The sequence below is a fragment of the Helianthus annuus genome, chromosome 10 (assembly GCF_002127325.2).
Source record: "Helianthus annuus cultivar XRQ/B chromosome 10, HanXRQr2.0-SUNRISE, whole genome shotgun sequence".
Taxonomy (NCBI): domain Eukaryota; kingdom Viridiplantae; phylum Streptophyta; class Magnoliopsida; order Asterales; family Asteraceae; genus Helianthus; species Helianthus annuus.
Genome location: NC_035442.2, coordinates 21,190,778 through 21,262,866, shown reverse-complemented (window position 1 = coordinate 21,262,866; position 72,089 = coordinate 21,190,778). Strand labels below are relative to the sequence as shown.

At 38.8% G+C, this 72,089-nt stretch overlaps 1 protein-coding gene and 1 long non-coding RNA gene across 3 annotated transcripts; both read right to left on the bottom strand.

Moving 5' to 3' along the window:
• Window positions 1-47,480: 47,480 nt before the first annotated feature.
• Window positions 47,481-49,748, bottom strand: LOC110884157. 2 transcript variants are annotated; one of them, XR_002560964.2, is made up of 5 exons: window positions 49,367-49,748; window positions 49,208-49,277; window positions 48,263-48,345; window positions 48,076-48,173; window positions 47,481-47,842 (listed from the first exon to the last, which is right to left on the bottom strand). It is a non-coding gene; the product is annotated as an uncharacterized LOC110884157 (long non-coding RNA). The 2 variants fall into 2 exon arrangements; XR_004869494.1 differs by having other exon boundaries at window positions 48,263-48,338.
• Window positions 49,749-51,929: 2,181 nt separating this feature from the next.
• Window positions 51,930-53,330, bottom strand: LOC110884158 (protein VAPYRIN-LIKE). The gene has a single exon (XM_022131839.2). It carries the CDS (start codon window positions 53,328-53,330, stop codon window positions 51,930-51,932), a length of 1,401 nt encoding a protein of 466 aa, XP_021987531.1.
• Window positions 53,331-72,089: the final 18,759 nt, after the last annotated feature.

The following is a 72,089-nucleotide window of genomic DNA, read 5'->3' as shown; positions in this document are numbered from 1 at the left end:
ACCCCTAACATTTAATGGATGGGGTTAGTGTTAGGGGCCAAAAGGGTTAGAAAAGAAGACGTTGAGGGCTCAAATGTTAAAAATAACATTTAATGGGTTAGAATAGAAGACGTTGGGGGCTCAGATGTTAGAAAAATCTTTTTTGAGCTAAAAGGGTAAAAGTGATATAACCACATGGGCCAAAATCGTAATTTACTCTAAATAATATTATAAATGAGAAGAAGATTAAACTAAATAATAATTATCCATAAGATATTAAACTAAATAATATTTAGTAGGAGGGTTATCTATAATTAATTAGAAAAGATTAAATTAAAATAATAATTATTTATAAGAGATGCCCTAATATAATGACAAGTGTCCACAAAGTGGTTTCTTTTATTATATAGTATAGATATAGATATAGATTACTTTGTATATAAAGAATCAATTTTATATATAACTAAAATAGTTATCACGTAAAATTTTTTGTTACTTCTTTAAAATTTAAAAAAAGCTAAAATTCAATATGTTTTTGCAACTATTCAAAACGATATAATTTTATATAATAACAATTGATGAAGCCTCTTATGAACAGTAACATAACAAGACAAATTTTGAATGTTATTTACGTTAATGCCATTGGCCTTTATTTACACCAAGACCAGCCTGGCGCCGCCTGCTTCCCATCTTCATCAAACCCTGACAACCATGATAATGACCTCCAAATTAAAAAGAAGAGAGAGTGAAAACGGAAAGATAGAAATAGAAAGATTCAGAGAGAAAGAGTTGGAGATGAGAAAGTGAAAACGAAGGGTTCGACCCCTGTTGTTCCGCGGCGGTGCCACGGAGGCAACACCATCGTACATCCGAGTGGCGGTTACGACATTCGACGGTGTAATGGCTCACTGGTCGGCATCAAAACAGTAACTGAGGTGGATGGCAAGCACCATCGATGGATTCTATGGCTGTAAGGGAGGTTTTCCGGCGGCTAACTACTGTGGTCACCAAAATCCCCATCGTTTGAACATTAGAACCCATCGGCTAATCACCATCGTCACCTGCAAAACCCTAACTTAGCGCAAATCCATCTTTAGGATCGAACCGAACACTAGGGCGTCGGATCGCTTTCAATCGAAGACGCATTTGCCTGAAACTGAAGACCCACTCTGATAAGGTACTCTCTTCTGATTTTGGTCGATTAAACATGCTTCAATATGAATAGGCATAACATCGTCGTTGGTAATCTAAACACATTAGCTTTAACATGAATTCAGAATAAAAAAGAGTCATAGGAATAATAGACTAGGCTTAACCATATACCGATATGTTGATAGTGATTTAGGTCCTAAAAATTTTGTTATGCATTCTAATTTGTATGTTTTGGCAAGTGGTTTCGGTTGTTGTTAACATTGTTTTGGTAATTTAATTTCGTTTAATTAAGTTAATAACATCTAATACAGGAGGGGCGCTTCGGTGCGCTACAGGAGGATGGTCCCGCAGGTAATCCTCTTTTGCCACGTGAGGGCTGGTGAGAAGGTCCGGGAAGCATCCAATGCGCCAGAGACGGGCTTGCTTCCGTAGTGACGAGTGCTCGAAAAACACAGCCAATCACGAAGGCCAGAGTGGAGGAGCAGCCCATCTTGCTAAAAAGCAAAGAGAGGGCCTTCACCCCATGAAGCCTGCCACTTCTGTTATAACATCAATGAAAAACCAGACCCCCCTAGCGAAATAGAGAGAATATAGAAAAGCATCATCAGAGTTATTTCCCATTGATGGATTTGTCAATGGATCTAGATCGTATGATATCTAGATCGTATGATCGAAGAATCTGGTTTAGCAGCAGCGTATAGTTTTTGTACTGTGCGACACGAAATTCGTAGTTCATCAACTTATCTGACATAAGGAAATTAGATGAACGATTTATTATAAGACAAATTAATGATATGTCATCTAAAGGTTCATCTTTATTGTACAGTTTGGATGGGCAGAGTTTGAAATACATATAAAGGTTCAATAATGAACCTTTAGTGAAAATAATAAATCTATTTTACATCTGTTATACATCATATAATAAATCTCTCATTTTGTTTTTAATGAACATATATTGAAAATAAATATTATATTATAAGACTACAGGAAATTAGATGTTTTAGTTATAAGGGAGTTCATCTAAAGGTTATTGTGCAGTTGGATCTTTAGATTACTAAAACGACAACTATATATAATCAATAATGTTTAAAATAATAGATCTTTTATAAGACTACAGGTTCATAAACTTAGACTCATGGGATGCATACCTTACTTTATTTGTTAATACTTCATGGTAGTGACTAACAAAAGCCTTCTGCGATACGTGTTGGTGTAATGTCCACTGCTTCCCCCTTTTCTTCTTTCTTCTCTCTCAAACTTCGTTCATCATTCTTCTTGCCATCCTTTTGAGCTTTGGCCGATCAACTATTCTTTGCGAGGTAATGTTTGTTTCATTACTTGATTTACTATTTTGATTTACATTCTGTGATTAGGAGATTCGTGACTTTGCTTAGTCATTTGAAGATCAATGATTCCACACGTTTGCAAGGTTGAAGGATTCAACAACATGAAAGGTGACCAGGATGACATGATCACAAGGTGGCTACAATACTACCCAACTATTGTTCTTAATCTGTTTCACATTATTTAATTAGTCACAAGTATTTTGTTCATTTATTTATCTTTATATGCAAATCGTCTAACCACTTGCAGTTTAACGTGTCGTAAGTCGATATCCTCTTGGACATATCTCATTCGCTATACCAAGTGGTGTTATCGTATCGAAGTGATCCAATACTGACCGAAAGCCCGCGCAATGCGCGGGGGCATATTACTAGTTGATAATAAAAACCGGTAAAAGAGCAAGTGTACGGATTGTAACGTTCCGTATTTTTGTTGTATCTCATTTATCTTGCAATTCGTAATTCAATTCCAATCTTGGAATTCCGAGATTTTAATCATAATAGAAACTATATTTTGTATCATCTTTGTTTAATCATACTTGCATTATACGTAAATAATCATGAAATACGCGTTTTTAGTTAAAAACCGAGCTATACATTAAGTTTTTATTTTCTCAGAACGATATTTGATACGCATTTATGCATTACATATGCTTAAATACACCTTAGGGTGCTCAAATTATGCAAAACAATGCGTTTATAGCCCCCAAATAACCAACAAAACAACTCAAGGGACTAAAAATGAAATTTTTGAAAATTTGACGGTCCATGCGAATCGTGTGGAACCCAGGCGGTCCATATGGAACGTCACTGGCAGCATAAAACGTGAAATTTTGTTATATTTTGAACTTTCCCTCCTCTTATCTCCCAGACCACCTTCTTAATGCCCTAAACCTTAATCCAAACTATAAATACAACCCCTTACCACCCCCTAAACACTTTCCACACTCCAAACACCAGGGGCGGAGACAGCATTATGGCAGCCGTAGCACGGGCTACGGCTCAAAGTCGTGTTCGCAGTGTTTCGTAGTGTTAATTTTTTGTTTTTTTTTTCGATTTTATATAAAGGATACCCCTAAAAAAATACGAGGATACCCCTATAAAGGATTTTATATGAATACACCGTAATTTTTTTTTTGGGATACCCCTGGTGTTAAAGTCTAGCTCCGCCACTGCCAAACACTCTCTCTATCACTTCAAATCCTTAAGATGTTGCAACTCTGGGCATAAAAGTTCTAAGTGCAAAAGTGAGTTATTTTAACTCACTTCCTTCATCTTTTCTTCATGTTTTCTTGTTTAACCTTCATTAGAAAACATCTATGAGTGTTACCACGTGTTTATCAATGTAAACAAAGATGGTACATCACCATTTTGAAATCCAAGTTGGGTGTTTTTCTTAAAACTGTCATACATGTTCATCTTGTACTTTGTTTCTTGGATTCTTTGCACCAAACCAGGTTATCAACAAGTTTTATTGTTGGAAGACTTGTGTTGAGGTATGAATTCAGAAACTTTGAGGTTATATACCTCCATTTTCATATAATATAAGTAAACGAGTTACTTTCAAGTAAACAAAGTGAACAAACTACACCAAGTCTCCAACCATAATCATGTTTGGAATGCACTCATCTAGTTGAACTCGCTTAGTTACATGGTGAATTAGAAGAGTTAGTTTATGTTCTTCATATTATTCATGATCATCTGAATCATCCTTGTGGTGATTTTGTGCAATGGTGAACATTATGAGGTTAGTGGATTAGCCTACCTTTAATACATGACCATACATAACTATAATATACTTATTAATACACTTATATAATCATCCCAAAAACCGAAAACATCAATCGAGACCATGATTCAATGTTATATGAGGAATTTATCTTAGTCTTGGACTCCTTATTTTGGACTTCCAATGTGTGTACTGATGCGTGTGTAGTGTAATATAATTTAGATATATAATTAAGCCCTTTTTACACCTTTAGCCAAGTTTTAAATTTATAAAACACGATATTCACTAACACTAAACACACATATGGGCAAGTGCACCCATCGTGGACGTAGTATAGTGTTGGTAAGATACCGAGGTCGTCCAAGGACACAAGAGCTTTTAATACCGGTTTATCCTCAACGTCTAATCAAATCAAAAAGTTAGAAAAATGTTTTTAACTAAGAAAATAAAACTAAGTAAATGCTGAAAAATAAAAATAAAATAAAAACAGATAGACAAGATGAATCACTTGGTTCCGACTCGTGTATTAGTATAACCTTTGATTATTTTCGCACTTTTGCACTTGTTTAAGAGATTATCTTAGTTATTGTAGTAGGCCCCTCTTTTGAAGGCGACGTTACCCTCAACCCAGTAGTTTGAGTCAGCAAGGATACAATCCTAAAGGGTTGGATTATTGGAAGATAATGAATTAAGTTATTAATGCAAATTATGGTAGGCCCCGCTTTTGGCGGTGACGTTACCCTCGGCTAAGTAGTCTGAGTCAGCAGGGATACAGTCCTAAATAGCCGGGTTATAGTATTAATAGTAGTTAACTTATGAGGGGGTCAAAGAGTTTGGATCCCCGCCATCCAATACCTATGGGCATTGAAGGAGATCCTACTAAATTTGACCCAGGTCCCTTGCAGGACCTCTAAACGCTAAACAAGGGCAAGACCCTTACCAAACCGTTCCCTTAACCCCCGACCAGGTAGCCAACATACCTCCATATAGACCGTGGAGATATGAATGGTGAAAATCTTTTATTTTATATAGACAGTAAAATAATGCCAAGACACCACGGACAAACGATAAGGAAAGATCACCTTCAACATAAGTAACTAGTTATTAAAGTCATTAATACAAAACCAAATAAAAAGTGCAAAAGATTAAAAATAAAAAGTATTATACTAAACACTTGTCTTCATCAAGTGATGTAAGAGACTTAGGCAAACATGGCCTTGATTGTCAAGAACTCTTACGATCAATCTTGGATCCCGAGACGACTCACACACTCTATGATGGACAATGGATGATGGTGGTGGATGATGGTGTTATGGTGGTGGTGGGTGGTGGATGAAGTGTGAGAGAGGTAGTGTGCCAAGGGATGAGTTAGAATGAAACCAAGCACTCCTATTTATAGGCTGAACAGAAGGCTGGGCATGGCCCCGTGTCCGTTGGACACGGCCCCGTGCCCGTCTGACACTATCTCTCTTCATTAATTGTAATTCGCAATTACAATTAATGCGCCTGCTGTACTTTCGCCACGCCCCCGTGCTCACTGGACACGGCCCCGTGGTGGGCAATAGAAGCTTCTACAGGTTTGTCTTTTCTGCTGCTTCTTGGGCACGTGTCACACCCCCAAAATACCACCTAGGGAAAAGTCCCTACTAGGCGTGTGACATACCAATAACGAGCCACTAATTACGTTGAACCCGTACAAGTTTTCAAATAAAATCACCACTTATTAAATAAAAGTTTCAACAATAAGTTTAATTAAAGCCCAACATGTTCAGCGGAAGCAAATGGTAAACCAAAGTTAAACCGTTTCAAAACCAATGTAAGTTATCCATAATTCGATCACATGAATCCATCTAGTACGACCCATGACCACTCCTGCTACTCCAGACAGCAAGTTCCCAAATCCAAGATACCGACCTGTGAGCATGCAACAAGTGTATCAGACAACGCTGGTGAGTTCATAGTTTTACGAAAACGTTGGTTACCAAGTGTTTAGTTAATCCATTGAATTTAGTTCCGAAAGTAATGTTGAAAACAATGTTGATAATAACCCGAATACAAGACGGCTTCTGATTATTTTGCCCTTTCTCCAATGCTCCTATCAAAGCATTGGTCATGACTAGGTCATTAGTTCAACACCCGTCCTCCCAGGTACGGGGTGAGGTTGCCAAACCTAAGTAGCGCTACTAACTAATACCATGTTACCTTCCCAGTAACCAAACAACACGGAGGGACTTTAAAGGTGATAGGATGAGTATATTATCCAACATTCCCGTTTTTACCCAAAAGACTTATCCCTCACCGGGATACCCACTGACTGTCCCAACCACCGGGACGCATGCTCAAGAGAGATGAACTCACCTTAGTTTTGCTCGGTTAGATTATTTTCTTGTTTAACAGTTGATCAAACACGCCCTAACATGGGTACCAGTAACAATCAGTATCAAGTGCACGCACACTAGATATTTCACGCATGATTAATTCACATATTTCCTAATCATGTCGCATGTAGTCTAACACTTAAACAACACATATACCATCATATAGATTGTCACAGTTTGATCATACAAATGGATGACATACACTATAATATCATATAGTAGGTGCTTAAATCCCCGATTATTAGTTTGCTTACAAGGCCATATTTATCAACCATGCACAGTAATGGTGTGCAATCCCCCATGATTGCCCGCAGCCCAACTCGGCTGGCCCACTCGAATGGTGTGCAAGTGGTTCCCGATTGTGCGGCCCGTAAGACTCTACGCCCACTACCCCAACATTCAACTTCACCCAGCCCAATCCTTTACAACCAACCAGCCCCAAGTTTACCCGACCCAAGTAACATCAGCCGGCTTCGGCCCGACAGAATAACGGTGCGATTGGGCCTAGCGTAACCTAGCGTGTTACGTGGCCCATCAACATCCTAAATTAATAAACGAAATGGACCCACTGTTCCATATCCTCGGCCCAGATTCCATGTGTGCAACAATCATTATCCCTTGCCTTAGCTAATATTCATAATCATATTCTAGTAAATCATACCCAAACCATACTCAATATAACAGTTTACCATCTTGTGATTTAAATGAGCACTAAGTATCATTATAACATTTAGCATGGTTACCACAACTAACCCCCTTCAATTCACAACACAATTATACCATCAGTATGCCACTAAAACTCTAACATTCTTGTTAACACCCCAACCTAGTTTTCATGTAACTAGTCTAATTCATAAATCAAACAGATCATGTACTTACGTTACTATTACTATTCCTTAATAATTACATAATAGTTCTATTAGCAGTTTACATGATCACAATTTAATCACATGGATCTTTTTATTACACGTATATATATATATATACAATATATATCATGTATACTTAATTCGCTAGCAATCAATCACGTAGCATTTATGCACCTTTGTTACACAATTTCACACCCCACCAAGAATCAAATAATATAAATATGGACTTACAAATTAATGGCCTCGATTAAATAAGACGGTGTCTCAAAAAGTGTCAGATTGTCTCGATGAGGGGGAAGGGTCGTCTGTTGTTCATACGTTTGGGAAAAAGGGGTAGGGTTTGCTAGTTGTGATGTTACGTGTATTACCAGAGTGTATATAATCCAAATCTAATAGCCGCCCCCCAAAACCACTTGGGCCCATCATTATTCTAATCCATCGGCCCTAAATATTATTTTATCACATATCTGAAGCTTGCTGTATTCATATAATATGAATTTCCATACATAATTCAATAACAACTTACACTAAGTTACACAAGATCCATCTAATCGACTAATAACATAACAGCCCTATTACCCACATAATTCATTAACAATTTATACCAAACCATGACCAAATAATCTCTCAAGAACAGTCATAATACCTATTACCCACAACCCTCTATATCAATCAATATTTTCACAACATAATGTTACAATTTCTTAGCATCACACTATCATTGTTATAACAATTTATGTATAGATCACTAAAGTCAAACCTCACAATTGTTTCATAGCACATCAGCACATCAATACATGGTCACATAAAATCAACACTACCAATACTTTATTAAGTCAAGATCATACAAGAACACAAATAATTAACATAGATATGAGTTTACTAACCACTAGTCTTGATCGAACAAGATGAGATATCCAGAGGGGTATGCCTACTCCCGTATGTAATTGTGAGAGACGGGTAGGGTTGATTTTTGGAACATAAGATGATAAATAACACAAGGTACAACTTAATATGACCATATATTGGGCGACCAGGCCTATGATTCGACCAAACTGGGCTTAAGCCCATGAGATAAGGCTGCCCTAAACACTCAAGTAACCGGTTTGGGCCTTCAACTCTATATGGGCTTACTTTGGGCTTCGCAGGTTCGTTTCGAGCTTTGTAGGTTTGGGGATATATATCCAACACAATGTTCGGCCCAATACACACACGCACAATAATATATGCTAGCACGCTTATCAAGGTCACAGTTAAACATATGGATTAAAACAAGAACAGGGAAATCACAAGACCGACGGTACTAACCTTAGAGTTCGGGTTGTCACATCATCCCCAACTTGAAAGAAATTTCGTCCCGAAATTTGACAAGTAATCACAGAGGAGTGACGTGATAAATCAAGAATGCTGGCGGTTTTCCTCAGGTGTCACATCATCCCCAACTTGAAACGGAATTTCGTCCTCGAAATTCACCAGTTGCATCGGAATTGATTCAGCAGATTCGTACGATTGCGGATACTTAGTCTCTAGTTTCAACGAACTCTCATAATTGGAAGTTGACAGTGCTCGCAAACCTTAACCTCCTGGGCATGATTTCAATAGGCACCTTGACAACTGCAAATTGTCGTTAGCCTCAGACTCTAAGAAAGTATCACAAGCGTTTCGTCGGACAAACTCTGCTTTAGACTCGCGACATAAATGACATCATGAACGTTACCCAATTCATCGGGTAACTCGAGTTTGTAGGTCACATTACCGATTTTCCCAGAATGTTGTATGGTCTATCGTGATGTAAGTTAAGCTCGTCACGCTTCCCAAGCGTACCACACCCTCCCAGGGTGAGACTTTCACATGTTACGATCGCCTACAGCGATCTCCCAGCGTTTCCTTAGGTTTATCAGCTTTCCTCACGGTCATGCATTGCCACCAAACGATTTCCGATCTAAGTAGTCTTCCCAAGAGTTCAAGTACAAGTACTTAGACCTATGAGTAGGTTGTCACCCACCTTAGTCCATCAAGGAGATTGGCATTATCGTACATATATTATCTCAAACGAAGCTGTGCGAATTCTTGAGTGGTAATTGCTGCAATATAACTCAACCAAGGTAAGCGTCCTTCCAATTTTACTAAAGCCAACCTCACACATGCTCGCAACATGTCTTCGAGTGCCAGGAGGGTTCGTTTGCTTTGACCATTCGTCCCACGGTGATAGGCAGTGCTCATGTCTAGTCGTGAGCCAAGGGTGTTGTGTGTTGCCTGCCAAGTATCGGTTATGAATGCAGATCTCAATCAGAGGTAATAAGAGTTGGCACCTCGTGCCTAGAACCCGCCTCTCTCCGAGGAATATTCACAAACCTTAAAGGCTTGTCAGTTTCTTGATTGCAAGAGGGTATGCGGGCTGCGTTAGACAATCGACGATCACTCAAGTGACAAAGTCCATTTCGAGTTTTTAAGTAGATCGGTGACAAATCCATTGCGATGTGTTCTCATTTCCATAAGGGTGTTTCTGGTGACTGACCCAAACCAGAAGGTTGTTTCTGATGTTCCACCTGGACTTTCGCGCAAGTCAAACGTCGTTTACATGCTTCGCTGTGTAGGCCTTCAAGCCCAGTCGCCAGTACGAGATCCTTAAATCCTACTATATTCCATCAAAATTCAGATGACTAGAATATCGAGGCTGGTGTGCTTCGCCCAACACAAGTTCCCTTGGATTGCTGTATAGTGGAATTTTATATTTGTTCCATGAAGTAGCGAATATCATCCTAACTTTCCAAAGATTATTTGTCCATGCCCCGCATGGACCCAACTTGAAAATTCTCTTCCTTCAGTGCTTCGGTTTGAGCAGGGCAGATCTGATCAGGCAGGTTAGAGTCGATAGTGTGCTGTGAGGCCATACACGTCTAGGTTTCACAGTCGAAATCACTCAAAGGTTCCATCCAGCGATGTCATTGCATGTTTTAGCTCTTTCGAAACAACAGTACACGGGAGGCCCTTGTGATCGGTCTAAGTGGTGCATTCGGTACCGTCCAAGTAATGCCTCCAATTTAAATCCAAAGACTACGGCTTCCACCGTAGGTCGTGACTCGTGAAGTTCTTCCTGTAAGTCCATTACGTAAGTCATCACTTTCTCGTGTTGCGTCGGCGTGTAAACATTGCAGAGTTGAGATTTGAAAGCTGAAAATACGTCCTCCTGTTTTGTCCTTCACGAACACAACACCCTACTGTGCTAAAGAGATTTAAGCTGCGCGATCTTCAAAAATCCCGTGGTGAATCTGCGATAGAGTCTAGTGTAACCAAGAAATTGCTGCATCCTCGATGGGATCTTTGGTGCCGAACAATATCTAACGAAATGGGTCTTTAGCGAGAACCACGTGTATTCCCACTTCGTTAATCATATGACCAAAAAGGTATCTCTCGAATCCAGAAGTTACCTTTAACAAGACTTCGCGCGGATTGGCTCCTCCCTCAGGATCCCTAAAATAAGATACGAATGCTGCCCATGATGTTCCTTCCTCTTGGAAATGATCCAGAACGTCATCCATAAATACGGTCGATTCATGTGGTCCATAAAGCTGCTGGTGTGTTGATTAACTCAATGGTCATGGTGTACGAAGTCGCAATGGCCGTACTGCTTTCGATTTGCCGTTTCAAGAACATTCTCCTCTTGGTCTTCCGTCAATACATGGTCGAGGCAAACAGCTTTTGATTGTCACCTTGCTGAGTTCTGGATAATCAATACACATACGAAAAGGCTTTATCTTTCCGAATATAGCTGGGGCTCCCCAAAGCGAACAAAAACTATGTCTAATAAAACTCATGTCCAATAGTTATTGTAGATAGTCCTTGCAACCCTCCTGGTGCAAGACGGTATGTAGCACGAATAATTAGGGCTGCCCCTGTCGTGAGATCAAGCTGAGATTCTTCCTAACAGTGGTGGAAGTAAATCTGTAAGCTCCTCGGGTAGCACACTGAGAGGAATCACAAACGACTGGTGGATCCTTGATCCTCTTTTCCTTAGCCTCAACATCCGTAACGCTTGCTAACGTAGCGGGGTGATCCCTCCGTAGACACTTCTGGGCCTTCATAGCTGATATGGCGCTAACCTTTGTACCACTCTGTTGCTTTAGAACAAATAACGATTCTCCACACAAAATTTTCTCCTCACAAGCTATGTCTGCGCGATTTCTGAATAACCAATCCACACTAACTACTGCATTGTAACCATCAGGGTTGTAGAAGGAAGGTCGATGTCAAACACCTGTCCCCCAAGGTCGAGTTTGCATCCTGGCAAACATATAAGGCTTCAAGTGACTTGCATCAGCCGACTCCACAACAGGTTCGGTTTCAAGAAGCATCAGGGTTAAACAGAACAGAGACGAAGCGAATAGCTACCCATCCAAGCTATCGTGTTGCTATTACGCCTGGTATAGCCTATGCCAATGCTAAATGTCCTTCCATGAGCTTCATTTCCAGTGTTGTTTTCGTCATGGGAATTTCCAGTACTGTCGTCGTTCCCTTGGTTGTCGTCACCTTCGTTTCCCTAATGTAAGCTACGATCACGAGTACTTTGATGTTGCCGCGACTGTTGCCTCTAATATTGTTGCCAGTAACGGTGTCCTGCATCCTTTCACCAACAAGGTCCATCTTTTCACATTCCATGCCACATCCTAAGGCACTACTCATGGTGCGGGCGGTTACACAGTCCGCTCTACAGTCAATCGTCATCGATTTTGTCCCGATTGGTTCGTAAGAGTCGACTCCCATGAGTCGCTGGTTGGGGTTAAGGATTCGATTGGAGTCAAATCGCTGTTGTTCGCTGCCGGTAACTAGGGTCGTTCAAATGCTGAAGTCGGTACGACACTACGTTTACCCTCTTGTCCATCGTTCTTGCAAGTTGACTGAGTAATACACGGTTTGTCGCGAGAGTGCTGCAGAAGTGATCACACTTCGGGATCTAAGGCGTCAACACGCTAAGTTCCAACAAACAAAGATAAGTGAGGAAAGTACAATCCAATCATTTGACGCTGAGCCATCCAACTCAGAGACGTTCGTACTAGCACCTAACATTCTACACAGTTCGCTAGGCGTTCAGATGTGTGATCAGGTGATACTCGATAGCATCGAGATTCGTAAGGATTCAGAAAAGGGGTGAAAAGATCATGTTCGAGTAGGAGACAATCACTGCTAAGACTCCTATAGACTGTTGAGTTCTAACATAACATCAATTAACAGAGCGGAACCCCTCTCACACTCGTTAAGCCTCACTGGGACTCACATGCACCCCACATTATTATTATGTGTGCACCCATAATAATAAGGCAATTTGCATGCTTATCTTAGTGTCTCTTAACTCGTGCTAAAAGGTTCCCTAAACTCGAGCAATAAGACAGATGACGCCACAACATAGATCATGAAAGTTCAAGAAGAGTCGCACTCTTAAAACATGTAACATGGGTTGGTAACATAGAAGTTCATACTGTAGTGCTAAGTGTGCATTCACGTGTGATGTTATTCATAAGCAAACATTAGATATACTATGCAATAGTAAACGAGAGACGAACCTTGCAGTCTGGAGCTGAGTGTCATGGTCGATTTCAGATCTGTTCGGTTATAGTCTGGTTTTATAAAAAAAACGTTTTAAAACCAAGTTCACTATAACCAGTGGCTCTGATACCAAACTGTCACACCCCCAAAATACCACCTAGGGAAAAGTCCCTACTAGGCGTGTGACATACCAATAACGAGCCACTAATTACGTTGAACCCGTACAAGTTTTCAAATAAAATCATCACTTATTAAATAAAAGTTTCAACAATAAGTTTAATTAAAGCCCAACATGTTCAGCGGAAGCAAATGGTAAACCAAAGTTAAACCGTTTCAAAACCAATGTAAGTTATCCATAATTCGATCACATGAATCCATCTAGTACGACCCATGACCACTCCTGCTACTCCAGACAACAAGTTCCCAAATCCAAGATACCGACCTGTGAGCATGCAACAAGTGTATCAGACAACGCTGGTGAGTTCATAGTTTTACGAAAACGTTGGTTACCAAGTGTTTAGTTAATCCATTGAATTTAGTTCCGAAAGTAATGTTGAAAACAATGTTGATAATAACCCGAATACAAGACGGCTTCTGATTATTTTGCCCTTTCTCCAATGCTCCTATCAAAGCATTGGTCATGACTAGGTCATTGGTTCAACACCCGTCCTCCAGGTACGGGGTGAGGTTGCCAAACCTAAGTAGCGCTACTAACTAATACCATGTTACCTTCCCAGTAACCAAACAACACGGAGGGACTTTAAAGGTGATAGGATGAGTATATTATCCAACATTCCCGTTTTTACCCAAAAGACTTATCCCTCACCGGGATACCCACTGACTGTCCCAACCACCGGGACGCATGCTCAAGAGAGATGAACTCACCTTAGTTTTACTCGGTTAGATTATTTTCTTGTTTAACAGTTGATCAAACACGCCCTAACATGGGTACCAGTAACAATCAGTATCAAGTGCACGCACACTAGATATTTCACGCATGATTAATTCACATATTTCCTAATCATGTCGCATGTAGTCTAACACTTAAACAACACATATACCATCATATAGATTGTCACAGTTTGATCATACAAATGGATGACATACACTATAATATCATATAGTAGGTGCTTAAATCCCCGATTATTAGTTTGCTTACAAGGCCATATTTATCAACCATGCACAGTAATGGTGTGCAATCCCCCATGATTGCCCGCAGCCCAACTCGGCTGGCCCACTCGAATGGTGTGCAAGTGGTTCCCGATTGTGCGGCCCGTAAGACTCTACGCCCACTACCCCAACATTCAACTTCACCCAGCCCAATCCTTTACAACCAACCAGCCCCAAGTTTACCCGACCCAAGTAACATCAGCCGGCTTCGGCCCGACAGAATAACGGTGCGATTGGGCCTAGCGTAACCTAGCGTGTTACGTGGCCCATCAACATCCTAAATTAATAAACGAAATGGACCCACTGTTCCATATCCTCGGCCCAGATTCCATGTGTGCAACAATCATTATCCCTTGCCTTAGCTAATATTCATAATCATATTCTAGTAAATCATACCCAAACCATACTCAATATAACAGTTTACCATCTTGTGATTTAAATGAGCACCAAGTATCATTATAACATTTAGCATGGTTACCACAACTAACCCCCTTCAATTCACAACACAATTATACCATCAGTATGCCACTAAAACTCTAACATTCTTGTTAACACCCCAACCTAGTTTTCATGTAACTAGTCTAATTCATAAATCAAACAGATCATGTACTTACGTTACTATTACTATTCCTTAATAATTACATAATAGTTCTATTAGCAGTTTACATGATCACAATTTAATCACATGGATCTTTTTATTACACGTATATATATATATATATACAATATATATCATGTATACTTAATTCGCTAGCAATCAATCACGTAGCATTTATGCACCTTTGTTACACAATTTCACACCCCACCAAGAATCAAATAATATAAATATGGACTTACAAATTAATGGCCTCGATTAAATAAGACGGTGTCTCAAAAAGTGTCAGATTGTCTCGATGAGGGGGAAGGGTCGTCTGTTGTTCATACGTTTGGGAAAAAGGGGTAGGGTTTGCTAGTTGTGATGTTACGTGCATTACCAGAGTGTATATAATCCAAATCGAATAGCCGCCCCCCAAAACCACTTGGGCCCATCATTATTCTAATCCATCGGCCCTAAATATTATTTTATCACATATCTGAAGCTTGCTGTATTCATATAATATGAATTTCCATACATAATTCAATAACAACTTACACTAAGTTACACAAGATCCATCTAATCGACTAATAACATAACAGCCCTATTACCCACATAATTCATTAACAATTTATACCAAACCATGACCAAATAATCTCTCAAGAACAGTCATAATACCTATTACCCACAACCCTCTATATCAATCGATATTTTCACAACATAATGTTACAATTTCTTAGCATCACACTATCATTGTTATAACAATTTATGTATAGATCACTAAAGTCAAACCTCACAATTGTTTCATAGCACATCAGCACATCAATACATGGTCACATAAAATCAACACTACCAATACTTTATTAAGTCAAGATCATACAAGAACACAAATAATTAACATAGATATGAGTTTACTAACCACTAGTCTTGATCGAACAAGATGAGATATCCAGAGGGGTATGCCTACTCCCGTATGTAATTGTGAGAGACGGGTAGGGTTGATTTTTGGAACATAAGATGATAAATAACACAAGGTACAACTTAATATGACCATATATTGGGCGACCAGGCCTATGATTCGACCAAACTGGGATTAAGCCCATGAGATAAGGCTGCCCTAAACACTCAAGTAACCGGTTTGGGCCTTCAACTCTATATGGGCTTACTTTGGGCTTCGCAGGTTTGTTTCGAGCTTTGTAGGTTTGGGGATATATATCCAACACAATGTTCGGCCCAATACACACACACAATAATATATGCTAGCACGCTTATCAAGGTCACAGTTAAACATATGGATTAAAACAAGAACAGGGAAATCACAAGACCGACGGTACTAACCTTAGAGTTCGGGTTGTCACAGCACGGCCCCGTGCTGGCTGAGCGCGGGGCGTGTTCAGGCTTCTGTTTTCTCTTCTTTGCTTGGGGAGATGCCGTTGAGGGTTCGGGCAGTCTACTTTTATTCCTTTTCTTGTATTTATGTTAGAATTAGCTGTCTTTTTGCTTCTTTTGTGAATTTGAGCTCATTTCATCCTGAAAACAAAAGGAAGACAAAAACACTCTTTTTCCAACATTAGTACTTAAAAAGGGTTAGTTTTATGCCTTATTTGATGTAATTTATATGTTGCATTTTACACACATCAGTACCACTCATGAAAAACACTAACTAAAAATGGTGTCCAAACAATTATCTAAGCAAGATATATTTTTATGTATTTTCATACTTATAAATTCCCGAATACACTCCATCATTCAAATCTATAAACTCATACACCTTTGTTTGCCTTACAGGGTAACCTTGGTGATTCCATCCCCTCAAACCGCTCACTCGCATTTGTGGAACTTATCTTCGCAAACCGTGAGTATACTTGACCCGTTTTACGCTTTAAATCACTTTGGGTTGTAACATGTATCATTATTAAATTCACAATCGTACATACAATTGATACGTTTAGAATTACACATCTTTGTAGCACCATTTTATCCCTATTAGATACATTTATTGAAGATTTCAAGAAATTTGGCATTTGTTTATTGATTTGTGAATTTTCAGGGTTTGTTGGTGAAGTACAAGAATTTTGGGAAGATACGATGAAAAGAATTGAAGATTCTAGCATATTATTTTAAGACGTGACCATGTTCTCACAATGGCATGATGATGTCCAAAAAGGAAGCATTTTCACATCCAGAACATACGTTCTTGCTTTTCTTAGACATGATCATGTTTTCAAAAAGGCATGACCATGTTCCACCTTTATTCTAGACTCAACCTTAAACCCAGTTGATGGAGATACACTTGATCCTTGGAGAATGAAGAACCAATGAAGAGGTCGGATCTACTTTTCCTCAAACACAACCATGTCTTTTCTTCAACCTGACCATGTTTGTGTTTCTTGATAAAAACCAACAATCAGACACATTAGAAGAGGAGGCTCTTGGAGTTTTCACCCACAATCCTAAACTTCAAAAGTGATTCCATCCCTTTCAAGCAGCAATAGGGCTTCCAACATCAAGAAGATCATCATTCATCAACCATCCTACTTCCTTGCTTGTTTATGGTTTGAAATTTTTTTTATTTTAACCATGAATTTTGGTACTTTAGCTAGCATGCTTGTAGTTCTTGTAAGCCCTATGGGCTAAACACTTGTAGTTGTCTAAACTATGTTAATCTTTTGAATATGTGATGAATGTGGAAGTTGATGTGGTGATAAGTGTTTGTTAATCTTCATAATAGTTTTCCAGCTTGTTCTTGGAGTTCATATGCATATTGAAGGTTGTTGTTCATGAATGTTTGATCATAAATTTATGCATGACGTGTTGGAAAACCCATGTGTAGATTATGTTTATTGGATCTTGTTACTTGTTAGTTTGATTCGTAGCATGAGACTAGGAATGGTGATTGCTAACATGAAATGGATGATGATTTGAATATGTGTATGAATTCTTGCACTTGGATTTGGAAAGATCATGATCGTGTTTAGGTGAATTTTATAGTATGTATTGTGTTTGTATGATGATTTAGGCCAAAATTGTTTTCTAGCATGGTCATGCTTGTGATTTATCTCAAGATCAATGTAAAAACGTTATTTTACTTGAAAGCAATTTAGGGTGATTAGTATGTTGTTCATGTTAGTTTTCCCTAAGTTGTCGGGTTAGGAGTTTTGACAAACGAGTAACTCTTAATTAAAAGATTAACATCACTTCACAACCGAACTTGAAAGAACGATTCTTAGGTGATTAGAGTGTTATTCATTTTGATTTTCTGAAAGAATTATAAAACTAGGAACCTTGACTGGAACTTAGTTATTCTAGAGGTTGTATCATCACTAGAGCTTCCATTAGTCATCACATAGTCATTAGTGGATACTTAGTTTAGGCAACTTCCCCTTAGAGATCGTTAGTTTTTGTTATTTTAGTATTTTGTATATTATTGCATGATAAATTAGGAAAAACCAAAATCGCAAATTGAGAAGACTTTAAAGTAACAAAAGTTTAGTATTGAGACGCCGCATCCATGAATTGATATCCGGTTCTTACCTACAAACTATATTACTATCCGATGGGTACACTTGCCCTTTGTGTGTGTAGTTTAGTCATAAGGTAAAAACTATTTTAAAACTAATTTGTGTGAACAAAAAATCCATTTAAAAAAATATATCTAATTCACGCACATCAAGTTTTTGGCGCCATTACCGGGGACACGACGTGTCTTGCGAACGGTTGGAGTTACCTATTTAGCCACTTTTGAAAATTGTATAAAGTTTTTGTCTATTTGTTTTATTTGCCTTTTTGTGATTAGTTGAAAAATGATTATTTTGCTAATTGAGTTTTAATTTTTGTATATATAGTTGCATTGTTTCCCACGATTTTGTATATATTTGTTACTATTTTTGTCTTTTGTGAATAGTTGTTTTTTTATTTCATTTCTATTTGATGCCCGTGATCCTTTTTGTTTGAGTTTTTCTTTCCAGTGATTCTATGGAGCGCTACTACGAGAACTATTGCAGTGAAGACTACACATACGATCACAAGGATTGTCACATGGAGAAACCCCTAAAATCGGAGGCTATAATGGACAAAGTGCAGTTTCCAAGCCCACAAAGTACTGCACAAGTCCCATCTTCGGTTCATACTATTCCATGTTGGGAAGATGAGTTTGGGGATGAGTTGTTGGGTATACCGCTCATGGAGGCGAAAAAAGGGTTCGACCCAATTAATGATCTTGATGAATTGGAAGCATTGTTATATGGAGAACCAATTGTGGAAATCAAAGAATCGCACCAAGAAAATGAGTTGCAAGTGAAGGAGTCCACCAACGAACAAATGATAATGGTGTCCGACCCACTACTTTGCATCAAAGACAACCGGCCCATGGATGAACATGATGGTGGATCGCTACCCAAATCAAATGTACCACGGGAGAGGGCATGGAGCAAAGCGGGTCAACCAAAGTTGAAGGCGCGATGATTGTACAATGAACACCACAAAAAATAACAAAATGTCGGAATGATCGCCTTCTTCACTACATTAAATGTATTAGGTTTGGCCCGGGCAAATGCAAGTGTTGGTGGCATGACCCGTTTATATTTTATAATATAAGTTTTGTGTTTACCATTGATTTTTTATCGATCGGTGGTCAACTTATCAAACTAAACGGGTCGGATAAGATTTCAAATGCCAAAGAGCTACTCGTTTGAGAAGTTGAACCACCTTCCACCCCAAGGACAAAGGAATTAGGGGATTTGAGTCGAGCCAAGGACTTTTGCAAAAACTTAACATGTTTGGGAAACATCAGATGGTTTTCAGGTTGCGATTTTGGATTGAGGACGCGAGAGAGAGTGTTGGAACGGATCAGGTATGTTTCTAAATCTTAGAGATTAAAATTTTGGAGATGGTAGTCAGGTTTGTTGGCAGCTGTGAAAATTTAGGGTTTGCTGTTTGTTGTTCTTTTTGTGGTGTGTGTGGAATTGCAATTGACATGGTCATGCCTGTCAAGGGACATGGTTGTGCCTTAAAAAAGAGCATGGTTGTGCTATTAAGTTAACATGGTCATGTTTCACCAAAATAAAAAAGGTGCTTTTATGCATGTCTGTGTGTTATGTGGGGCATGATTAAGCCAAACACGGTTGTGTTTGGTGTATAACACAATCATGTCATATAAACAAATGCAACCACCATGATATTGATCAGAATTATGAAGTAAATGTGGTTTGATTTCATCCCCGCTAACAAAAACGAGTTTACATCGAGCCAAAAAAAAAAAAAAATCATCATCGAGCACGACCAGTGGTTGAACCCAAGTTGCTACAAATCTAACTCAAACTATGGGAAAGATCGACTTGGTTCATCTGAACCCTAGGAAACGCAAATTCACAAAAAAAAGAAAGGAAAAAAAAACAAGCCAAGAACATGCTAATTCAACCCTAAATCATCACCTTAAACACGATACTCGTACCGACTGAGGAATGAAGTGAGCAGGGAACCGAAAAAACATACCCGAGTGAACTTGAATTTGAACAAAAACCAAGGTGAAAATGGACTATATTGGTGCTATCTGCGTCTCCAGAGAGAGAAATGAGTGTGGGAGGGTTTATTATTACTATCTTTTAAATGATTTTGACTAGTGTTTGGTCCGAAGGTGTTTTTACTGATGGGCCAATACACTTCCTGCACAATATACAGTGCATAACGTTTCCCAATTTGCTCTTAAATTAACCCAACCCAGCTTACTTTTTTTATTCTTTTGTTTTTTAGCAGTTTTTTTCCTGAACAACACAAGCTTTTTAGCAGTTTTTTTTCACAACACGATCCCCACACTGCGCGGCCGCGCAAGGTGCCAGGCTGAAAGTTAAGGTTGTGGTATGGTCCGAAGCACTTATTATGAGGTTTTTGGGACCTTACCCCTTCAAGTCCCCCCAGTCTAGTGTTGTACTTATGCAAATAAGTGGAGCACTGGACTTATGAGAGGAAATGCTTTTGGGTATGTAAGGAATCTTCTACGAGAAGATTTTTTAAATTTTGTTAAAAGGGTTTTTGGGAGAAATTATGACTTCTTGCTTCTTGTAATCATGTCCTGACGTGTGATGACGTCAGTTTGCAGTAAAAATTGGTATATTTCCTTTTTATATTGGAATTCGTAGTGGCGCTTGTCAGGCCTTATTTATGGGGATATGACGCTTGCTCCTGTAGCGCCGTTTTGAAAAGACATCTGACAGGTAATCATGTCCTTCCGGTTCCCGGAGTTATGTGCCTATATATACATGTGAGTGTTCCTCTTCTTCTCTTTGTTTGTTTCTAGAAAGATGAAGATCGGCCGTTCCCCTCGTACTCAACGTCTGTTGGATGTTCTTAATATGTTTGAGGCTGCTGAGAGTCTCTTGCTTCTTGCTAGCTCACCACCTCTAACAACTACCGGAGTTAGGGATCCGATATCTTCTGTTCATCCCTCCTTGACGGGGTTAACTCTGAACTATGCCCACCGGTGATTAAAGAAGGAACCGGTGCATTGTCTGCTGAAGCTTTGATGGCTCGTTTCCCAATGCTTAAACCCGGTGGATGGGAGTTAGTATATCGTCGTCGACAGAATCGTCGAGTTGGTCATGTTTCGACTGGTGATGCTATCGATGAATAGGGTAGGTTTGGGAACTGTATATTCCCTTCTTTTTTGATGTTTAAGTTGGTTTTGTTTCTCAAAACTTTTTTGTAAATCACTGCCGCGATTGTTATGAATGGTTGTTTATGCCGCCTGGTGATGTATATTTTTGATGCACTGCTGTGCTTGTAGGCTTTGTTTTGTTGTGTATGTTTGGGTTACAATATGTTGCATGTGTTTTAATTGCTTTGATCAGGTAAAGCGAATGAAAGATGGTATTGTGCTCATGTGTGAACGTTTGTCCAGAATGTGCGCTTATGTTGCGCTTTTCTCAGACTGTTCATGAGGTGTACAATGTCTACCATATTGTTTTCGCGCAAACCAAAAGAATTACATGCAATTTGTAACAAACAGAACCAAGTATGAAAATAATTTTCGTATTGATAAAGCGCGAGGCTTGTAATACAGGAGTAAATAGGAATACATTGCCTGTGAATGATTTGGCCTACATGTAACACCTGCGCAGCTGCTGCGCGTTCCAGGTGCGTGGGACTAGAGTCCCGTCAATTCTTTTGAGAGTATACGCCCCTTTGCCTAGGACCTCGTTAATGACATATGGTCCTTCCCATCTTGGCGCTAATTTGCCCGGTTTCTCAGCGTTTGACGCTTCATTATCGCGTAAGACGAAATCACCCGGAACGAATGTACATATGCGGACGCGCGCATTGTAGTATTTTTCGAGTTTGGATTTGTACCTGGCCTCTGTGATAGTGGCATTCTCGCGCCGCTCTTCGAGGAGGTCTAGATCCAATCTTCGTTCGTGCTCATTATTCTGTTTTTCCATGGCTATCATGCGTGGTGATGGTAAGCCAATCTCAGCTGGGATGACGGCTTCAGACCCATAGACTAGACTGAACGGAGTTTCGCCTGTGCTAGTCTTTGGCATTGTTCGATGCGCCCAGAGGATGCTGGAGTTCGTCGACCCACCCTCTGCGTGCTGTCCCTAGTCGTGCTTTTATGCCGTCAACGATCTGTTTGTTTATACTTTCTACTTGACCGTTCGCTTGTGGATGCGCGACGGAGGCAAAATGATGCTCGATCTTCATTTCTTTGAACCACTTTTGAAGATCTTCTGAGGCGAAGTTTGTGCCGTTATCAGAGATAATGCGCAATGGTAATCCAAACCTGCAAATGATATGTTCCCATATAAATTTACGAATTACCATTGCTGTGGTTGAAGCCAAGGCTTTAGCTTCCACCCATTTGGTGAAGTAATCGACCGCTACAATGATGAATTTTACTGCGCCTGGCGCATCAGGGAATGGACCAACAAGATCGATGCCCCATTGTTGGAATGGCCAAGCGGATGTGACAGGCACTAGCGGATTTTTTGGTCGGAGTGTCTTTGGTGCATGGCGCTGACAGGCTGCGCATCTCCTTAATAAATCAACTGCGTCCATATGCATTCCTGGCCAGTAGTATCCGGCGTTCATTATTTTTGCCACGACCATGCGCGGTCCTGCGTGTATTCCACGTAACCCTTCATGGATTTCTCTGACCAGGTACTGAGCATCTGTTTTGTCGACACAGCGCAGTAATGGTCCCATGAATGACTTTCGGTAAAGGATGCCATCCGCTATTTCGTAATTTATCGCTTTGTGTTGGAGTTTCCGGGCTTCTGCTTTTCCTTCCGGAAGTTTCCTATGTTGTAGGTATAAGATGATCGGAGACATCCAGGATGGATTACCGACCTCTATAACGTTTACTTGCTTGAGATGGATTGATGGGTTAGACAATACCTCTATGCGCACTTCTTTTGCTAGGTGCTTGAAGCTGGTAGCGGCTAATTTGCTAAGTGCGTCTGCGTGCTTATTTTCGCTTCTGTTTATATGGTTAACCCTGAATGTCTGGAATTGGCTGATTAACATCCGTGCTTGTTCAAGGTATAATGCCATAGCTTCTCCTTTTGCATCGTAGTGACCGTTAACTTGCTCGGCTACTAGTTTTGAATCAACGTTGGCCTCAAGGTTTCTTGCCCCCATTTTGAGTGCTAGACGAAGGCCTGCTAAAAATGCTTCGTATTCTGCTTCATTGTTGGTACTTTGGAAGTCTAAGCGTATGGCATATGTGAGCTCGTGATTGTCCGGACTGACCAATCGGAGGCCTGCTCCTGCTCCGTCGTCATTAGAAGCGCCATCTGTGTGTAAGGTCCAGACTCTGTCGTCGAAAACAGGTGTAGGGTTCTGGATTGCCTCGCATTCTTGCACTTTATCGATGGGTACTTCGGTAGCAAAGTCTGCTAGAACTTGCCCTTTGATTGCTGGTCTTGGCTTGTAGAAGATATTGTATCCTCCCAGCTCGATGGCCCATTTAGCCAATCTTCCCGCCACATCGGGTTTTGATAAGATTTGGCCTAAATGGTAATTTGTGAGAACCGTGATGACGTGGCCCGAGAAATACCTGCGCAAGCGTCGGGATGCGTGCACTAGTGCTAGAACCAATTTTTCTATCATTGAGTAACGGGTTTCTGGGCCGGTGAGCATTTTGCTGATATAGTAAATTGGAGTCTGAACGTTTTCTCGTTCCACCATTAATACTGCTCCTACCGCTACTTCCGCGGCTGATAAGTATAAAATTAGCGGCTCTTTCTCTTTTGGCGCAGTCAGCGTTGGTAACTGAATTAAACATTCTTTCATTTGTTTGAATACTGCTTCTGCTTCAGGTGTCCATTGAAAGGGGGTTTTCTTCCCGCAGTTTCACAGAGTACTGATAAATGGGTAAGATTTAGCCGCACGATTAGCCAAGAATCTGTTCAAGGCTGCTAAGTGTCCTGCGAGTCTTTGCATTTCTTTTATTGTTGCGGGTGAGGGCATTTGCTGGATAGCCTGTACTTTTTCTGGGTTTACTTTGAAGCCCTCTCTTGTGACTATGAAGCCCAGAAATTTTCCTTCTTCCATGCCGAAGGAGCATTTAGTTGGGTTGAGTTTTAAGTTTACACTGCGCAGAGAGTCGAATGTACGCTGAATGTTGTTGAGCATTGAGTCTTCCTCATGGCTCATGATGACGAGTTCATCCATGTATACTTCAACTGTCTTGCCGATGTCACTTTTGAAAACTGTGTCCATTAATCGTTGATAAGTTGCGCCAACATTGCGCAGCTTAAAGGGCATTTTAGTGTAGCAGAAGATGCCTTTATCTGTGCGGAATGCAGTTTTGTCTTCGTCTTCTTCCTCCATCTGGACCTGATGATAACCTTTGTAGCAGTCGAGAAAACATTTCCATCTGAACGATGCTAGAGAGTCGACTTTTTTGTCTATCTCTGGAAGTGCGTAACAATCTCTTGGGCATGCTTTATTCAGATCTTTGAAGTCGACGCACATTCTCCATCCGCCACTATGTTTTTGTACCATTACTGGATTGGCAACCCATGTATGGTATTTTACTTCGCGCAATATTCCCGCATTGAGTAGCTCTACCACTTGCTCGTCCATGGCTTTCGCTTTTTCTTCACTAAAGCTGCGCCTCGCCTGGGTAACAGGTTCCGCTGATGGTTTAATATTCAGGCAATGTTGCGCTATGTCGCGCAGAACCCCCGTCATGTCTGCTGGGCACCAAGCGAATATATCTTTGTTATTGGACAACAATGCTTTCAGTTGTATTCGTGTTGCTGGTGAAATGGCGTGTCCTAGTGAGATGGTCTGCTTTGGGTATTCTTCGTTCAGGACCCATTTCTCCGGTTCGTTTGATGCTGAAGGTTTGACTGCCTTTGCTGGTGGCTCGTCGTCCACGTACATGACTTCTTTGCTTGAGTACAGAATTGCAACTCCGGTTCCGTTGGGAACCCACATGCAGCGTGTGGGATAGATGTGATCATACTGAACTCTCTTTGTGACCTTCTTCCGAGCAGAACATCATGATGTGATGTTGCCGGCATGACCATGAAATTGACTGTGACTGTTCGTGAATGTTCGCCATCCGACAAAGTCACAGGGAAAACTATTTGCCCCAATGGGAATACAGCTTCATTGCAGAATCCGGTGAGGGGAAAATCGACCGGTTCTAGACGTGCTTTATCATCTGGGTCGAGTTGTTTAAAACACTGCTCGTATATGATGTCCATCGAGCTACCCGGATCTATAAACATGTAGTCTGTCCGATAATGACCGAAGATGCCAGTAATAATTACTGGTCGCTCTTCCTGAGGGCCTCCTGGGACGACGGGAAATATGACTTGCTGCTCCCTCCAATGTTGGTCATAACTTCGTTTGTTTGTCCTTCGTGATGGATCTCCTTGAATCATGTTTATTTGTTTTGGTTTATCTTTCTGATGGTTGCTATTTCTGAATTGCATTTCAATGTTACGACTAGATTGGATGTCCCCCTGACAGGGTGTTAGTGGGTCCAATACTGTAATGTTGTTTTCTTCACAAGATCTGATGTTCGGGACCTCAGATCTGGCGATTTGTGTAACGATTGTGTTTAAAGCAGCTTGACATCTGCTGAACCAATGTGATGGGGATTTTTTCATGATTAGATCTGAAAAATTCTCCCTATCTGAATGACCGTTGTTTTGAGTGTTTTGGGTTGTAGAACCTTCCCACTTAGATCGGGGATCTGATGAGTGGAATAATGAATCCTTTGCCATGTGCAAAACAGAAGATGAAAAGAACTAAATCGAAACGAGATGAAAACTGGAAAAAACAGAGGAATCGGTGGGCGCCAATGAAGAAACACTAGATAAATGGTCGGAACCGAAATATCTAGGGGGTTTGAATCCGCATAAAAAGGTTAGTTCCCACTCGATCGATTCAGGTCTTAACAGACCTTCTTCTCCGGTAATTCTGCAAAAAAGAGCACCGTTAGCCTCGCCAAGGGGAGAAGAGGGTTCTCTCCTTGACCCGACTCCGGTGTGAGAATAAGTATTGGTAATGAAGAAGAAGATGTATTTTAGAAGTGTGTGTAACTTGTATTCATACCTGATTTTTCTCATATTTATAGCCGGGAGTCGTTTAAAGGCGGGAAAACCCGTTGGTGAAAAGAAGACGGAAGATGCTAACTCCATAAGCGGTTATGTTTCCTTTCGTTAATACTCCTTGATCCGACGTGAAAGCACACGGAGCGTGGTTTAGATCAAAGGCTAGGGATTGGCCACGTGTAAAGTGATTTAAGTGAAGATTACTCTTTATTTACATGCATTCGTTATGCATTTAGGGACGCCTGATATAGTGACACGTGTCCAGACGGTTGTAACCGTCTTGGTGGTGCACGATCGTATTGTTTCTAGAAGATTACTGTTGCAATCTGGTGTGACACCTTATCGTGTGGAAACAGGTGGATAAATCCCAAGTCTAAATAATATCCAAGTTTGGATGTTAAGTGGAGGTATCTGACTCCGGATTCTTATCTTTTGTTTTGTGTGGGAAAGGCGCAAGGTCTGGTGATTCCCTTTGGGCGCAGGTGTTGACTGTTTGTAGGCCTTTTAAGCCCTTCTTTTTGTGGGACCAAGGTGCCAGGCTGAAAGTTAAGGTTGTGGTATGGTCCCAAGTACTTATTATGAGGTTTTTGGGACCTTACCCCTTCACATGGTCATGCCTGTCAAGGGACATGGTTGTGCCTTAAAAAAGAGCATGGTTGTGCTATTAAGTTAACATGGTCATGTTTCACCAAAATAAAAAAGGTGCTTTTATGCATGTTTGTGCGTTATGTGGGGCATGATTAAGCCAAACACGGTTGTGTTTGGTGTATAACACAATCATGTCATATAAACAAATGCAACCACCATGTAATTGATCAGAATTATGAAGTAAATGTGGTTTGATTTCATCCCCGCTAACAAAAACGAGTTTACATCGAGCCAAAATAAAAAAAAAAAAATCATCATCGAGCACGACTAGTGGTTGAACCCAAGTTGCTACAAATCTAACTCAAACTATGGGAAAGATCGACTTGGTTCATCTGAACCCTAGGAAACGCAAATTCACAAAAAAAGAAAGGAAAAAAAACAAGCCAAGAACATGCTAATTCAACCCTAAATCATCACCTTAAACACGATACTCGTACCGACTGAGGAATGAAGTGAGCAGGGAACCGAAAAAACATACCCGAGTGAACTTGAATTTGAACAAAAACCAAGGTGAAAATGGACTGTATTGGTGCTATCTGCGTCTCCAGAGAGAGAAATGAGTGTGGGAGGGTTTATTATTACTATCTTTTAAATGATTTTGACTAGTGTTTGGTCCGAAGGTGTTTTTACTGATGGGCCAATACACTTCCTGCACAATATACAGTGCACAACGTTTCCCAATTTGCTCTTAAATTAACCCAACCCAACTTACTTTTTTTTATTCTTTTGTTTTTTTAGCAGTTTTTTTCCTGAACAACACAAGCTTTTTAGCAGTTTTTTTTTTCACAACACGATCCCCACACTCGTTCTTTTAGCGCTATGAAACATCAAAATATACTACTTACCTGGTCTTCGCTTGACCAAATTCGAAACGGGTCAATCTTCAATCCAATCTCGATTCCCTATAAATAACCACTAAAATGGATAAAAGTAAAATAAAAATAACTAGAACAAAATAAAAAAAAAACAAAACAGAATGTGATAAAAAATAAATAAAATAAAGATAAAAAACAACAAAATAAATGAAAAGGTCGAGTTGCCTCTTGAACCACTCGCCGAGTCATTTGCTTGACTCGACCCAAGCTTATGTAGTACTTAGGATTAACAACGGGACCTTTCACGAAAGGGTGGCTTTTTGGTACTTGAAATATTATCCGACCCGTTTAGTCGATAAGTTTACCACTAGTTGGTAAGAAACCGATGGTAAACACCAAAAGTGTAGAAAATATACGGGTCGTGCCACCAACACTTGTATTTGTCTGGACCGAACCTGATACAACTCATGTATTGAAGGAGGCGGTCATTCCGGCAGATTATTATATTTTTGTGGTGTTCATTGGACCATTGTCGCGTGTTCAACTTTGGTCGGTCGGCTTTGTTTCATGCCCTCTCCCGTGGTGCCTTTGATTTGGGTGGCCATCCACCATTATGCTCATCCATGGGCCGGCTATCTTTGATGCAAAGTGGTGGGTCGGAAATCACCATGGCCATTTGTTCGTTGGTGAATTCATTCACTCGCAACTCCATTTCTTGGTGCGGTTCTTCCTTGATTTCCACGGTTGGTTCTCCATATAACAATGCTTCTAATGCATCAACATCACCAACCAGGTCGAACCCTTCTTCTTTCGCCTCCATGAGCGGTATCAACAACTCATCCCCAAACTCGTCCTCCCAAGACAAAACATAATGAACCAAAGGTGGGACTTGTACAAATTTGGTGGAATTAAAATCTGCACATTGTCCATTAAAGTCTCCGGTTCTATGGTTTTCTCCAACACAACTAAAGACGAGGATGCTTGTGCTTCATTCTCATACTCATCATCCCAAAAGATGCTCTGATTCATGTTGCAAGGAATACTCTCTTGTTGATAGTTGGCACAAAGTTCGTTGATCACAATGCTTTGTGCCTCAAGTCTGCGGAGTTGTTCCTCATATTCCCTAGCTCTAACTGTAGATTCTTGTAGCCTAATCTCTAGCTGGGTGGAAGACTCGGCATGACTAATTATAGAACTTGAATACAAATCGAGTATTTGTGTAAACATCTCAAATATGGTTGGGCTTAGCTCGGGTTGGAAGGGTGGTATATTGGGATCATCAAATGGTTGTGAATGGGAATCAAGTTCATCGAATTCCGTCATAGGAGCTTGCAGTCGCTCAATCCCTTGCTTGTTATCGATTATCGAACTTGAATAAGAATCGAGTAATTGTTTAAACAATCCAATTGCTTATAGGCTTGGTTCGGCTTGAGATGGCGGTATGTCAGGAACCTCATATGACAGCAAATAAGAATATGGTTCTTCATAGTAATAGGTGGACACCTTGATGAATAGTAACAATCTCGTGTGTAATGGGGATCTCCACAAATCTCACACCAATCACCCCTGTGATAATACCCATGATCATTAAGATATCCTTCATAGTAGTCCTTGTAGTAGTGCTCCATGAGAATCACTGCAAAGAACACTCCAACAAAAAGGATCACGGGCACTGGATAGAAATGAAATAGAAATAAATAAAAAATAATTATAAAAGATAAAAAAGGATAAGAGATATATACAAAATGGCTAAAGTAATGACTTATATCGTTCTCAGAATCACCGTGTCCCTGACAACGGCGCCAAAAACATTATGTGCGTGAATTATATAAATTTTTAATAATGATTTTTCACACAATTCAGTTTTAAATTTATAGAATGATTTTCACCTCAGTACTAAACCACACACATAGGCAAGTGTACCTATCGTATATGTAGTATAGTATCGGTAAGAACCAAGTATCAATCCATGGACACGGTAGCTTTTGATACTAAATCTTTGTTACTCTAAAGTCGTTTCAAACAATAAGTTGGGTTTTCTAAATTATCATGCAAAATAATAAAAATTCTAAGTTAACGAAATTTAACAATATCTAATGAGAAGTTGCCTAAACCGAGTATCCACTAATGTTCATGTAACAATCTTTGGGAAGCACTAATGATGACACAAACTCTCAAATAACTAAGTCCCGGTCAAGGTCCCATATTTTATAATTTCTTTGGAAAATTAAAATGAAATAACATTTTAATCACCTAAAAATCATTCTTTTTAAGTTCATTTATAAAATTAATACTAATCTTTAAACAAGAGTTACTCGTTTGTCAAAACTCCTAGCTCGAAAATTTAAGGAAAACTAATATGAAAAACATACTAATCCCCTAAAATTGCTTTTAGTTAGATAGCATCCTAACGTGGTTCTTGATATGAACCACGAGCATGATGATGCTAGATAACAATTCTGGCCTAAATAATCAATCTTACACAACTAACATATTCTAGAATTCACATTAACACTATTGTGATATTTACAAATCCAAGTGCAAGATTACATACACATGCTCAAATTTTCATCCACTTCATGTTAACAATTACCATTCCTAGTCTCATGCCTTGAATCAAACTAACTAGTAGTAAGATTCAACAATCATAGTCTACACATGGGTTTTCCAACATGTCATGAGTAAATAACAATCAAACATTCATGAAATCCAACTTTAAGCATGCATATAAAATCCAAGAACAATACTAGATCACTATCATGAAGATTAACATAAACTTGCCATCACAATTTCCTTCTGATTCATCACATTAACAATAGTTTCAACATGTTTAGACAACCCAAATGTTTAGCCTCTAAGGCTACCAGAAACCACAACCATACTCATATACATGGAAGAAAACATGGCAGATCTAGAGTTTTTCAAACCAAAACGAGTTAAAAGTGGGTTGTGTGGTGTTAGATCTTCAATTGAAGTGCTTAATCTTCAATCTTGGGTTCAAATTCTTTAAGAAATGCTTGGAATTGACTTTTAGGGCTTGGGAGAACTAGCGTTCGGCCCCCTAAAGTTGGACCAATGAAATAGGAGCTAAAAATTAGATTATATGAGATTTGTGTCGTTAAGTGACATGGCTGTGTGGACCATTGTTGCTTGCTGCTGAGATTAGGGTGTGTGGCCAAGGCTGACGCAACTGTATGCCATCTTACTCAGATAGCCAACACAACTGTGTCTGGGGCAAAATTTCCACAAACTTCATTTTTTCTCGAGTTTTCCGCAACGAATCACCAACAAGCTTTCCAAAACTACAATATTCAAATAAAACACAATTAAATGTCGATTCAATTGAATTTGTAACAAAAAATATATAAAATGGGGGATAATATGTATATTTATTGACATATCAATAATCAATCTTATGCAAACACTTAATCCTTAAACATGCTACTTGTTATGCTACTTGTTTATACATACTAGAACCCTATTATGCATGATATCTATCATTAACTTTGCAAGCCTTCATTAACATGTATAGCGCTATAGGAGTAGCACACCGCCCATTTTGGAATCACTGTTAAGTATACAATCAATACGGCCTTATTCACTTTTGTGATAAGATTACGCTTGTGGACACTGTGGTTTGATTTATAGTTTAAGCATGCTAGTATGTTTATATAACTTAATGTACAACTAACATATGGATTTGAGACACTTTTATGCTTATGCTATGTAGACAAAACTTGTATGCTCACCGACCTTTTTGTGTTGACGGATACTTTATATACATGTTGCAGGAAATGTATGATGATGCACAAGAAATCAAATTAGGGTGGAACTAAAATGTGACACTCTAGGTTTTTCCGAACGAACACCTTGTAATATTTTTGGTGTATACATATGATATTAAATGAAAACGTGATCTTTGTGCATGATATGTGTGATATATATATATATATATATATATGAGAGCCGAGACCACGACTCGAGACCATGACTCGCAACCACTCGGTTGCGAGTGGACCACTCGGTCTTGAGTGGGCCTCTTGAGCCGAAACCGTTTGGGCCGAAACCCCCAAGCCCAACCCGAGCTCCCTTGTATATAAACCCAACCTCCCCCTCATTCTTCATTCTTTAGTTACCAAACACATCCACACACTCCTTCTATTTCTCTCTCACTAGAAAACCCTCTACATCCTAACCTTCTTCCAACTTTCGGATCTCACAAGAATCTCGGTCAAGGAATCTCGGACAAGATCATCACTCGGACACTTCATCTCCTCTCATTTTCTTCCTTTGTTTCGGCTCATCCTTCTCCTTCTCAACCGGTTAGTGTTGTTATTATGTGCATAGGATTTATGTGGGTTAAATGAACTAGAAATGCTTGGTTAGTAGTGTTATACATGATTTTTGGGTGATTTGTGAAGTTGGACTATGTGTGTTAAACCTTATGTATGAATACTTGCTAACATGCTTAAAGATGGCTAGATAATGGTAGTTTAAGAGTATTCATGGCCAACCATACTATGCTTCATTATTTCTTGCAATGATGATGTTAAACTTAAGATTTCGGATATATATATTGTATGTTTCTTTATTCTTACATGTTGATCTTGATGAAATATGTGATTTTTCGGTCCAAAATGTATGGCTATGTTGACATGAAAACCCTAGAAAAACTATGAACTTGTGATGAACTTGTTTGAATATGGTTTGAAGATTTCAAAAATGGCAAAGTTTGATCTATTTTTATTAATGGTCAGATTAGGAAAAATGTTAGTAAAACCTTATTGGCTATTACTTGTTTTGGGCCTGATTACATAGTACAATGTGGACTGATGTATCTGAATCTACACGTGAACATGAAAGAGACAGCATTACGACTCGCAACCGCACCGTTGCGACTCGCAACCATGGCATGACAACTCGAAACCACACGATTGCGACTCGAGACTACGACGGTTGCGACTCGCAACCACAACGTGACAACTCGAGACCACACGGTTGCGACTCGCAATCACAGCGTGACAAGCCGAGACCTCCTGGTTGCGACTCGAGACCATCTGGTTGCGACTGGGCTGTCCACTTTGGGTATTGGGCCATAGTATGCTTGATATGGGCTACCTGTTGACTGATCTGCGTGTTACTGTTTGACTGCTTAAATGCTAGGGCCGGCCCAATAACCCACTGTCTATATTTTTATGCATGCAACGTGATAGCTATGTGTAGATTTTTACGTGATTGCTTGTACACCAAACCTGACCTATACCGGTAACCATGTTAGGACGTGGTGACCAACGTGTTTGACAAGTAACCCAATCTGCCGAGCAACCCAAGGTGAGTTCACACACTAAAAGCATGCGTCCCGCGGAGGGACACGAACAAACTACCAACTTTGGGAAAAAAATACTTTTGACCCATCACTCCGGGGGAAAACAGAATGGGTAATTACTATCTCCGGGGGAGATACGTTTGGATACTATTTATAAATCACAACTAGCCATGCTAAACGAAACTCTATCACCTTAAGTCCCTGCTTACAGTACCGATTAATCGCCGGGGGCGAACGGGTTATTAGTTGATAGCGCTATTAGGTTTGACAACCTCACACCGTGACCGGGGGAGATCGGGCGTGAACTAGTAGACCTTGCAACATGGTCAATGACGATAGACATTGACTCGGGGCACGAATTTATATTCCGTCAACAGTTTCGGTATCTACAGTTTAGTGAGCTTACAGATGGGGTAGCTCCCCACAACGTGATTATAAATGCTTTATCTAAACAACTTAAGTTTTTGGTAAACTAAACTGGGCAACTAGTGAACTCACTCAGCATTATTGTTGACCCCTTACTGCATGCTTTGCAGGTAACCAGTGACTCAGGAGCTGCTGCTTGGGGATGTGTAGTGTTCGTCAAACCCATGTGTTGGGTTAATTATTTTGAACTAAGAACTATCTTTAAACTACTTTGGTTTATGCTTCCGCTGTTTTGTTAAACTAATTATCGAACTTAAACTACGATGTTGCTAACTACTTTGGATATTAAATATTTCTACTATTAATTCAATGCTCAGTATAATTGGTGGCTGGATCCTGGTCAGTCACGCCCTCAAAGCGGGTGTTATCCGCAGGTGGATTTTGGGGGTGTGACAGATTGGTATCAGAGCCATTGGTTATAGTGAACTTGGTTTTAAAAAGGGGAAAATCTTTTTGAGAAAAACCAGACTATAACCTGTGACTCGCGACGACACTACACTCCAAGTGCAAGGCTCAACACTTTTGACCTCATAGCTCGGACCAGTGTTTACTTGTTTGCTTACCTTATGTTTCCTGTTTTACCATACGTACTAGTGTGCCTAATTAGATAGATACACCTCTCTCTTCTATCTCATTCTCGCTACATCACACTCATACTGTGTTTTCTGGTTATGAAGACAATGAGTGGACGTGGCAGAGGAAATATCAACATGACTCAGGCTCAGTTCACTAACCTGCTCAACACAGTGGCTGCAGCTTTCGCAGCTCACCCTATAGGTAAGCTCGTTGTTTTAGGATGTTTAGATCCTACCGTCACATCGTCTTTTCGCCTCTAAGTCTATACGCTTCGCTTCTCACGAACAGGTCAGCATGCACCTGCGCAACCACCCGTGTGTACTTTCAAAACTTTCATGGATTGCAAGCCTCTCCCTTTCAACGGCACTGAGGGTGCCATAGGTCTTCTGCATTGGATTGAGAAAGTTGAAGCTGTCTTTGCTGTCTGTGAGTGTCCCCCTGCGAATTGGGTGAAATTTGCTACTGCTACGCTTGAAGGAAACGCACTTTCTTGGTGGAAGGCGCAAATTCAGATGTTTGGATTGGAAACTGCTAATGCTACGACATGGGAGGATTTCAAGGACATGATTAAGGAGGAGTACTGTCACCGGGATGACATCCACAAACTTGAAAACGAGTACTATGCACTTAAGATGGTCGGGTCAGAAATTGAAACTTACACCAAGCTGTCCAATGACTATGCTGCTCTTTGCCCAAACATGTCTCGACCTATGTACCGAAGAATCGAACTGTACATCAAGGGTTTGGCTCCAGAAATTCGAAGCCATGTAACTTCAGCCAACCACACTACCATTCAGCCGATCGTTCGACTTGCTCACAAACTTACTGATCAGGCCGTAGAAGAGGGCAGGTTGCCCAAAAGGATCAGTGCTACTGTCGGAACTTCTAGTGACAACAAGCGTAAGTGGGAAGGAAATCAAAGCAAGGATGCTAACCCCACTCAGGCCCCAGCACAGCAAAGGAAAACTGAAAACAACAAGGGCACTCAACAACAGGGTGGCTATCGCGGTAACCACCCCAAGTGCAACAAGTGCAATCGACATCACAGCGGGCCGTGTGGGAAAGGTCAGTGTCAGCGATGTAACAAAATGGGGCATGAGGCCAAGGACTGTAGGAGTCCACGTTCCGTGGGGCAGAACCAGCAGCAACAACATCACGGGAATGCCAAGGGTTGTTTTCAGTGTGGAGCTGAGGGGCACTTTAAGAAGAATTGCCCTGAACTGAACCAGAACCGCAACAACAACCAGGGAGCTGGAAACAACGATCAGAACAACAATGCTGGGAATGGTGCTAGAGGAAGGGCTTTTGTGATTGGAGCTGGAGAAGCAAGGAATGACCCCAATGTCGTGGCGGGTAAGTTCCTACTCGATGATCGTTATGTTTCTATATTATTTGATTCTGGAGCCGATGCTAGTTATGTGTCCCTACGTATTAGTAAGAAGCTTAAGCGTCCGCTTTCGTTACTAAGTTCGCATCATATCGTCGAGTTAGCTAATGGTAGAAACATCGAGGCCTCACATGTTATCAAAGGCTGCAAACTAGAGTTGTCTGGTCAGACATTTAGTATCGATCTTTTCCCTGTTACTCTTGGAAGCTTCGACGTCGTTATTGGTATGGATTGGTTATCCAAGCATCGCGCTGAGATCCTCTGTCAAGAGAAAGCAGTTCGTATTCCCCGTCGTTCTGGCAAACCCCTCATTGTACAAGGCGGCAAAGGCGGAGAAATCTCCGGCGTTATCTCTTTCTTGAAAGCCCAGAAGTGTTTACGAAAAGGGCACACCGCTATCTTAGCACTCGTCACCAACACCCACGAAAAGGAAAAGAGGATTGAAGATTTTCCGGTAGTACGTGACTATCCCGAGGTATTTCCTGAGGAATTACCTGGACTCCCTCCCCACCGTCAGGTCGAATTCCAAATCGAGCTAGCTCCCGGAGCAGCGCCCATAGCTCGTGCGCCTTATCGACTAGCCCCCGCAGAATTGAAGGAACTCTCTACTCAACTACAGGAACTATTGGATAAAGGGTTTATTCGCCCTAGTTCATCACCCTGGGGAGCACCGATACTCTTTGTTAAGAAGAAGGATGGCACGTTCCGAATGTGCATTGACTATCGCGAGCTGAACAAGGTTACCATCAAGAATCGTTACCCTCTCCCGCGAATCGACGACCTATTCGATCAGTTGCAAGGATCGAGCTACTATTCTAAAATTGACCTGCGATCAGGCTACCATCAGCTAAGGGTCCGTAATGAAGACATCTCCAAAACTGCATTCAGAACTCGTTATGGTCATTATGAATTCCTCGTTATGCCCTTTGGAATGACCAACGCGCCTGCGGTATTCATGGATCTCATGAACCGAGTATGCAAACCCTACCTCGACAAGTTTGTGATCGTGTTTATAGACGACATCCTGATCTACTCGAAAAGTCAGGAAGAGCATGAACAGCACCTGCGCCTTATCCTCGAACTCCTTCGCAATGAGCAACTGTATGCCAAGTTCTCGAAATGCGACTTCTGGCTTCGAGAAGTCCATTTCCTTGGGCACGTGGTTAACAAGGATGGAATTCACGTCGACCCTGCAAAGATCGACTCTATAAAGAATTGGCCTACCCCTAAGACTCCGACCGAAGTCCGCCAATTCTTGGGACTGGCGGGATACTATCGAAGATTTATCATGGGATTCTCCAAGATCGCTCAGCCTCTCACGACTCTTACTTAGAAGGGTATGGTTTATAAATGGGGTGAAGCTCAGGAAACCGCGTTTCAGACACTAAAGGATAATCTCTGTAGTGCTCCTATTCTCTCATTGCCTGAAGGCACTGACGACTTTGTGGTTTACTGCGATGCATCCATCCATGGGCTCGGTTGTGTGTTAATGCAACGCGACAAAGTTATTGCTTACGCCTCTCGACAACTTAAGACTCACGAAAGGAACTACACTACGCACGACTTGGAACTAGGAGCGGTGATCTTTGCGCTTAAGATATGGAGACATTACCTGTACGGTACCAAGTGCACCATTTACACCGATCACAGGAGTCTCGAGCATATCTTCAAGCAAAAGGAATTAAACATGCGACAACGTCGATGGGTCGAACTTCTGAATGATTATGAATGCGCCATCAAATACCATCCGGGCAAGGCCAATGTCGTGGCAGACGCCCTCAGCCGAAAAGACACTACGCCCAAGCGCGTGCGAGCATTGCAACTTACCATCCAGTCTAATCTCCCTACCCAGATTCGAAATGCTCAGACCGAAGCTCTGAAACCGGAAAACATCAGGGCTGAGTCCCTGCGAGGATCGAGACAACGATTAGAGCAAAAAGAAGACGGCGCCTACTATGTGGCAGGGCGCATTTGGGTCCCACTTTACGGAGATCTACGAGAACTGGTGATGGACGAAGCCCATAAGTCCCGTTATTCAGTACATCCTGGTTCAGATAAGATGTACCACAACTTAAGGACCACTTACTGGTGGCCTGGCATGAAAGCCAACATAGCAGCATACGTTAGCAAATGTTTGACCTGCGCAAGAGTCAAGACTGAGTATCAGAAACCAGCAGGCCTACTCCAGCAACCCGAAATCCCGAAATGGAAATGGGAGCAGATTTCCATGGATTTTGTTACAGGGCTACCTAGATCCCAACGCGGGAATGACACTATTTGGGTGATAGTAGATCGATTGACTAAGTCTGCACACTTTCTGGCCATTAAGGAAACAGACAAGTTTTCCACCTTAGCAGAAATCTTTTTAAAGGAAGTAGTCTCCAGGCACGGGGTGCCAACTTCTATTATTTCCGACCGAGACGCTCGTTTTACTTCCGAGTTGTGGCAAGCTATGCACAAATCCTTTGGCTCACGTTTGGACATGAGCACCGCTTACCACCCACAAACGGATGGGCAGTCTGAACGCACCATCCAAACCCTGGAAGACATGCTTAGAGCATGTGTGATCGATTTTGGCAAAAACTGGGAGAAGCATCTACCGCTGGTGGAATTCTCCTACAATAACAGCTACCACACTAGCATTCAGGCGGCACCTTTTGAGGCATTGTACGGTCGTAAATGCCGATCACCTCTCTGCTGGGCGGAAGTCGGTGATAGTCAACTCACAGGCCCAGAACTGGTGGTAGATACAACGGAAAAGATTTCCCAGATCAGGCAACGCATGGCGGCAGCTCGTGACCGTCAGAAAAGCTACGCTGACAAGCGTAGGAAACCACTAGAATTCCAGGTCGGGGACCGGGTTCTACTTAAAGTCTCACCCTGGAAGGGTGTGGTCCGTTTCGGTAAACGGGGCAAGCTGAATCCCCGATATGTTGGACCGTTCGAAATTACCGAGAAAATCGGTAAGGTTGCTTATAGATTGAACCTGCCTGCAGAGCTGAGTGCAGTGCACAATGTTTTTCACGTGTCTAATCTGAAGAAGTGTCTGTCAGATGAAACACTCATAATTCCTTTCAAGGAACTCACTATTGATGAACAGCTACACTTTACTGAGGAACCGATTGAGATCACGGATCGAGAGATCAAAACCCTCAAACGTAGCCAGATACCTCTCGTGCGAGTTCGTTGGAACTCACGGCGTGGCCCAGAGTTTACCTGGGAGCGGGAAGACCAGATGAAGTCTAAGTATCCCCAGTTGTTCCCAAACGAAACCCCCAGCACTGAAGCTACAACTGAATTTCGGGACGAAATTCCAAACTAACGGGGGGATGATGTGACACCCCGTTGAAACACGCTAGCTTGGCAGTGGCTGCCTTAACTTTCAGGACGAAAGTTCTTAAAACTTGGGGATAATGTGACACTCTAGGTTTTTCCGAACGAACACCTTGTAATATTTTTGGTGTATACATATGATATTAAATGAAAACGTGATCTTTGTGCATGATATGTGTGATATATATATATATATATATATATATATATGAGAGCCGAGACCACGACTCGAGACCATGACTCGCAACCACTCGGTTGCGAGTGGACCACTCGGTCTTGAGTGGGCCTCTTGAGCCGAAACCGTTTGGGCCGAAACCCCCAAGCCCAACCCGAGCTCCCTTGTATATAAACCCAACCTCCCCCTCATTCTTCATTCTTTAGTTACCAAACACATCCACACACTCCTTCTATTTCTCTCTCACTAGAAAACCCTCTACATCCTAACCTTCTTCCAACTTTCGGATCTCACAAGAATCTCGGACAAGATCATCACTCGGACACTTCATCTCCTCTCATTTTCTTCCTTTGTTTCGGCTCATCCTTCTCCTTCTCAACCGGTTAGTGTTGTTATTATGTGCATAGGATTTATGTGGGTTAAATGAACTAGAAATGCTTGGTTAGTAGTGTTATACATGATTTTTGGGTGATTTGTGAAGTTGGACTATGTGTGTTAAACCTTATGTATGAATACTTGCTAACATGCTTAAAGATGGCTAGATAATGGTAGTTTAAGAGTATTCATGGCCAACCATACTATGCTTCATTATTTCTTGCAATGATGATGTTAAACTTAAGATTTCGGATATATATATTGTATGTTTCTTTATTCTTACATGTTGATCTTGATGAAATATGTGATTTTTCGGTCCAAAATGTATGGCTATGTTGACATGAAAACCCTAGAAAAACTATGAACTTGTGATGAACTTGTTTGAATATGGTTTGAAGATTTCAAAAATGGCAAAGTTTGATCTATTTTTATTAATGGTCAGATTAGGAAAAATGTTAGTAAAACCTTATTGGCTATTACTTGTTTTGGGCCTGATTACATAGTACAATGTGGACTGATGTATCTGAATCTACACGTGAACATGAAAGAGACAGCATTACGACTCGCAACCGCACCGTTGCGACTCGCAACCATGGCATGACAACTCGAAACCACACGATTGCGACTCGAGACTACGACGGTTGCGACTCGCAACCACAACGTGACAACTCGAGACCACACGGTTGCGACTCGCAATCACAGCGTGACAAGCCGAGACCTCCTGGTTGCGACTCGAGACCATCTGGTTGCGACTGGGCTGTCCACTTTGGGTATTGGGCCATAGTATGCTTGATATGGGCTACCTGTTGACTGATCTGCGTGTTACTGTTTGACTGCTTAAATGCTAGGGCCGGCCCAATAACCCACTGTCTATATTTTTATGCATGCAACGTGATAGCTATGTGTAGATTTTTACGTGATTGCTTGTACACCAAACCTGACCTATACCGGTAACCATGTTAGGACGTGGTGACCAACGTGTTTGACAAGTAACCCAATCTGCCGAGCAACCCAAGGTGAGTTCACACACTAAAAGCATGCGTCCCGCGGAGGGACACGAACAAACTACCAACTTTGGGAAAAAAATACTTTTGACCCATCACTCCGGGGGAAAACAGAATGGGTAATTACTATCTCCGGGGGAGATACGTTTGGATACTATTTATAAATCACAACTATCCATGCTAAACGAAACTCTATCACCTTAAGTCCCTGCTTACAGTACCGATTAATCGCCGGGGGCGAACGGGTTATTAGTTGATAGCGCTATTAGGTTTGACAACCTCACACCGTGACCGGGGGAGATCGGGCGTGAACTAGTAGACCTTGCAACATGGTCAATGACGATAGACATTGACTCGGGGCACGAATTTATATTCCGTCAACAGTTTCGGTATCTACAGTTTAGTGAGCTTACAGATGGGGTAGCTCCCCACAACGTGATTATAAATGCTTTATCTAAACAACTTAAGTTTTTGGTAAACTAAACTGGGCAACTAGTGAACTCACTCAGCATTATTGTTGACCCCTTACTGCATGCTTTGCAGGTAACCAGTGACTCAGGAGCTGCTGCTTGGGGATGTGTAGTGTTCGTCAAACCCATGTGTTGGGTTAATTATTTTGAACTAAGAACTATCTTTAAACTACTTTGGTTTATGCTTCCGCTGTTTTGTTAAACTAATTATCGAACTTAAACTACGATGTTGCTAACTACTTTGGATATTAAATATTTCTACTATTAATTCAATGCTCAGTATAATTGGTGGCTGGATCCTGGTCAGTCACGCCCTCAAAGCGGGTGTTATCCGCAGGTGGATTTTGGGGGTGTGACATAAAAACGCACCCAAACATTACTTTATGTTTTTCCATTATGCTTGTCATGCTATTCCCAACTTGTTGTAATTTTCTTTTGAAACAATGCATTATTTGAAGTTATGATATGAAATGGAAATTTTGAATTTTAATTATTGTCACAATTTAGTGTTATGGAGTATTTGAGCAATCTATTATGCCCCCTCGATATTTTCTCCATCGATTGGGGTGTGACACATATATTATATTTTATTATGCACTAGATGTTGCCAACATTGGTACTGGTACTCGTCTTTATGAATTTCATGATGTTTTGTTGTAATCTTTGAAAAACGAGTTCTATTCACAATAAAGTATCTTTTTGGTACTATAAACTATAGTGAGTGTCGGTATCGTACCGAAGCGAACACATGTTGTCTGAACAACATTGGTACCGGTAACGATAGTCGATTTATCTCTTTTGATTGATTTATTGAGTGCCAGTATCGTAACAGTGCTATAACAATTATATTATGTTACTAGTCTAAGATCCCGCGAGTTTCGCGGGTGGCTTAACACAAACATTTAAATTCACTTCGCACAATTCTCACCAAAAACTAACTTTTTATCATTTTATTAGCCAAAAAATTTCGTGAATATATATACACACACACAAAAATTATATACTAATGGTATTGTTATTCTTCTTTGTCGAATATAAAACGATAGTATGCTTTTTGTTGTATTATATGTTTTTAATTAATCATAAAATTGAATAGATAGCTAATGAATGATCTGATTTTCAGTAACACCTGCATATTCCCACAAGTTCTATAAATTAAAATTGAAATAGTCAAAAGTATAAATGTAGCCAACTTGAAATGTTTCAGTATGGGTCAGGCTTATTTTCTAAACTTTGTCATTATATTAATTAATGAATGCTTTTATACAACATATAAAATTGTATACACATTCTTCATTTTCTTCTAAAAATAAATTTCAGATTATATACCTTGACGACTTTCATCCATAAAAACCAATGTCTAACATTTTTGGGCAGAACTGGTCATTTGTATAAATCCATAATGTCTGCTCATACAAAAACCAATCCAATTACTTGCAAATTACAAAAAACAAAACATGCACTTCATATGATCATAATTGTTCTTACCAACAAATGAACCGACTTACTTTGTGACCACTTAAAACTTATTGTGTCTACAATCTTAAAACAATAAACAAAGAAAATTACCAGTGATCTATTGCTGTAACAACTCAGATGTAAGCTCCTTCAAGAAAACAACCTTTTTCCCCTTGAACCTCCTAGCCAATATAATTATTTTCCATAAAAAACCAAATCCATAACAGAACTGCCAAAAGGTTTGATAATTAACTACTTTTCATAAAAACACCAAAACAAAACAACCAAAACCGAGTACCTTGACGTCAAATCTGCTTCTTAACGATTGGCCTTGGTAACCCTCTCAATCTCATCCTTCTTCTTAATAACATAGCTTCACAAAAAGAAAAAAATCAAGCAATCACCGAATCAGTAAAAATAAAAAATAAATATAACCGCAGAATTTATTTTATAAAAAGGTACATGTTTGCATAAATCACCAGCTTACAACAGAGCGTATTTAACAAAACTCCTTTATAAAAAGATTGAGTAATAAATGGACCCATCAGATTTTAAATGGTTGAAGATATGAAATCCTCTCTTTAATTGTTTCATCTGATTGTCTATGCTTTCCTTCAAGATCGAACAACGAATGTTCAGTTTCTTGGAGCATTACCTAAAGGCAGAAGAGGTATGCTTCTTAATGTTAGGAAAATGGAAACATACTGCTAAGCTTTAAAAAAGATAAAGAAAACATTAAACATACACACAACATACCTCTGTCTTCTCAATTAAATTTGCAGTGATTAACTACGGAAAGCTATAGAGTTCCTGTAGCTCCATATTTCGTACTATACACAGTGAGAAAACCAATATAAAAAAACAAATTTAACCGAAAAAAAACAAAAATAGTGAAAATTTGCTGACTTGATTATACCTTACCCCTAGATTCATTATCAAGTTCCATGTGGTCTGTTTTTCAACCATTTCCTGTATTAAGTTGTCAAAAAAAAGTCACAAAATTTCAATAAAAATAAAGAGAATAACAATTCCAATCATGCTAACTGCAAGTTCATGAAAATTTATCTTTTTTTTCCTCTTCCTCCTAAAGATATCTGTCTTTGTGTATGTAAATTCCATTGATCTCTCGAGCAGCATATACCTCTGGTCAACCAACGGTTACAAACAATATACAGATTGGTAAACAAATGAAACGATTTCAAATAGATTCGCAGAAAAAAATATTAAACTTCTAATTTTAACCTGAGGAACCGATGAAGCGATCATACCTGTTGAAATCAAATGAAAAGAGCCAATGATTCATGGATGGATGAATGGTGAGAAGAGAGAACACAGAGCTTAATCGAAACACTGAACAACAAAATCATAAAAAAAACTTTCAAAAGAAAATTTGTTAGTGTTGAAGAAACATAACAAAATCTATAACTGGAGGCGATGATCAATGGAGGACAACAGATTTGGGAGCGGCAACACTTGTAAAGGTTTGAACAGGAATGTTTAACGATGAAACGGATTGGGATAAGCCAGATGGGTCAGATCACTCATGATAGTATTCCAGATCTTCACTTTAGGCGGCAAAACCCAATTGTGATTGCTTATTTCACTACCATGTGTCCCCCATTTGTTTTGATTTATTAAATAGTATAGAGGTATAGATTAACAAACGAACATGAAAAAAAAAACAAAACAGACAATGTGTGATACTTATCTAGTATTTTACCCGTTTTTTGTACGGTTTAACAATAGCCCATGAACAACTTAAGAAGTGTGGGTTTCCCTTTGCCAAAATTTCTTTCACAGTCTCTGGAAGTATAAACGTAGCAAAACCAAACATCCTTCTTTTGCTGGTATCGGATCTTCACATCTTGAAACGGTCTAAACATAAATGAAATCATCAAAAACAATATTTCTTCATTGAAACAAAGTTCTAAACCAATTACAAATACGAACATTACATATTAGCGTCAATTACCTGATGTAACCGGAACATCTTCTTAGAATAAATATGATACCAACATTTTAAATACAAAACCAAAATTGAGTTAACCACTTCCCGAACCTCTGGTTGTAGCTCAAGTGTTCCAAACATGGCTAAACATCCCATTGAATATCTCCAAAGTTCCTGCAAGTAACATATTTTTAGTGTTAAATTATCACCAAACTGGTTATTAGATAATCTTAGAGTGTGACAATCAATCTTTTGTTTAAAAGTAGGTTATATAAACCAAATATTAAAAAAAAAAACTCTATTTTAAAGCACTAAAGGTTTTGGTGGTACTAACCTCCAATCACCAGGTTCATGTTGACTTCCACTAATGTCTGAAGTCACAAGTGTTGCCTTGAGATATCTTGCCACTTTGCATCTGTAAAAATTTAAAATTTGAAGTTGAATCATGACCGGAACATGAGCATCTAGAAGTCGTTAGAGTTCAGTCATTCCTCCATTAGACTTAATATGTCGTGGAAAACAAATAACTCTGCTCTTACCATATCAAACAGAAAAAAATCATGGAAAGGCCCGGTAAAATGAAAATTCTATCACCTGATAAAGATGTTGCGTCATTCGTCAAATATCTCTGAGTTTTCTAGACAAAAAGTACACATGGCTGAAAAATCGAAACAAAATTATTTGAAAGACCAACGAAAAATAAAACCCACAAACTCAACATTATTTAAAATCAAGAAACCATAAAAACTAATACATAAAGAATTAACGGATCAGTTGACATCAACAACAACATAGAAATCATACAACAAAGTTAGGGTTTTCTAATAGCAAGTAAAAAAATCACATACAGAGGTGGAATCCAAGTTACCGTTCAATGCAAAACTCTTGATAAAGAATTAGCAACTTCAATAAACACACAAATTACAACAATAAACGGGTTAAATCCGCATATCAAAAACAATTAGCGGATCCGTTGACATCAACAACATTATAGAAATCATACAACAAAATTAGGGTTTTCTAATAGCAACAAAAAAAATCAAATACAGGGGTGGAATCCAACTTACCGATGCTTGAATTTCGAAGTCTGATGATGAAGATAAAACAGAGCAGACTTCTTCAGTCGTCGTTTGAAAGATCCGATTAAAAGCAATAATAATTTGTATATAGGCCGTAGAATTGGAAACGGTTCCATAATTTCCTAAAAAAACTTCCGATAATTGGTTAAGTTTTCACCTACCATATATAATCCAAAGACACATTGAATAAAGAAAGAGGCGGCCAAGAAAATTGAAGGAAAATAGAGAGAGAAGGAGAATGACGCCTAAAAACACAATTCTTTGGCCAAAAAGAATAGCCACATCAAAGTCAAATAGTCAACACTATTTTGCTTTAGTATAAGAGATAGATATATCAAACATCACGGTCTGCGCTAGTGATGTTTGTGTATTTTGAGTATTTGACATTGTTTCCTTCGAATTCCCCACTTCAGCACATAGAATGAAATCATAAATCATAAACTACTCATCCAATGAAAAATTTCCACCTCCAAACTTCATTAAATTGCCATGCTGATTTTTATTTTTTAAATTTCTGATTACTAAACTTTAATATAATAGAAGACACTTGGACGATTCTATATCCTTTTGAAAAAAAAAAAACTTGGACGATTCTAACCTTTTCATTTGTTGATATCTCTCATAAACATGTAATGTAAAGTTTAATTCAAAAGGACAACAAAAAACATAAAAATATCAGGTAGGTTGATTTTAGTTTAAAAAAAGTCTTAAGTGGTTGGAAACTCAGTCGGTTTCGACGTGCTCAAGAGAGAAAACCCAAAAATATAATTGTAGTATTGCCAAAACGTGTTTTGTCTTGTGACGAAGATAACGACTGTACAACTTCGATAGCGGTGCCAATATTTGTTTTTATGGTTCCCAGTATAAACTTCATTCCGATCCCAAACTTCAGTATTGGTACCAATATTCGCTTTTAAGGTTTCCGGCATAAACTTCGTTCCAGTCCCGACCAAACAATCTTGAGAACGGAGTTAAACCAATTATGTGTGAACATCGCAATCAATATAAAACACGTGTTGATATCTTTTGGGGTATCATGACTTTATTTTTTGTAGAGTAAACTTCCGTTTTGCTCCCTGTGGTTTTGTCATTTTAACGGTTTTGCTCCAATAGTTTAAAAATAGCCATTTTCCTCCCTGATCTTTCGAGTTTGTCGCCAATTTGCTCCCTAATCTTTCGAGTTTGTCGCCAGTTTCCTCCCTGATGGAGTTAGAGGCTGGGAGCAAAATGAAGATAAGTTAGAAAAATCAGGGAGGAAAATGGCTATTTTTAAACTATTGGAGCAAAACCGTTAAAATGACCAAACCACAGGGAGCAAAACGGAAGTTTACTCTTTTTTGTATTTTCTTTCTTGGTTGCTATACTAAGTAAGGGTACTGTTCTGATACCGTAATAAACCGAATCGGTACTGATTTAATTCTCGCTACAACGCGCTAGGGATTTCTACTTTTCAACAAACAAACAGTGGAATGAAAAAAATTGCACTGGGTTAAACCGGGTTTAGAAGATGGCGAGTTGAAGCCCATTATGGCTAACAATTGGGCCAGATAAACAAATTGTATAAACTTGACAATGGGCTGCCAAATAGTTGGATCTCGTCAAAAATTTTGAGAACATTGCTTTTCTTGTTAACTAGGTTTATATCGTGCGCGCGTTGCGGCGCGCTAAACCGAATCGTTCTTGGTTTGATAACATGTGCGTTTTAATGAGTTGTAGCTCAATTGACATTGGAGGGAAAGTGAAGATTCAGGGTTGAAGGCTACAGGTCTCAAGTTCAAATCGGATCCCGACCAGATTTTACCGTAGTGGGCCTTTGAGCGACGAATTTTCCTCGAAACTAAGGATAGCAGGCTTGGGCCACCAGTGGTCTCTGATCGCGGGAGTATGGGATCACCTTTTGCCATTAGGTTACCCAAAGGTTTGCCTTATCTATCCGAGGGGGGAGAAATGAGGGTTGTCTTTTTGAAAAGGGAACCGAGTTTAAAGCAAAATATGTTAAGAGGGATTTTACTCCCACTCATTGATAACAATTGCATTTCATGGTCAAACCATCAAATAACATCTAGTTTTGAAATGACCCAAAACAACCTACAAATTGCAAGTCAACATAAGATCGTGTAATGAGGCATTACCTATCTTAGGTTTATAATGCCCGGAACAACCAAAATACTATATCTTCTCTTTTTAAATTAACCACACATTCACAAAAACATCATTATGCATCTTTATCACTACACAGTACTATTTTCATCAATTTTTTTGTAAATAACATTTTTGAGGGGTGATCTTGAGCCTTGCGGGGATTGCATTGCAATAGAAAGTTATTTTTTTCTCATCAAACTCGAAAGTTATTTTTTTCTCATCAAACTCAACAAAAGTGATACCCAGTTTTGCATGGATCATTCTGACGTCCTTGAATCCTGATGATTGTTTGAGTAAAAGCGCCAGCATGTCGTCCTCGAGAACGTTGTCTGGTGGTGTTGTTTCTTGTTTGTCGGGGTTTTCGCTTCGGTACAAAGCCTGTATATGTTTTTAAAATTCATGAAATTCAAATGGTTCAACTTGCTTTATACTTTTGACACCAATTGGTCCAATGAGTAAATAAAACTTAGCTATAATAAGAACAGGCTGAACGGGTCAAATCACACAAAATACCTAATAAATAGTTCTATTTCGAAAGTTTGAATATTTGTAGTAATAGCTCTCCTAATCATAACACTATGCTAGCTACTTGTAAAAATCGAGAAACTTACATCGTGGGCTCCGTCGTTTTTGGTCCTTACACCATTGTAACCTTGTAGACCGTCTCTTCTCTTTTTAGCCATATACATCATAGCTCATGTTTATGCACCTAAAATAGAATGGTCGGTTAGAATGCCAAATATGTATAAAACCAAATTTTAATAAAAAAGAATTGAAGGTATATGTAAGTGTGATTACTTTGATTTAATAGGATTCTTTTACTCATATTGCAAACAGTCCACAATTTGGACTTGTCGACTTAGTCACTTTCTATCTATAAACTTAAAAAGAAAAGAAAAAAGCATTAGTGAATAATAAAAATACTAAATGCATATGTCTTCTGTCATATTTGATAGGAAAGAATAAAGCATAAGTGCATAACAAAAACTTTAAGCCAGGGCTATCTATCAAGCCTACAAAAAAAGGCTTCTAAACATTAAGTTCAAACTTCACAGTCTTCATGAGTCTTCATGAGTCTTCATGATCTGATTACGATGTAAAATTCTAACCCAATATACATATAAAAAAGAAGCTTGTGTCAAATATTTAAACTGGAATGAACCTCGGCATTAATCGAGTTCAAAACTCGCATGAAACAAACCCACATGTCGAATTTCTTGTTTCAATTACTATGAGATTAACACCTGAAAATTATAACTATGATTATAAATCTGATGTTAGCTAATCTAAGAAGCATGCTTTATTCAGTTATTCACATTCAAAATCATAGCCACTGCATATATTCAGAAACACAGTTGGGAATTCCTTAAACATGGTCATAGGCCAGTCATAGGCCAATGCTTGACCATCTGTACAAAATACACATACTACCAATTAACCAACGTTTGGGTCTATTCACTTAGGCAACGTCACAAACACTTGGTGTGCGACCTTAAAAAGAAACATAAGCATTTAAATCTTACCCAGTAAATGAGTCAATTAAGCACACATAAACTTTGTCGTTGTTAGAGTTGTGCCAATGCCTTTTACATATGAATAAAATTTTAATTGTATGAAGTAGAATCAACATTAAAAGCTTTGGCACACATTCTAGTTGACATATAATCTTTGTGACAAACGAAGTTAACTGTGTGATCATTATTTACAAAAAAAAAAAAAAAATTGTGAGTGTTGTGAGCTTACCCGTTAACCGGAATCTTCCCTGGCCTGTTCACCTCACTGGAATCTTCGCTAGAGCCTCTACGGACGTTACCTACTCATCAGATCAACATTAATCGTCGGATTAAGGTTCAGGGCAGCCGATCTAACTAAATAGCGGACATACAATAGAAAAGGGATTACCAAAAGTTGATCGAAACCCTAACCGCTTGACCACTGTCATTGGCAGAGCTATGGCAGCATCCAATCTAACAGACGTCGTCGATCTCCGTCACAAACCATGTTCGCCGCCACCAAAGATTGCAACAATCTTGCCGTCATAAACCCTACTCCGCACCACCAAAGACTACGGCCAGATCAAAACGTCGTCGTCGAGTGTTGTTGACGACGACGAGCAGGTTGTAACACCGGGCGGAACCATCGTCATCTGCCTCTCCATCGTCATCAGCCCCTGTAGCTCTCTCTGCGCGCGCGCTCTCTCCACACATCTTTCTCTCTCTACACATCTCCGGCTCCGGCGGATTTTTGGCTGACCGTGTTCTTCCTGTTGTCGACTTTTAAAATAGGTTATAAAATGAAATTACATAAATGGGCTCATTTACTGTTCATTCACTTTAATTTTTATCATATATTAATATTAATTTTTATCATATATTAATATTAATAATAATTATTTTAAGTTTAACACATGATTAAAAAAATAATAACATTTAAAAATGATAATAAAATTACAATAATTTATATATGTATGTGTGTGTGAAAAGGGGAAAAGAAAGTTTTATAGGTTCACACTATTTACTTGCATTCACATTGTAATGTCGTATCGGGTTTGTTAAACTAGTTGTGCTTTACTTGACAGGTTAACACAAATGTTGAACCTGAACTCGACACATATAAATAAACATATTATTTTATTAAAAACTAACATGGTTATGTTTACTTAGTGGGTTACCTGACACATTTAACACAATTAAATATTGCGTGTTCAATGACATTAAAGACTAGCTTTGTTTAACACAATATATGTAGTTTAATAACACGAATTACACGACATGTTTAACACATTTGTGTACATGACTTACCAAACATGTCGGGACAGACCTAAGGGGTCAAGATAGGGATCGTCCGCACCCATGAAATTTTTTTATTCTTTTGGTATACGACAACAATAACGGATATGGAGTGGCATGCTAGCTTGTGGTGGTGGTGGTGAAGAGAATGAAGAAAGGAGAATAAAGAAGAGAAAATAAAGGAAATAAATAAATGTGAGTTATTTCATAGGAAAAATGCATACAAACATAAGGGTGCACGGGACACCTTCGGTGACCCCATGCGGGGAGTGTGCTCACCGTGCGGGTACACCACCATCAACAAACTTTCCCCGCGCGGTTTGTGTTTAGCTCGGTGTGTGCTCACCGATTGAGAGAGAGGAGAGAGAGAGAGACGGTGATTGGTTGTTAATGTGGGTCCACCCTTTTTCCACCAATCATATTTTTTTCTTCTTTTTTTATAAAAAAATAATTGTGTGAGGGGAGTGATGCCAACGTTTGAGTGCAAAATGGGAACTTAAGAGGGGAGTTGACATGAAATAACCTGATTGGTTGTGGCTAAGTGGGGAATACTCCCCACGTGGGGAGCACCCCGTTCACCCTAACAGTATTGGCATCTTTATTTGTTGGGGGCTTTGCTTTAAGTTTATTTATTTACTTTATAATCATTATTATTTACTTATTTCATATACCGCCATTGGCTTTTGAAACTCTTATGTAGTAAAATCAAAAAATGTTCTTGAATATTTTGAAAAATTAGAAAATGATGTAGTAGTTTTGGAAGGAAAATTCTTTATTTTTTAGATGTTTTTATTTAGTATATTTTTAAGTTGATTATGATATTATCCAATTTTCAGTTATGGTTTGACTAGTCCAAGCATCCTGGCTAATGAACCAGTAATCAGTGGCGGACTTATAGTGTTAATAGGGGTAGCACAGGCTACCCTTCAACCCCGTCTCCGTAGTGTAAAGTTACCTTTAACTCCATTTTCATAGTGTAAAAATAACTCTCAATTCCGTTTCTGTTATATAAAGAATACCCTTGATCCTAAAGAAAATATTAGGATACCCCTAACTTTTTGAGCTAGTTCCGCCACTGCCAGTAATGCAACTGTTCTGGCTCTGAAAACATTGTTACAATGTTGATGTAATGACTAGGTTTCCAAAAAAAAAAGTAGTTAGTAGTTTTTTTTAAAAGGCGAAATTTCATTAGAACGGCCCGGCTAGCAAAACGCTAGAGAAGCAAGCAACTACACAAGGACCACAAAAGAAAGACAAGCAGAGAACAAAAAGAACAATTACAAGAAATCAAAACCACTGCAAGACGCCTAATCCAAACCGCCCGATTTTTTTAGCCAAAGAAAACCAATAGTTTTAACTTCCTCCAAGACGGCAACAACCCCCGGCTTTTTGTAGTTAAAAAATAAGATTATTCCGGACTTTCCATAAGGCCCAACACGTAACAACTAAGATAAAGTAAAACACTTTCTTGCCTTTCTTAGAGGTTTTCATCGGCTCATGTCAAACTTTGATAACTATGTTACATAAACAACCAAACTCGAATTAAAGTGAATCGAAACTATATTCGCCTTTTTAATTTTTATTTTCTACACTCAAGATTATGTCTCTGATTATTTACTCTACAATCTACATACAAAGATATCAATTCTAGATTACATTATTGACTGAAAATCCCTTTACCAAATAAGAGAAGCCATGGGTGAATGATGCTTATTAAAACAATCTAAATCATGACCTTTATGATCAATAAGAGACTTCAAGTTAGCCCTAGCTCCTCGAGCCAGTAGCAGCACGGCCACTTCATTGTGGCCTGCCTCCACGGCTCGATGCAGAGCCGTGAACCCAGTGTTATCCACTAGATCAACACGTGCACCGTGATCTAGCAAAAGTTCCACACTTTCAACCCGACCCTTAAAAGCCGCTCTATGTAAAGCAGTCCACCCATTTTGGTCTTTCCCATTCACATTCGCACCTTCGACTAAGCATTTCTCGAGCCCGTTAACATCATTTATCGTCGCCGCTTTATGCAAGACGTCTCCTAGATACAACATATCATATAAATCCCTATGATCATTTTCATATGCAAGCGCTATAGCGGACTTTCCCTCTTTGGTCAATGCGTACTTCACGTAAGTACACGAGTTTAGCAAAAACTCGACAACCTTCACATGTCCTTCACTTGACGCGCAATGAAGCGGGGTCCACCCGTTATTATCCACAACATCAGGGTCACTCCCTAATGTAATTAGAAACTCAAGCGCTTCCAAGTGACCGCGATATGCGCATATATGTAGAGGCGTTTGGCCTCGTGAATCTACCGAGTTTATATCTAGATCTAAATAACTCATACACAACACTTCCATTATATCTACCCCGTTCACCGTAGCCGCTTCGTGTAAAAACCGGTCAACCTTATGGTCAATCACAAAACCCGACTCGACTATAGCCCGAACCACATCCACATTTCCCGACCTGATCGCCGACGACATCACCGAACTTCCGTTCGCGTCCCGCTTATTTACATCCGCGTTATTATTTATAAAAAATGTAACAAAGTAATAATTCCCAAACATGGCAGCTGACTTTAGCAAAGAGTTAAGATCAAACTCGCTACAAAACCGGACCGATTTCGCTAGAATTAACGGGATGTCAACGGTTTTGGCATAGCGAGGCGTCGAGAGAAGAAAATCGACCACTTGTGGCCCGACAAAAGATACGGGAATCGTAGCATCTTTAAAAACACGCGGGCCCGGTTTGGAAAACATGACACATAGGCTCTCGTGATCCGTTTTCCCTGTGAGTACCATTGATGACCGAACAATAACATTGGGCGCATGGGCGAGAAATGGCGGTTGATGAGACGGTTGACACCGGAGGGTGAAAGACGAAGTCCCTAACGGTGGAATAACCGAAATCGGGTGCGCAAACGAAAGGAGAGACGGGTTAGTTGTATCAAGAAAAACAGCAACAGGCAAGGTGTGCATCAAGTTGGTCAACTCAAAAGTTGTGCAACATTTGTGGTCTGGTTTGAACACAATGTTAAGTTCTGTTACATGTGACTTGACCAACCGGTCCATGGTTTGTGGTTAGGTCTGATTGAATATTGGTATTGTGTGTATATATATGGAGTGGTTTGGATCTAAGAAGTTAAAAAAGTAGTACGGAACATGATGTAATCAAGACTTGGTTGAGTGTTTGACCCTACCAACACGGTAATAATATTGATTAAAATGTGTTAAATATAATTTTTGATTATGGGACCATTTTGAATGGCATCTAATTGAGCAGCATCGGAATCTTTATGTTTGACCTTGCCCAACATATAGGCTGCTTATTGATACCTCAATATAAAATCATATTATTATAAATAGTAATAGATTTAGAGTAGAGTAAATTTTCATTTTTGCTTTTTGCTTATTGATAGCTCAATATAGAATTAAGATCAAATACAAAGTACAATATAAATAAGAAGGGTAACAAGGATTCTAGTCTACTGATCTTAGATTTGAAGTGTTGATATTAGTTTTAAGAAAAAAAAAATAATAGAATGACATAAAAGGAATCCTACATATATTGACTCCCTCTTCATAGGCAAGGCACATGGCAATTTCCCCATCAAATTTAAAACGTCCATAACTTTTCATACGATATTTGTTTTGTAACACCCCAAAACTCGAATGTTTTACTCACTAGTATGGTTTCGTGTGTTATGGAATGAAAAGTGATAACTAAGTTATTTGACTTAGTTAAAACTATAAGTCTAATAGTAGGGAATAAGGTTTGAGGTAAATGGGATAAGATGGCAAACTAGAGGGACTAAAGGTGGAGATTTGGATTGAAGTTTGCAACTAAATAGAATGCTCAGGAACTTATGTGTGTGTTTTTGTGTGTGTCACATAAGTGGGAAAGAGGGGGCTCTTAAACAAGGTTAAATCCAAGAAATTGATGGTGAAAGTTGAAGACAAATCATGCATGAATGAAGAATTAACATCATCCAACCTTAACAAACACATGGTAAGTTGTAGATTTTAATTTGGTGATTTTGTATGAAGTGGGTTTATCATCAATCCACGAATTAGTATGAAATTAAGCATGATATATGTGTTAGAATCACCATATGAAACATGCATTATGCAAGATTTTGATGTAATGTGATGTTTTATGGTGAAACCCACTTGTAGTAGTAAGGATGCTGATATGGGTGAATCACCCATGTCCAATTCTTGTGCAAATTTAATGTATCATGTAGTATGTGATGGATACTTGTTAGTTAGGTCGAGTATGGTATAAAATTTACTTTATGTTTAGTTGTGTTGATCAATGAAAACAAGAAGTAGGAAGTAAAGCATGAAATACTTGTACATTATGCTTAGAAGGTGAAGTGTATGCAAGAACTTGGTAAATAGGTATAGAATGTGATAACAATGTAATTGTTAGTAAAATTGTGTGTTTGATTTAATCCATATGAAGGTTTTGTCTGATTTCATGATTTGGTAGAAGTAAGCACTAGTGGCTTGCACTATATGCTTGAATGGTGGTGCACATCATGTGTTGGACTAGTTGCTTAATGGTAATCTAGAAATTAATGTGTACAAAAGGTATAACTTGTGATCTTACAAGTAAAGGGTGATGTTGAGTTTATGTTAATTTGCTAACTTTGAATGCGGTTGACATTTGTAGGATCATGAAAGCATTAGCATGTGTTGAATTGATTATATATGTGTGTGTATGTAATTAACTGATCATGAGGTTGTATGTGTCCTACAACATGTGTATGAAGTGCAAATGGTGTCATTAGTATGATCGACTATATTAAGATAGGTTCATGTTCATAAGTCGAAAGTGTGTAAGTGGAACATTTGACTTTCTGAAAGTCAACAATGTATGAATAGCATGGTTAGGCTATTGGACGCAATTGTAAGAATAGAGAAATCATGTGATACAGGTTACATAAATTATATGTTGCACATGATGATGAATGAAATCGCGTGAATTTGGAATGATACGATTGTTTATGCAAGTCTTATGCATGTTAGTAATTGACTAATGAAAGTCAAAGAAACCTTTGGGTTAGAACTAAATGTTAGTGCGAATGAACTTACATACTAACAATGTTGTGGGTATGATGGCATGAAAGGTTAAGAAATTACATTGTCATGGACTCGATCACAATGCTAACGGGTCAAGAGGAGGCCAGGAAGCAAGCACGGACACGGACACTTAAGGTAAGTGATTCCTGAACTTAATTTCTTATTAAGTAACGAAGTCTTGAAAGTAAGGAGAATGGGAATCATAAAAATGGTGGTAAGTAATGGTGGGATCAAGGTAAGTGAGGTCGTATTGGACCATATGTAGTTTAGTCATGATTGAAAAGCAAAGTGCACACTTTTGTAAAGTGTGCACTAGTTCAGTCATTGCACTAGTTTAATAAAGTGCACTAGTTTAGTAAAGTGTGCACTATTTCAGTAAAATGTGCACTATTTCAGTAAAGTGCACTAGTTTAGTAAAGTATGCACTACTTCAATAAAATGTGCACTATATCAGTAAAGTGTGCAACTTCAGTAAAATGTGCACTATTTCAGTAAAGTGCACTAGTTCAGTAAAGCATGCACTATTTCATTAAAGTGCACTATTTCAGTAAAATGTGCACTATTTCAGTAAAGCGCACTAGTTCAGTAAAGCATGCACTACTTCAATAAAGTGTGTACTATTTCAATAAAGTGTTCACAGCTTCTGTAAAGTGTGCACTAGTTCAATAAAGTGTACTAGTTCAGTAAAGTGTGCACTATTTCAGCAAAATGTGCACTATCTCAGTAAAGTTCCCTAGTTCGGTAAAGTGTGCACCACTTTAGTAAAGTGTGCACTAGTTTAGTAAAGTGCACGTGTTAGTGAGGTGTACATTTCAGTAACGTGCACTCTTTGGTAAAGTGTTGGTAGCAGGAAACTATAGACGCGCATGGTTAATAATGAATACGTACGTAGGTTTGTATGTGCGGGATTTTATGTTTGAATGTTGTGGCTAGGAATTGTATCTTGAATGTGTTAGATTGTAAGATGTAGGTAAAGTTGGATAGAACACTATGTACGCACATATTGGAATTTAATATATATGACTAAATGGGACTTGTAAATATGTGCACGTGGCTTATAATACGTACGAGTATTAATGGTACTAATCATGTTACTTTCGAGAATGGAATGAAGGTGTAGGGAAGTTATTGTTGGCCTTTAAAGGTTCGTTGCCGAGGTGCAATGATTGAATTCAGAAGGATAATCGAATGGATTATCACACGCTGGAAGAATGTGTCATGTCCTTTAAATTATATATGTTTTAGATTATGTTCGTTGTCACCAATTACTAACGATGTGGATGTGTACGGTGACTGTAGATTACATGGAACATCATCATCATGAGGTGTAAGCGGTTAAAGATCAAGCCCAAACGTGGATTGTACGAGAGTATGGTTGCTTAGTTGAAAAAGTATGTAGCACTTGGTGTATTTAATAAGAAGTAAGGATGTAATTCATGTAAAAGAGTCATATTAAATGGTTTTCAAACATCTTAGAACGTATATAAAGAAAGAAATTTTATGGTTCATATTTTCCGCTGCGTCTTTTCGATTAAAACGTGTTAGGGTCTTACAAGTTTTTAAAAAAATTTCACCATAATAAAGAGCGTTTTTTATCTTTAATATAAGTATGATATTACTATATAAAAATAAAATAAAAAAGTTCACTTTTACCGGGTTTTTTTTGTATTGTTTTAAAGGTTTGTGACCATTGTGTCTTTCAACTGAGTTTTGGTTGTAACATTTTTTATCAAGGTTTCTATATATTATATTATATCCAAAACTTTTAATACAATGTTAATTTGAGTTCTGTTCATTGCATTTTTATCAGAACCAATAACACAATGTATGACACCACGAAGATGATGTTATATTTGGGTACTCTATACATTGTGTTATAGGTTTTGGTCATTGTGTTTATTCTGCTATCCATTGTGTTTTAATCTGTTGTTCATTGTGTATTAGTTTGTTGTGTATTGTGTTTTAGTCTGTTGTCCATTGTGTCTTTTATTTGCTCTCATGATTTGTGTTTTTATTCTACTTTCCATTGTGTTTTTTTAGTTTAATACTCATTGTGTTTTACGTCATGTCCATTGTGTCTTTTATCTGTTGTCATCGATTGTGTTTTTGGTCTACTTTCCATTGTGTTTTTAGTTTGATACTCATTGTGTTTTATGTTATATCCATTGTGTAATACGCAACTGGGTTTTCTCATTGTGTTTTACGTTATGTCCACAGTGTAATACGCAACTGGTTTTCGAATTTTTTTTAAATATAACAATATGGTACTCATATTACAGATAAAAAGACGCTCGATTTTATGGTATAATTTTTTTGAAAAACAAATGACGTATAAAAAAGTTATAGACGTTTAAAAAAATAGGGAGAAATAACATGTGACTTATTTGTGCATAATCTTTTTATTCTCTTTGACAAAATTACCCTTCCCACTTGATTTCTTTTGGGACACTTGTCACTATATAGTGGCTTCTTACACGTTTTACTCTTATACTACTTTGTAGAATAACTCAACCCCCTCAATATGTGGCTTCTTACACATTTTATTTTTATACTACTTTGTAGAATAGCTTAACCCCCTCAATATAAAATCATATTATTATAAATAGAAATAGATTTAGAGTAGAGTAAACTTTAACCCAGATCAAATATTAAAACCAATACCTTTCTATCCCGAACCTATACCGATCAATCCCCAACCAATACCAGTATTTAATCCAGAAGAAATCCCGAGTATCCCTGCACCGATACCAGACCCCATGGAGCAGTGGTGGACGAACGATTGGCAATTCCAAAACTTAATGCAGGAACCCTATCCCCAACTACCACAATTTCCACCTTATATTGTTGGTGCACTACATCTGTTGATTTCGTCTAGGATCGAGTCTTAGTCTTAGAATGTTATATTAGGGCTCATTGTACGGGAAAACAGGAGATTGTAGGTGTTTAGTATAGAGGTTTCGCTTATAGTGACATAGGTAGAGGTTCCATGTGACAACTCGAACTTTAGACCTATCGTTGTGTAACGTACGTGAACGTGTTATGATTTTACAAGCTTTGATGCTAATGAATGTTATGATGTTTATGTGCATTATGTGTGAATGTATATTATGTGTTGCACGAGCCCAAACCACACGCCAACACCCGATCGCAAAAGGCTAACCGGTCACACAAGCCCATTTGGGCCGCACCTTGTAAACGAACTATAGGGCAGCCCATGTAAGGGCCGGCCCACCCCTCTAAACCGAGTAAACACCTTAGGGACTTGGTTATTTTCTCATTTGTTACAAACACCACCACACACACACAACCCTAGACTCTTTCTCTCTCTCGGTCACTTGGAACCCGACGGCAAGAACACCCCTACTCGGAATCACCCTCTTTTCCTTCTTAAATCCGGTTAGTGATTATGTTATTGGTTGTGTGTTATTGTTTGTATGTTGATAATTGCTTGATACCCGAAGGATTCTTGTTAACACGTTGCTTATGATAATAGTTATTATGATTGTGAACCGGCTGTATGATCATCGAATTGAATCGGTCCGGATGTTGTTGATAACCGGCTGTGATTAAAGAATTAGGGTGCATGCTAGGATGATGATACGATTAGGATTCGGTTTAGAGTTGTTTGATAATCCGATTATTTGTTTTGATGCTGTTATGAACATGCTAATGATGATGATTTTGAAGGTGTTATGAATATGATTGAATGATGAATAAACGTTGATTTGATCTGTTTCCGAAACTGCCTAAGTGTTAGCTTGAATCACGGGATGATTGTTACAGGAATTATGGAAACCAGTTACACACACGGTTGCGACTCAGATTGCGAGTCGAAACCTCACAGTCTCGACTCGAGACCACAACAGCACAAGCCGAGACCATGGTTGCGAGTCCCGTTGCGACTCGTAACCGGACCATGACGAACCGAGATCACCATTGCGACTCGCAATCTCCTGTTGCGACTCGTAATCCCCTGCTGTGACTCGTAACCCCCGGTTGCGACTCGAGATCCCCGTTGCGACTCGAGACCGGCTATGCACAAACACTGTTTTGGGCCTACACTGTCACGGGCCCAATCTTATGACTGTTATGTTATTGGACTGCTTATCTGTTGGGCCGATATGTTATTTGGGCTGTTTATCATTCGGGCTTAGATATTTGAATCACACAAGTGGTGTTTACGACATGTTGACTGTTTACGTGCATGAGTGTATACCATGACTTATACGTGCATAATTTGAGGTCAAAACCTGACTTGTATAATAACCATGATAGGACGTGGTTGACCATTTACTTGCTACCCGTACTCTTTGTGTATCTGCCGAGCAAACCAAGGTGAGTTCACACAGCCAAGGCATGGGATTCCCGGGTTGGGAATTGGGGTTGGATATGTTGGAAAAGGATTACTCGTACTTACGCATACTCTAGACTATAGACCATCGTCCTCAGGTTAGTCAGGACACGTTACGTAAAGCCTACGTAACCCAGTATGTTTGCCATTTGTCTCCCGGGTCGGGAGGACACGTTACGTAAAGCCTACGTAACCCAATACCATCTACTGGCTTCCGGATCGGAAGGCCACGCTGCGTAAAGCCTACGTAGCCCCCACGCGTACCATGTCCTCGGGGAAGGGCACGTCACGTAAAGCCTACGTGACCCTGTACGTTTTCCTGTTCTCGGTAAAGAAGAACACATGGTCGGAAGTTAGTCTAGTAAGTACCGTTAATGAGAAGCCCTCATTAGCCAGGATAAACATGGGAAGCCCCCACCAGTGATATGAACACAAGGTTTGGGAAGCCCCCACCTTTAGTACACACTAGTATGGGAAGCCCCCACTAGTTATACTTATGCACTATGTTATGAATTTACTCTCTGTGAACTCGCTCAACTAGTTTGTTGATTATTTGCTGCATGCCTTGCAGGACCTTAGGTACATTATGGAGCTTGCACAGGGAGGAGCAGGGCGTTGTGGGATACGGATCATGAACTTATTCTGAACTTATAACTATTTTGAGTTTACATTACTATGCTTCCGCTATTTAAACGATGTTTGGTTTTGGAACATCAATCATGTCATGATGATTTACATTGATTACTTTTATTATTAAATACTATGTTTGATATGATTGATGGCTTGATCCTGGTCAGTCACGCTCCCAAGCGGTGGTACTCCGCGGGTGGATTTTTGGGGGTGTGACATTCCACTTGAATGTCATTATATGATTCCGCTTGTATGTCACTTGGAGGTTTCGCTTGTACGACATGTACATTGAAGCGAAATCTTCACCCTATAAATAGGGTCACATAAGCGAAACCAAGTAGTCAGTGTTGTGGTCTTGTATGGTACGGCGAAGCCCTGCCAAATCGTCTCCAGAGCTTGTAACTTGTTATAAAGAGCAATAATCAGAGACAAATTAGTGAAATCAAGCTAAATAAAGACTGTAACAATGAATTCCGCCTCTGTTTCAGTCTGAGCACTCTTCTGATCGACTCATCAGGTCGTCTAACGATCCTACATGTGGTATCAGAGCTCAGGAGGAAGAGTTCTTACCGTTTAGTTAGTTTTCACTCTTCTGATCGACTCATCAGGTCGTCTAACGATCCTACATGTGGTATCAGAGCTCAGGAGGAAGAGTTCTTACCGTTTAGTTAGTTTTCGCTCAAAAATTCTGATTTCTACACCTTCTTTCATCAGTTCAGGGAGTTTTACCGGTCAAAATTGGATCAAATTTGCACAGGCAGTGTGTTATTGGACATTAACAAATCCTTGAAAATTTCGGACCAAATTACGGATTAAAAATGGGTCAAATTACCTTCGGATTAGGTTCCGCTTATTCGGACAGCAGGTAGTTTCGCTTCTATGACCACCTAGTTCCGCTTCTGTGACACCATAATCAGGTAGTTTCGCTTCAAAGGTCACATAGTTCCGCTTTTGTGTCAACTTAAGTGAGGTTTCGCTTCTAAATCACCAAGGTTTCGCTTGAAAGGTTCCGCTTCAAGTGCAATTTTTAGTGGTTTCGCTTGTGGAGTTCCGTTTCAAGTGACAATTTAGAGTTCCGCTTGAAAGGTTCAACTTCAAAGGACTTGTTAAGGTTTCGCTTGTTGGTGCAAACACTAGTTTCGCTTGTTTGAACATAAGTGATTTCGCTTAATCGTCCATTACAAGGTTTCGCTTATTTGGACTCGACTGATTTCGCTTGTTTGGACAGTACCGATTTCGTTTTTGTGAACAACAAAGATTTATCGGGATTATTTGAAAAATGGCAATGGTATTCGATGAACAAGAAAACTATTATTTTGAGAGATTTAATGATTGGTATCAAGGGTTTATAGATGAGAGTTATCAAAGAGTGAGCAAGAATGGATGGGAAAAAAGGTTTAAATATTTTGTATGTTTGAAAAATGAAACGTTGGAAGATCTAGAAAACCGATATAACGTCTTACTTAGTTACTTGAAAAAACATGAGATATTTCTGTCAGATGCTGAAAAGATAGAAAAGTTTGCAGATGCATTACCTATTGAATGGAGTGAATGTTTTGAAAATTTAAGGAAGGACTCAAATTTTTCAAAATTACATCTAAACAGATTCATCAGCATACTGAAAACTCATGAATTTGAAAATAGAAAGAAAAGAAAAGATATGATTAAAGTGTTGGAAAATCATTTGATGGATATGGGATTAGATGTGATTGGTGAGATGAACAGAAGGATTGTTGAATGTGTTAGGGCAAAATATGTGATGAAATATGATATTAAGAGAGGATGTTATATTGATGAAAATTTAAAACCTCTTGACTTTGTTAAAATTGTTTGTGCAGGAACATACAAGACATAAACAGAAGAAGGAGTTTCAAAAGTTAAAGAATCTGTAGAGTTTGGGTCTTCAAATTCTGCATCAGTATGCTCCAAATGTGACAACCTTAAGACTGACAATGACAAACTCGTGAAAGATGCGGAAAGTTTGACGTCGGAAGTCAAGAAGTTGGAAGATGAGAAGCAAGCTGATATTAACCAGATTCTTATGTTGCAGGAAAATTGTGAGAAACTGAAAGCTGAAAATGACAAACTGTTGGATGGTTTGAACAGTTTGCAATCTGAAAACAAAAGTGAGAAAGAAAAGGCAAAAGGTTTTGAATTGAAGATTAAAAATTTTGAAATTGAAAAATCAAGAATTGAAAAAGAATTTCAAAATCAAATGAAAATTCTTGAAGATGGGAGAAATGTTTTTAGTCAAAACAACATTGAAAAACAAAAAATAATAAATTTCCATCTTCAGAAAATCATTAAACTTGAAAAAGAAGGTGAAAGTGCTCAAAAGAAAATCAAAGAGTTAGAAAAAGACCTTGAAAGCAACAAGAAATCCTCAGAAAATGAAGATTTCTGGATAAAGCTTGAGAACAAGAATTTGAAAGCTAATGAGACAAAATTTCAAGAATAGATAAAAGTTTTGAAAAATGAAAAGTCTGTTCTTGAAAACATGAAAAATGAGAATAAAAAATCAATCAAGTCTCATCTTGAAAAAATGTCTCAGCTTGAAAAGGAAGCTGAAAATTCAAGAAACAAGATCGATGAACTTGAGAAGAAATTGATAGGTTTTGTGACTACATCAGACAGTTTGAATTTTCCCTGTCCAAAACCAATCAATTCAGTTCCAATAAGTGACGACGTCACAAACTTTGACAATGTCAAAGTTGAAGATTGTGATGAGAAATCTGATGATGTAAAAGAAAAATTTCAGAAAACTGTTCTACAATCAACTGAAAAGGGAGAATGCTCTAAGCAAAAACCTTTGAAGAAGAAAGTGGGACAGAAACAAAAAGTTAAAAATTTGAAAAATGTTCAAAAAGATAATAAAAGTTCATCAGATCAATCATCCAATCGCAATGAAAAATTACAAAAAGTAAAAAATGAAAACTCAAAAATTGTTGGTAATAAGTGATGCAGGTCGGACCACAGTGCTCCAAAGCCAAATCCATCAACCATGAGGAAGGAATATCACCAAGCCAGACAATGCTATGATCTGAGCGTTTGGTGTGAAGGTGGTACATGGTACGATAACAGAGTGTGTTACCGATGCGGTTATCAAGGACACATTGCTGTTAACTGCCAGAGAAGGAATTTTGAGACGAGGAGATGCTTTAACTGTCAGATCAAAGGTCACATTGCCAGAGATTGCCCAAGGAGATCAAATGAAAGATTGAGGGCCAAGTCTCAGAAATTGGCAAAGATTCCAGTCAAAGTCAAGCCCCATAAACAGAAGGTTCTAAAACCTAAAGTTCAAGATCAGACAAGTCAAGAAAAGAAAGTGAAACTTTCACAGGGGCAGAAAGACAGACTGAGGAAAAAGAGGAAGAAGGCGAGAGAGTATCTTGAGAAGATATTGTCCTCGGATTCACCGAACAGATCGAATAAGAGTTCTGATGAATCAACTCCCTCGATTGCAAAGTCAAGCAAGGCGAATTCATCAGATACAAATCTGAGGATGAAAGAGGAAAAGAAGAAGATGAAAGGTGTCGGCGATGAATCTGGCTCATCTAAGTCAGACAAGCCACACTCAGGCAATGATTCTGGTTCGACAAAGCCAGAGGAGCCATTGGTTGAGGTAAAAAAGGAGAATTCAGGTTTAGCAATGGATGATGTAAATTTTCCACCATTGTTGAACAAGAATTCGAAATCACCCAAGGACTGTCAGGCTTGGGTGAATCTGTTTAAATAGAAAAACCTGACTTTCCGGAGATCCCAAGTTGGTAATCGTGGATCATGAATCAGCATCATTCTGTATCATGTTTGAATAATGTGTTTAAGAAGTTTTGCAGGACTTGCCGGAACTCCTAGGTTTGTAAGCGTGGAGTAGGAATCGACACCTTGAAAATTCAACCAACAGATGGTAATCGGTTGAAAAACAGGTTTGAGCTGTATGTTTGTGATTGATACGAGTGGTTCAGATTTTGAATCAAATCAATCCTACAAGTGGTTAATCAAGGTCATTAAATTGAACTTGAGTTAACTACATGATTTGATCCCCAAATTTTACAAGTGATAAAATCAACGAAACTTATTTTTCCGGAAAAACTATTCTGATTAAAACAAACTTGAGTGTTTTGAAATCATTATGGGAAAATAGTTTGTTGTGAGGGGGAGTTCTGATTGTTTACGCCATGTGGATGGAGAATTGATGCGATTCTCATCAAGTTGTCAACTATGTACAGTTTGTTTCAAATTTTCCCAGAAAATCAAAATTGAAACATATTTTGATTTTAGGGGGAGTAAAATTAAAAAAAAAAATTAGAAAATTTGAAAATGTCAAAAACATTGAAAAATTAAAAATGAGTTTTAGTGCGAATAGGGGAAATGATAGTACATCAGCTAGACTGGCACAGTACGCTAAAGATTTGTAGTGTTTAAAATGTATTTAAGCAGTCTCGCTAAAGATGTGCCGATAGGTTTTCACAGAATTAGTAGATCAGTTTGGGATATAAACATAAAATTAACTTGCATCTACGTGGGGAACATCTCCAGGATATATAGGTAACCCCTGAAATCCTGTTTGAAGGGTCCCGTATTCTGAGATACTAGGTCTTTATGCTCAGTGATATCTGGGGGTATTATCCCGGGACTTCTGCTGTATGGAAGTACTGACCTAGTCCCCGGATAATACTTTCTGCAAAAAGCTTTGAAATACAAGCTCGCCCTCAGCAATTTGATTAAACAATAAAATTGATAATCTTTGCTGTTGTAATCAAAAGATCCTCTAAAGGGGACCCACCAAAAGTCGAAGCCGTCATCTCTCTGCGTATACGAAAGTATCGACCTGAGCTCTCACGGCCCTCGCACATAACCTCTTACAGATATCAGCTGTGGTATACTCACCTGTAAGACTGAATACTGGGGCCTGGATACGGGAGTATATACTGAGGTGGGACACATGTAGATGTTTAAGTTCTAAAACACTAATTCTGTATCCCGAACAGGTTGAACATTTTGTGAGAATTTAAGTGGATCATAATATCGACAATCAACGCGAACTGTTTAAAAGCTTAAAATGAAATAACAGCTTAACGGTGCTAGTGTCTTGTCAACAGCTGATATGATCCTCTTGCTCGAACTCACAAAAATATGTTTGTTCATAGTTCGTTTCTGCATTTAATTTTTGCATTTATATTTAAAAAAAAAAATCCAAAAAGATTTTCGACAACTGATGTTGGAAAGCTGAAATTCAAAATCTCAAAGGCTAAACAAGATGAACAGTTGGTTTGGTTAAATTGATATGAAATGATTAATCAGATTTTGAAAAGTTTAATAAATTGTTAAATATGAAAAATTCTTGAATATTCTTAAATGCTTAGTTGATTCATTAAGTTGAATCACAATTGTGTTTGTTTGTGACAGAGTGTTTGAGTTTTTGTGTAAATGTTTGAGCTGAACAGAGAAAAAGCCAGGATATAGTTTCAGTGGTGATAACTAATACCAGACAGCGATCCCAGCTCGATGATAGGGGGAGTCTGACGAGAGTTAGATCCAGAGAAAGATCCAGGCACATGATTCCATGAAAAAGTTTCTGAAGTAGATAAGATTCCAGGAAGAGTTCTTGAAGAAGACCAATCAAGATTGAAGAGATGACATGTTGAAGACTCTCACTGAAGATTCCGTCAACATTCAAGGGGGAGTCTGTTGGTGCAGTTGTCTGTCGACTACATCTTTGTTCGAGTATTAGATACAGCAAGAGAAGCCCAAAGACTGATCAAGACTAAAGAAGTACAGATATGAAGTTGCCAAAGACTTGATGAACGACTCCATCAACATCTGAGGGGGAGTCTGTTGGTGCACTACATCTGTTGATTTCGTCTAGGATCGAGTCTTAGTCTTAGAATGTTATATTAGGGCTCATTGTACGGGAAAACAGGAGATTGTAGGTGTTTAGTATAGAGGTTTCGCTTATAGTGACATAGGTAGAGGTTCCGCTTGAATGCCATTATATGATTCCGCTTGTATGTCACTTGGAGGTTTCGCTTGTACGACATGTACATTGAAGCGAAACCTTCACCCTATAAATAGGGTCACATAAGCGAAACCAAGTAGTCAGTGTTGTGGTCTTGTATGGTACGGCGAAGCCCTGCCAAATCGTCTCCAGAGCTTGTAACTTGTTATAAAGAGCAATAAACAGAGACAAATTAGTGAAATCAAGCTAAACAAAGACTGTAACAATGAATTCCGCCTCTGTTTCAGTCTGAGCACTCTTCTGATCGACTCGTCAGGTCGTCTAACGATCCTACATATATACCAAATGCCTATCCAGCCATGAGCCCAGAAAATGTAGCTGAACTGAAGCAATATGGAAAGGAACTGATGACGGTAGGAAACCAAATCCGCACGATAGGAGAAAACCTCGTCTGGAAGTATGACGGGAGGGAGTTTCATTTCTGAAGACATACCAGTCCTATATAATATATATATGTATTTTCCCTGTATTTTATAAAAAATAATATATGTATATATATATATATTTCGACGCATAAGTAAAACTAAAATATACGGATATGTATAATTATGGGTGTATGTATTAGTGACTCAATATATATAAAAAGAGTAAACATCGTAATGTTTGACGATTTTGATAAAATGTGCTTTGAATATTTGTTTTGATTGAACTATTTTTGTGATATTAATACCTGAAATTTTTTGCAATTCAAATGTCGAATGAAGTAAATCAAGAAATTCACGCTAGTAACAATAATGGAAATCCTTTGGATAAAAGTGCTATAGAAAATATAGTGGCTCAAGGAATAGCTGATGACATATCCTTAATTATTGAAGCTATTAAAAATCCTATACCTGTAAACAATAATACTACTATAGGCAGTAAGCGTACTCTGAATCTAGCCACAATATCAATGGAGATAATAATATTCTTGTCAAAGCTCCATTTCCCAAACGAAAGAAAGCCATAGCTTATGGTTGTTCTTATAAAGAATTCTTATCCTGTAAACCGATTGAATTCTCTGGTAATGAAGGAGTCATTGCAGCTTTGCGTTGGTTAGAAAAAACTGACGTTTTTCTGAAAATTAGTAAGTGAGCTGAAGAGGATAAAGTAATGTACTCTTCTAATCTTTTCAAAGATGAAGCACTAGAATGGTGGAATACCATTCTTCAGTCAAAAGGAAGTGACATGGTTTCTGCCATGGAATGAAAGGAATTTAAGGAAATGACTGAAAGAAAGTTATGTCCTCCTTATGAAAAAGAACATATAGCTAATAAGTTCCTAAACCATAAGATAATTAGTGTAAATTGTCGTGAATTTACTACAAAATTCTTTGAATATGCAAGGATGGTACCAGCCCTGCCTTCGCCAGAACCGATATTAATTTCTTGTTATATCTGGGGTCCAGTCAGTGAAATTCGAGACATAGTCAAGGCAGCTAGACCTAAAACTACTGAAGAGGTTGTTGAACTAGCTAACACTCTGACAGATGGACTGATACGCACACGAGAAGAGAATCAGAAAAAGGATTTAGCCGATAAGATTACCCAAGAACTCCGTTCTAGTAATTCTTGCCGTAGGAGAGGAGCAGGTTCGTCATCTTCAACACCTTTCTGTAAATCCTATAAAAGGAGGCATTCAGGAAGATGTAAGCACTGCAACTTTTGCAAAACACCTGGATATAAAGAAGAAGAGTGTAAAAGAAAGACTAACATTAACGTATTCTTTAATTGCGGAGAAGCATTCCATATCCGTCCATACTGCCCAAAGCTAGCAGCTGCACATGACAACAAGGCAAAAGCACCAGAAGGACCCAAAAAGAATGCACGAGCTTTTGTACTCGCAACACAAGAAGCGGAGATGATTCCCGATGTGATCACCGATATGTTTGTTCATGACGTCTATGCTAAAGTATTATTTGACTCAGGTGCAAACCAAAGTTTTATAAATATTTCTTTCTGTCAATTACCCAATCAACCCTTAACTAAACTTCGCCAAGCCTGTACGGTAGAAACGGCAAATGGAAATTCTATCAGCATAAGCGAAATACTTCAGAAAGGAAAGATAGAATTATTAGGACATGAGTTCATAGCCAACCTGCTACCAACGAATTTAGCTGGATTCGATATTGTATTAGGAATGGATTGGTTAGTGGCCAATCATGCGTGAATCTTGTGTGATTAAAATTCTCTTGAGATTCGTACGCCAAAAGAAGAAAGGATCACAATCCAGGGTGACAAGCCGACAAAATCAACAAAATTCATCTATGTGATGAAAGCTGCAAGCTATGCATGAAAAGGAGGAATAGTGTACATGATCTCTACGATCATTAGTACTAAAGGAAAAGAATTGAAGGATATTTCTGTAGTATCAGATTTTTCAGATGTTTTCCCAGAAGAATTACCTGGACTGCCGCTTGATCGTGAGGTTGAATTTAGAATTCACCTAATACCAGGAACTGCACCGATTGCCAAAGCACCCTATCGTCTAGCACCAACGGAGATGCCGGAACTAAAGAATCAACTAGACAAAGTATTGGGAAAAGGTTTCATACATCCTAGCTCATCGCCTTGGGGAGCACCTGTGTTGTTCATCAAGAAGAAAGATGGATTGATGCACATGTGTATCGACTACAGAGAATTGAATAAGGTCACAATTAAAAATCGGTACCCACTACCGAGAATCGATGATCTATTTGATCAACTCCAGGGAGCTTGATATTTTTCTAAGATAGATTTTCGATCTGGTTATCATCAATTGATATTATAGGAAGAGGATATTCCTAAAACTGCTTTTAGAATAAGATATGGATATTATGAGTTTACAGTCATCCCATTTGGTTTAACAAATGCTCCAGCCGCATTTATGGACATGATGAATATAATATGTAAACCATACCTGGATAAATTTGTAATTGTCTTCATAAACGATATGCTTTTTTATTCCAAGAGCAAGGAAGAGCATGCTAAGCATCTACATATACTTCTAACATTATTGAGAAAAGAAAAGCTTTATGCTAAATTCTCAAAATGTGAGTTCTGGTTACAAGAAGTTAAATTTCTTGGACATTTGATTAATCATGAAGGAATTCATGTGGATCCTAGAAAGTGCGAGGCAATTATCAAATGGAAAGTCTCTAATTCACCAACAGAGGTTAGAAGTTTTCTTTGATTGGCAGGATATTATGAACGCTTTATTCAAGATTTTTCCAGATAGTCATTCCATTAACCAAGTTAACATGCAAAATTAAGTTTGAATGGGGACCAAAGCAGGAGGAAACTTTCAAGATTCTAAAGCAAAGATTAACTAATGCACTGATACTTGCTTTACCAGAAGAAACTAAAGATTTTATAGTATACTGTGATGCATCAAAATCAGGTTTTGGATGTGTGCTAATGCAATGCCAGAAAGTAATTGCTTACGCCTCTAGACAATTGAAGATACATGAAGAAAACTACACAACGCATGATATGGAATTAGAAGCGATAGTTTTTGCCCTCAAATCTGGAGACATTATCTTTATGGTAGTAAGTTCACTATCTTTACAGATCATAAAAGTTTAAGATATATTTTCGAGCAAAAAGAATTGAACATGAGGCAAAGACGTTGGATGGAGATTCTTATTGAATACGATTGTGATATTCAATATCACGAAGGTAAAGCTAACGTAGTAGCTGGTGCTTTAAGTCGTAAGTATCATGAGAAGCCAAGAAAAGTACGCACTCTCAGATTGAATCTACAGATAGATTTAATGAAACAATTGAAAGATACTCAAGATGCAACAATCAAGGATGATGCCGAAGGATTAAAAGGAATGATGAAAGAATTAGTAAAAGGAACATATGAAATTTAGAGATTCTATAAGAAAAGAATTTGGGTACCTATCCAATGAAATTTACGAAACCGAATTCTGGAAGAAGCTCATAAATCCAAGTATACGATGCATCCTGGAAGTGACAAGATGTATCAAGATCTAAAAAAGAATTTCTGGTGGATAGGAATGAAAAAGGACATAGCAAGTTATGTTTCTAAGTGTTTAACTTACTCACAAGTTAAAGCTGAACATCAGAGACCTTCAGGTTTACTTCAGCAATTGGACATGCCAGTTTGGAAATGGGAATTGATAACAATGGATTTTGTTACCAAACTACCCAAAACACCAAAAGGTAACGACACAATCTGGGTGATTGTGGATCGATTGACTAAGTCTTCACATTCTTACCAATGAAAGAAACCTTCAGTATGGAACGTTTAGCTAAATTGTATGTGGATGAAATAGTCTCATTACATGGAGTCCCTTTATCCATTGTGTCTGACAGAGATAGTCGTTTTACTTCTCATTTTTGGGCAAATTTCCAAAAAGCCATGGGAACCTGACTAAATTTAAGTACAACTTATCATCCTCAAACAAATGGACAAAGTGAAAGAACGATTCAGACTTTGGAAGACATGCTTAGAGCCTGTGTGATAGACTTTGGAGGAAGTTGGGACGTGTAACATTTGTAGTTTTTCAACTATTGTACAATTTCAATCGTTTTCGTGTTTAATAAAATTTTATATTTTATTTACGAAATACGTAATCGTGTGATTGAGCAAAACGATATTCATAACACTTCCGGTACAAAATCCAAGTTACATATGCCTTTATACCCTTCATATAGCTTAAATAATAAGTTAGAAGGGTTAAAAATGGAAAACAAGTGAAAATGCAAGTTCAGAGGCCAAAACAGCTAAAAATAGAAACTTATTTATCAGAAGGCCTTACGGACCGTAAGACCTAAAGCCATACGGTCCGTAAGGGGTGCCCAGTTGCAAAATTTGCTTGTTCACCAAGTCCTACCATCTATCCTCATTGTTTGCCACCTAGCATCGAATTTGCCACCTTTTCTCTAGTTCAAACACCTCATTAGACATGTGTTAACATCTGGAGATCATTGCCAACACTTGGCATGATCTTGTTAACATTTTGCAAGTATAAATAGAGGTGCATTCACCTCATTTCAACATGCACCTTCATTCTATCTCTCTAATCTTCTATTGGAGCTTGCTTCTGATCATAAAGAGGCCTCCTACTGAAGTTATAATCTTCCTTGAACACAAGTAAGTGTTCTCCTTTAGTCTTTTTCATTATTTTGGCTAGTTATGAGCCAAAAGTTAAGCAAATTGACTTTTGCTTTGACTTTCGGTTCTGACCATTTTGGTAAAGTCAAATTTCAAATTGAACTTTGAAACGTGATCATAATAATGAAGGTGTTAATCCCTTGCGGTTACACCATCTGATCATCACGTTTAGTAATCGAAATGACGAGTCAAACTTTTACGAAATAAAAGTAAAAATGTTTAAAATTTGCATTTTACGACAAAAGTCTTTTTGGGTATTAAAACTTAATGTTTTGATACCAAATCAGTTTTGTAACATTATTAGACATGTTTTGACATGTCTAGCTCATCATTTCTAGTTTAGTGCTTGTTCCTTAGTCGAAAGCCGAGCGGTTTGACTTCCGCTTTGACTTTCGAATCTGACCCGTTTAGTCAACATTAGGATCCGACCAAGCCCATTTATATGACCATAATAATATAGGTAATAACTCTATGAGGTTATACCTTATGATTATGTTGTTTGCTTAGTCAAATGACGAGTCAACTATATATACTTTCAAAATGTTAAAAATGCCATTTTTGCGCAAAATTAGTTTTAAACATATATGATCATTGTTTTGAATTATAAACTGATCATACAACATAAATAAACATGCTTTGATATATC

Coding starts and splice junctions, on each gene's coding strand:
- LOC110884158 (XM_022131839.2), bottom strand. CDS start 53,330: ATGGACCGGTTGGTCAAGTCACATGTAACAGAACTTAACATTGTGTTC.